Raw genomic sequence first — 72,089 nt, 5'->3', positions numbered from 1 at the left:
GGAGTAGCTTGTCGCGGGGGTAGGAGCTGATTGTCTCGGGGTCGAGCGCCGCCAGTAGGAGGTGTGCGCTGCGGTGCGGTATTAGCATATGCGGGCACTACATCATCTAGATAGGAAGAAAGGAAAATATCCTTCGCGGTTTTGGGATGCGCTTTAGTCGGGAGCATAGGAGGTGATAGATCTTTTGGTACTTCCGCAGTGGCCTTAGGTAAACCTTCGGCCAGGAGAGGATACATACCATTCCTAAGGGTGTTCAGTTGTCTGTCTACTTGTTCTATTTTTACTCGGATACCTTCCTCAACTAATACGTTTTCTTGGGAAGAAGGGAAAATATCCTTCGCGGTTTTGGGATGCGCTTTAGTCGGGAGCATAGGAGGGAATAGATCTTTTGGTACTTCCGCAGTGGCCTTAGGTAAACCTTCGGCCAGGAGAGGATACATACCATTCCTAAGGGTGTTCAGTTGTCTGTCTACTTGTTCTATTTTTACTCGGATACCTTCCTCAACTAATACGTTTTCTTGGGCCTTATCTGGATCCTCTTTCCTTTTCTCTTCTTTTCTAAGTGCTTTTTCTGTACGCCTATGTGATTCTTTACGCCATAATTCAATGGCATCTTTCTGTGACTGTCTGGCTTTCTTTTTTCGTAATGCTTCTTCTACTCTTATGATACACTCTGAATCCCATGTCCCTGCAGCGGGCCATCTCTGATTCTCTGCTAGATCTTTAGTGTAGTCCACCCATAAATCGAGAAATAAAACGGCATCTAGGCCGTGCTTGTGGTACATAAAGTACCCTGGAGTGTCCCTAGGTGGGATGGGAACAGCTTCCTCGAGTACCCCTTTTCTAGTCTTTATCTGCCTTAATTTGGAGAACAACGGCATCTTAAAATCTGGCTACTTAATGCTTACTCAGATATGAACACAATGAACACAAAATCACAATAATGACGATCGAACAATCACTCATACCACGACATTTTGAGACACATTAAAACATTTTGACATAAATGATAACAATTAGAATGTAACTAGCTAACTGCATAATACTAGATACACTGCTCAACAGTGCAGACTGGATATACTGCTAAACAGTACAGATACACTGTCTAAAACAGTGCAGACCAGGTCTGTGTACCCAAACCTGTCTTGACCGGCACAAACTAATGCGCACGTCTAGATGCGTCCCCAGCAACGGTACTCACCGGGAAGCACGGAAACAGAAGGCCTCGGAAACCCTGGACTGGACTCGACTGGATTCGGACTCGACTCGTGACGCAGATACTTCGGAACTTCGGAACCTGGTGGGCCTCCGTATACCTCGGATCTTGCTCTCTCAGCTAGGCTCTGGTCGGGATCCTCCGCACTCCTCACCGCCTCGTCTGGGTGTCGATCGCAGCCTCAGTCACCTCCGTTGGCCTGAGGGAGATACAGGAAATCCTGCGGGTACGCGTAGTTTCCGTCCGGCTGTGGCAGGGGGCTAGGCCTGCAAAGCACCTCCGGCGGGTGAGATGGGGGAGGAGTCCCTATTCGGGCGCCACTTATGTGGTAAAATTAATTACCTGGTACTGAATTTCTATGCGGTAAAGTCAATAAGAATAACTCATAATAAATAAGAGGCAAAATCCGTGATATTTGAGGTTTCTCAAAAAGGGTTTTATTCCTATAAAAGGAATTGGGTAATTAGCATATTGGCTCGAGCCAAGGTGGCATACCGTTCCGTCACCACGCAGGTTCGGGAAGGGACAGACTGACAGAGTCAATGGTAATATGCGAATATGCAAGTATGCGACAATACATTATTGACAGGCATTGATATATATAGTCAATGCATTACAGTAAAAGCATATGCAGGAGGCGTAACAGCTGAGAAGAGAGATAAGAATGCATGTACGTAATACAAAAAGGCGTTACAATAGGCGTGCATGAAGGCGTGAACAAGAACGTCATTAAGCATGATGTCACAAGTAGGCGGATCCATGAGTGAATCCGGCAGTGTCAGCAGAAATACATGGCAGAGATGCGCGCGCAGCAGTATGTCGTGTAATGCACGTGTAACTTGAGGGGTGAAGGGGGACTTGACATTTAGCCCTACATGAGGAGACAGAAGTCTGGATGTCAGATCAACCTAATCCCAAATCGTATCTAATATCTCATGTTTAAGGAACTGTATTATCTGGAAGGAAAAGGTCTCTCGGACAAGAGGCTATTCTATACTGACTGTGAGTGCGTGTATGAGCGCCTACGTGTCTGCATGAGACGCGAGGGGTGCGAGGGAGGGCATGGGCCTACCATGGAAACAGAGGCATGAATTACTTGCATAGAAACAGTGAGGCAAAACCCTTTGCTCTGCAGCTGGAAGGATGTTGACATGAAACTACTAGACAGGAATGCATTTTCGAGGAGTGGAGCAGATAATTCGAAGGTTGAATACAGTCTTGGCAGGCGACAGGCTGAGCCAGGCACCGTTAGCCGCGCAGAGAGTAAGGCAGAGGTCACCGGTACAGATGCAGGCTCAGGTTTGAGATTCAGAGTCAGAAGGCAGGAAAAGGCTCGATGGCAGAAATTCAGGGCCTACTTCGCCAGAGCTGAAAAACGTGTAAAGTACATTACATAAAGACGTTGGCATGGCATATTTAGGAACGGACTATTTGACCCATTCATGGTGGATCTGAAAGAGGACATGTTAACGTTGGACGCAAATGTATTTGCGTCTTTATAGCTTGAAGGGGAGGGAACATACATGTACTTGTAGCGTGTACACGGAGTCGGTGGGGTCTAAGATAGGGGACACAATCGATCATAAAATTTATATTACCTCAACAGGTAGGACGGAAAGCGCAGGCCTAGATTGAGGCGGCGCAGCAGGGCGAAGAGGTACACCCAGCTAAGAGAGTCAAATGCCCGATCCATATCCGCTAGTAGCAGCGCCGCTAGCTCGCACCATCCCCGAACGGCCTCGACGGCCACCTGAGCGTGGCCCGGTGGGGCATAAACCCAGATTGGTCTGGGCGGACAAACCTAGTGATATGAGCCTGCAGGCAGTTGGCTAATGCCTTGGCCAAAATGTTTGCTTCTACATTGAGGAGCAAGAGGGATGATAGGAGGCATGCCTATCCGTGGTCTGTCTTGTTTCGGGAATACCACAACTTCAGCATGCCTCCAGTCCAGTGGAAGGCGACCCTGCATGCGCGACTCCTCCACCACCCTAAGATAGTGGGGTCTTAACTGCAAGAAGAACTTCTTAAAGAACTCGTAGGGGAACCTGTTGGGCCCGGTGCCTTGGCCGAGTTGAGGTCATCCAGGGCTGGGCCCAATTCCTCCTCCGTAAGCGGGAAGATCCAGCTCCACGCTCACATCATCAGGTAGGGCCCGAGGGGGAAGGTGATCTAAAAACTGGCCAATCTCCCCCTCACAGAGATATTCTTTTGGGGCATACAGCTCCGTAAAGTATGTGGAAAAACTTTCGGCTATCTCTAGGGAGTCAGTAAGGGGCCGACCATCGGGGTCCACTATCCCAGGAAGGGTCCGAGTGTGGAAATGCCCCTGACAAAGTCTAAAGAGCATTTTACTGGATTTATCCCTCCACTGATATATTCGGCTGTGGGTCACCAACCAAGCGAGACAAGCCTCATCCATAAGAAGGGCAGCATAATTCTGTTGTGCCTGTAATAACTGCTGCTGTACATGATGCCCCTCCTTGCTCTGATACGATGTTCAAGATCACCTATGTTTGTCTCCGCTTGTAGCAGAGCCTCCCTTCGAGTCTTATGAGCTGTTGCACAATAGGAAATGTCTACACCCACAAGGTTGGCTTCATCGCCTCCCACAGAGGTTCAGCGTCCAAAGACCGACCCCACATTAAGCGTCAGGTATTGATCCAGCGCACCCTTAAGGCACTTCCTATAATCTGTCTTCTGTAAATTCCACGTCGAGAGATGCCAGCGGAAGGGCCTTACCACCCAACCCATACGCAGAATGACAGTAATAGGCGAGTGAACTGATAGGCCTCTTGGAAGAATATTAGCATCCACCACCCGGGCTGCAAACGCACGCGGGACAAACGGAGAATCGATATGAGAGAAGGAGTTGTGTACTGCAGAAAGATAAGTGTAGCCCTGGGCCAGGACATGCATCCGGCACCAGGGATCCACCCAATCAAGCCCCAACACCAGTGCGGAACGTTTCATGCTCTAGTGGACCACCACAACTTCCCCTGGTCCCCAGCGATCCAAGGCCACATCCAGGACATCATTCCAATCCACCCCCATCATGTTTAGGCCATCCGGCATATCCGCCCAAATGGCCATGAGCCGCTCAACCAATACTCAGGACAATGGAGGGGGGGCATAAACACATCCAAACAACACTGGCTCCTCCCTGATTGTGACCCGCAGAAACAGATAGCGCCCCTGGATATTAATCCATGTCTTAATGTGTGTATAAAGGACGCGGTGATGGATCACGTGACCCCCGTGTAAAGCCAGCATCAAACACCTGAGTAAAACCATATCTCTGGAAGCAGAGCGCCTTGGAGCCCATAAGATGTGTTTCTTGTAGCATGAGGATATTGACATGGGCCCTCTTAGCGTATTGAAGAATTGCCCCCCACTTGATCTTATCCAGGGCACATCTAACATTCCAACTTACTACTCTGAGGGGCTTGAGGGAGGCCCGGACCTTCTCAGGTGAACACGCCATGGACAACCCCGAAGAAGAGGGGAGGTGCTGAAAAAGGCATGTGGTGCGTGCTCACTGATCTAGCAGTGTAGCAATGCAGTGCGACTTGAAAACAATGCAACCCAACAAACCCCCCACCCTACACTTCAATAACGATGAAGCATCTGTTGCGGCAGGTGACGCCTGCAGACCCCAACAGGGAATCCCGGCACACCTCAGCTAATGGATCAGCACAAAGTCAGCAGGCAGCCCCTCCACTGAAAGCCCAACAGAGAAGCCGGCCTTCACATGAACTCCTCCGAACCTGTCAACAGTATCCGTGTCTTCAGGGGCCTAGAATTCCCCTCCAGCACAGGAGCCTGAGGAGACCTGCCGAGAGGCCGACACAGCCCGCGCAGAGACACTGCAGGAGCGAGACCGTCGATGGGATCTGGACCGCCTACGATCTTTAGGGTTCAATTGATACTGCTTACGAGCAGCCTCCCCGGATGAAGAGTCAGAGTCTCGCCTAGGCGGTGAGGGAGGACGCAGTCTCATCGTCTCATCTGTCCATTGAAACACCTCCTCCGGCGTGTTAAAGAAGTGGGTCCAGGAACGGTACACCACCCACAACCAGGCTGGAAATAGCAAGGCATATGGAAGCTTTGGATCCCAAAGTCGTGCCTTAGCCGCCAGGAAGGACTGTCTCCTTTGTTGGACCAGCTTTGTGTAGTCCGGGATGATCAAGATAAGTGCTTTTTCAAAAAACAATGGTTCTTTGCCCCTGGTTTGTTTAAGGATAACATCCCGGTCAAGATAGTTCAGCAGCCTTGTGATGACTGGCCTTGAGCAGGTTCCAGGTGGTGGTTTTTGCATAAGGGCGCAATGTGCCCGCTCTATTACATAGCAGCGGGACAGGGACTCCGGGGGGAGCCAACCCTTTAGCCATTGAGTAAGGAACCGCTCCATGTCTGCCCCCTCGCAACCCTGCGGAAAGCCCACAAAGCGAAGGTTATTGCGCTGGGTCGGGCCCGGCCTTCCGCATCATCCTTATGTGCCGCCATGGTCCGCTGGGTTGTCTCAAGGGTGGCTACCTTTTTCTGTAGGGCTGTAACGTTATCCTCCACCCCCAAAATCCACTTTTCGGTTTCCGTAATGCGGGCCACTGCATTCCGCAGGTCCAGGCGGAGGAGCATAATGTCCGAACCAACCTACCTGATCTTGGCATCCAGGGCATCACGAGACTGTGTAATCGTGGCCATGAGCGCAGCAGTGTCCGGCGTCTCCGGGACCGGTCCTTGACCTCCCACCAACATCGCTGCGGCGGTTCCAGGGCCCGTGAACTTGTCCAGTGTACTATACTTAGCTGAAACCCCCCCCCCCCCACGGCTTATCGCGTGTCACTGTGTCCACCGGGACCCCCCGGCGCCCGACCACACTACACCAAGCTGGCCAGCAGCGGCTCCCGTGGACCTCAGGACCACTGGCGTAGAAGCACTAGGGGACTCGGCGGGGAGGGCCCAAGCCCCGCAGATCGGATCCATCGTTACCCGATATGGCCACGAACCCTAAAAATAGGATGGAAATCCTATTTAAATATTAATAAGTCACCCATATTTAGGACTTCAAGGCAGCAATCCAGGGTACATGGTATTTAAAAGTAGGAACTAATAACATTTAAAGTTAACATGTCCTTAAAGTCACTAGCACCCAAAGGCTATTTTCACTGTAGGTTGGCTAGACCATAGAGAAAACCAGAGTGTCAATTAAAATACTAATAGTGTATCTCAATAATTGGTCTAGGTATAAAAATAATGAAACAACTATTTTTTAATAGCTATTAAAAACCCAATTCAATGCAGAACTCGGAATTGTAATAATTATGAAGGAAAAGCACCATTTAAAAAGTTACCTTTTTGCCTGCATAAAGTTCCTTGCGGTTAATTTTCTTTCCAGCTTCTACCAGCTAGTGATTAGCATTTGAATAGGTGTGTGAATGGTGTGAAATGCCTTTCAGGCGCAAACAATAGGCTCACCTGAATGGGCAGACATGACTCCTCTGAGCCTCACAGAATAGGCATAGTAGGGGCTGTGGGCCTCCTTTTCACAGAACAGTGTCAAATCCTGCTTGGAAGGTCTTCCGAGCCACATTTAATACTTGAAAGGGAGACTACAGGGTGCCAAGACAATTTTTGTGTATCCTCTTTCTGGTTGCTGAAGGACACTGCTTTTTCGTTCCAGACTTCTATCTCTGGGTTTTACATGAAACATTTGAGGCGCACTTGAAAGGACAGGATTCCAAGACAATTCTTGTTTATCCACTGTCTGGTTGCTAAAGTACCCTGAGTTTATCCTACTTGTCTTTTTTTAAGGTTCTTTTTATTGCGATTTGCACAACATACAGCATTTAATAGAGAGGAAGTTAACTTATACATCTCATACATTTCCTGAGTCATACTACAGTTGAGCAAGTGTTTCGTAGCAGATTTAAGGTTGCACTTATACGGCACAATCTCTTACAGCCAACCAACCATTGTCACCTTAAACCAGTTCACCCTTTCCATCAGGTTGACCGCTACTAGTCTACTGCATTACCCTACTCCTATACTCCTGCCAAGCCCCACATACTTTCTCTTATTTTCTGGAGTAGCCTCTTGCTTTACAGACTACCTGTACCGCCCTCTGGCACCAATCCAAGTCCGCTTCTCATGCAGCTATCTCCGGGGAGCCACTGCACCCCACGCTATCGCTATATTGCGCTTGATGGCCCAGGCTGCCAACCAGAGTCAAATCTCTGAATGTCTAGGCCACCTTTCCTCCCCAACAATGCCCATGAGGAACCATTTAGTATCCAGAGGGATCTCTCGCAATATCACTTGGGCCAATTTCTCCCTCATCCTGTGCCAATGGCTCATTATGAGCGAGCATTCCCAAAGGATGTGAGAAAAGGAACCCTCACTCCCACAGCCCCTCCTGCACAGCAGAGTCCCTGCCCTACCTATTTTACGTAGTTGTATCTGTGAGTAATAGGTCCTATGCTGTATTTTGAGTTATACCAATCTGAATGAAGCACAAATGGCAACTTCTTGAGAGCACTGGAGAGCCTCAGTCCAATCCTAGTCATCAAGGTCCCCAATGTTACACTCCCGTGCTAACCTCAATGCGCCCAGTGGGTGCGGAGAGTTGTTGACCAACTCGATATAAATCATTGACACTCCCTTTTCCAATAAGGTCCCTGTGAGTATTCGGTCTCCTAATGGGAAAGCTTCAGGAACCCGCTCACCTTCCTGTATGTGACAACAAAGGGTGTGCCCCAACTACAGATATCAAAATCTCTTAATCTCTGTCAAGGTGTACTTTTGACTGAGGTCCTCAAATCCAATGATGGCCTGGTCCCTCCAAATGTTCCCAAGATGTTCTATGCCAATGAGTTCCCACCTTGAGAATCCCGATAGTCCATCCACCACGGACAGTAAGCAATTATGCAAAAGCAGCGTCAGTCCAACCCAGAAATATTGCGGCAACTCTCCATACTCTGACCACTGTTTGTGAGTGCTGTGGCAGGGCACCACCTCTCTTTCCACCGTACAGGAGACCCTCATATCCCATAGCTTCTCTATCTACCATTTATGCCGGGTACTGGTGGTCAGCGATGACTCATTTGTGGATCACAAGAAGTTGAGAAGCCCATTAATATTTCAAGATATCTGGAATTGTTCTACCAGTCTTCTGTCTCTGGGTGTATTGTGCGTACAGTGGCTGCATCACACTAGATTTTATTGTTAGATCTGGTAGGACACCAGGATTATCATAGTTTGTTTTCTCTTTCTCTCTCTCTTTCATTCTTTCGTAGGTCAAACTGGGAATGGTTGGCCCCGGCAATGTTTACTGTGTCCCAAAGTCATTCCCACCCAGGCATAAATGAGGCATCTCCAGACACCCACTTCAGAACATTGCTGGACCTTAGGAATTACAGAAGAGATTCATCTGCTGTCTGTAACCTGAAAGGAACCCTTAAAGACTGGACCTGCTTCCTTTTCTACCTAGGTCAAAGACGCTGACCCCAAGGGTCATAAGGCTGACCTAAAATTCAGGGATACAACAAGCTGCAAACAGCCTTTCCTGCAACTGCTCAGATGACCAGTGGCATTTGTACCTGGACTGCACCCTGCTATTGGCTTCCGCCTTACACCCTGTGAGTCTCTAAGTGGCTCGCCTGAGGTTCTGGTAGGCTTGAGAAGTGTACCCCTTGCGCAGATTGGGACTTAAAGGACAAAGGGTCAGATGTATCAAGCCTATTTGCAAATTGCCTGACTCACAGACTCTGGCCATTCGCGGAAGCAAAAAGGCATTTTGGTTTGTATTTTACCCAAACTCCGAATCCGGTAACATGTTACAGAATCGCTATTTGGGATGGCAAATCCATAGTGTTTCGGTATTAGGAAGGGGCGTGTTTAGGACCTCCTTCTAAATATGGCATTAGAATTGTATGTATTAATGTTTTGCGACAGAATTCGGGTCGCATAACATTAATAATACTTTACCTTCTACAGAAGTGTAGTAGTAATACATTCGCAAATGGAAAGTGCTCCCTAAGGGAACCCATCCTCTTTGTAATTGCAAAAAAGATGTCTGTTTAAGAAGAGGTACAAAAAGGGGGTGGTGATGGACGGAGCATCTGAATCAATCAAACACTCACACCCAGTCAAAAGATCTGGGTTTAATCCATCACCGTTCTTTAGCCCACTCTGCCACCCCAGTTCAGACATGGCTATATGCAAATCAGTCTGACCCTGTGCCTCATGGGAACAGCCCAGCCTGAACTGCCAAACCATCACCACCCCCTTTTGTACCGCTACCTGTTTAAGAAGAGGTCCACTTCTAAAACAAAGAAAATAAACAAACTTTTAACATGGTCCTGTTTTCTTGTAGGGAAATGGGATTCATTTTTTTTAAAAGTCTGCTTTATTAAAAAGCTATCTCAAACATGGTGGTCTGCTGACCCCAGTAGGCCACCATCACTGTGTTTGCAACCTACCCCATTAACCTTCATCAGGTAGGTCAATTTGTTACCCAATGGGAATCATTATTGTTAAAATAAAACTGTCATACAATAGGAATTGAGATTCCAAATTGCGATTCAGTAACTATTTTGGAAATTGCAATGCCCTAATGTTGATACATCTGGCCCAATGTCAGAAGATGAAATCATTGACCAAAACTAAAGTGGTTGGTGTTCTGACCAGCACTCCATTGCTGCCAGCCTCAAACTGCACCTAAGTCTCGGTCTACAGCAACTATTGACACTTTGTACTTCATATCTGCTGTTCTGCGTATTGGATTTTTGTCATTTCGGTGTAGTTTTGCTTATTACATTTTACTCTTTTTTCTAATTCGGTTTGGGATTTTTATTGTTTTGCATTTTACTTCATTACTGTTTTGGTCCTGTTAAAGTACATTACATGTTGCACTAAGTTAAACATGCCTGCTCTGTGTAATTTAGCGACTTTTAGGGTTCACCCTGACAAGAGTTTTATTTATTCCGTGATGTGGGTAGGCACTGACTCCAAGTAATACTCCTATTTCTTACAAGTTGCATCACTGGTCACATATACTTTTGCCACTGCAAAACTCTGGAACACTCTTCCAACTTCTCTCAAGAGAGAGAGACAATCTTACTGAAATATAGGAAGAACTTAAAAACTTGGCTCTTTAGAACATAACTTTATTAATTTCTTCCCAATAAAAATGTGTTTCAGCTAGCGCCTAGACATCCCAAGGTTTTGTCGCTCTTTATAAATTATTTAATTCAGTCATTCAATGGTGTAGTAAATAGTAAGCAAGTCTAAAAAAATACTAACAGCATTTTAAGACACCTATCTCTGTCTTTCAGCAAAATTTCCTTTTAACGAAGCAGATGCCAAAAGAAGGATCACAAACAGGTCTTTATCTAAAACACATAAAAAAATAAACAATGGTTCCATCCAAAGGATATACCAGCCAAACAATGTGAGGTAAGAAGTGGCAGCAACATTTAAAAAAAAAAAAAGAAAGGTGGGAGTTGAAAGGCTAAGGTATGAGAAATAGTTCCTGTCTAAAAGAAATAAAAATGTGTGGAAATGTATAAAAAGTTGTATATCAAAATGAAAATAGTTGCCAATACATTTAAAAAATGATTAAAGGGCCAAAATGCTGAAGTGGTGGGCAAAAAACGAAGGACTGGGTTGTAGCCATAGTAATTACCCAGGGGCATAGCTTCAGGGTGTGTTTTTAGGGTGTAACGTTCAAACTTGGTTTGGTAGTTGGGTCTGGGGGCCTAACGTCGGGTTAGCTAGCTCTCACCGTCCTGATTTCCTGAAGAGGTTTTAACTTGTAAATCGATTGGATATGGAACTTAAATACATATAGTGACCTGTTCACAAAAAAGTTAGTAAAAGAAAGTAGTACATTTGCACCCATAGAAGCCCTTCTTCAAAGGGTGCAAATGTACAACATTTTTGAACTCACTAATATTGATAGTCATATGCTTGGAACGCTGCATCAATGTCAGATTTCCTAGCATACTAGGATAGTCTAACCAATGGTAATTGCTCTGGGTAGCATTCTAACCACCTTTTTTCTCCACGGCGCCACTCTAGACAGAGGCCCACCTAATGCACAACAGTACTGTCCCAGGTCCTAAAGAGAACAGTCCTTTACTCTGAGGCCCACAGCTTCTTTAGTTGGGACATCTGAGATACGCACACCCCGAATCTCACTAAGCTACGCACCTGTAATTGTCAATGGCTGAGAATAAATCAAGCATTTCAACCATCACTTTTTGTATTCCCAAATGCAGCCACACAACGCTACAAGAGTTGGCTGTATCAAAATACCTAAATAAATAAAAGCAGTAATAGAAAATTAAAATCTGAGTGAGCTATAGAAGGTAACACCGTGGCAGGGACTAACCAAAAAGTTGTAATTCCCAATGCTAGTGTATATCAGTTTCTTGATAACTATCACTTGTATTGTTATTTGAAGAGTTGTCTGGAGGTTTGTTAGAAACAATAAAATGATAGCCTCGAAGGGAATGTGCTGACTGCTGGTCGTTTAAAGAAAAGTCAGATTTATCTTCAAATAGATATCAGTTCCACACTAGAAACAACTTTCCTCTCAGCATGTACTCCCTACCAAGAAAGTTTGGAAAAGTCTTTCTGTGTCATCCTAAGATGGAACATCATGCAACCAAGTATTAATATTCCAGCAACTGGTGTATTTCCACTTTAAAATTATTGTTTTCTATAACATGATGACTTTGTATGAGCATGTACCATCACCACCTCAGGGAGGCAAAGAAGGACGCCCTGATCAACCGCATCAAGACACGCGCCAACCGCACAAAGAACTCTTCAGCATCATCAGAGAGTTCTTCTGCCTCTCGGCCACCAGGATCACAATCCCAACCTCGGGCCTGCTGCTACACCCTAGCAGACTACTTCCACGAGAAAATATTGGATAGCTACTGAAAGTTTGACCCTCAACTCACCAACCTCGACCACCTCCGGACGATGGCTGATGCCACCCACATATACCTGGCCACCGACTGGAATCCGCTAACAGCACAGGACACATCATAAATATGATCCACTCTGGAGCACAAACCGACCCCTTCCCCCACCACACCTTCAACTTAGGACTGAAGGAAATCAGCAGCACCCTCACTCCCGTCCTCAAAGCTTCCATCACCACGGCCACTGTTTTGGACGCATGGAAGCATGCAGAGGTCAAACTGCTCCTTAAGAAACCATCTGCCGACCCCAGTGAACTAAAAAATGACTGTCCCATCTCGCTGCTACCATTCCCAGCCATAATTCTAGAAAAACCCATCAACCGACAACTCCCCGAACACCTGGAAGAACACAGCCTGCTCGATGTCACCCAATCTGGTTTTTGCATCAACCACAGCACCAAGTCTGCCCTGATTGCCGCAACAGATGACAACAGTTCCCTCCTCAGCCAAGGAGAGAAGGCAGCCATGATCCTCCTCGACCTTTCAGTGGCGTTTGACACTGCTTCCCACTACACCTTTATCATCAGACTACACCACATCGGCATCCGGGACAACACCCTCAAGTGGCTCAACGCATTTCTCACAGGACGCACCCAGAGAACTACCTTTTACCTCCAAACCCAAGTACATCATCTGCTGCGTTCTCCATGGGTCCTCCCTCAGCCCCACCTACATAACACCATTGGCCGATACCGTTCACACCCACAGACTCAATATCATCTCGTACACGCACGACACTCAACTCATCTCCTCTCTCACCAATGACCACTTTACCACCAAATCCAACTTCAGAAACGCCATGACCAACATTGCCAATTGGATGAGGCCCAACTGCCTGAAGCTGAACACGGACAAGACAAAAGTGCTCATCTTTGAACAAATGCCTTGCCTTGGAAAACACCTAGTGACCCATCCACACTCTGACTTACACCTACCCTGACAGATCACACAGCAACCTCTGCATCATCATCGACAGCCAAGTCAACCTCAAGTGACAGATCAATGCAATGTCCTCCTGTTTCCACATCCTCCGCATGCTATGAAAGATTTTAAAATGGATCCCCATCAACAACAGAAGAACAGTCACCCAAGCCCTCGTCTCTAGACGGCTCGACTACAGAAACACACTCTATGCCAGAAACACCACACAGCTCATCAAGCACCTACAAACAATACAGAACACCCCATCCAGACTTATCCTAGACCTTCCCAAATGGACCAGCATCACCCCTCACCTCAGAAGCCTCCACTGGATCCCCGTGCATAAGAGATGCAAATTCAAAGTAATGACCCTCGCATACAAAACCCTCTGCAACATCGGACCAAACCACAACAACCACCACTTGACTTTTCATCAACCTGCCAGAGAACTCGGCTCAACTTTCATCGTCCTCACACACGTACCACGCATTCATCAAAGCCACTATGGAGGTCGTTCCTTCTCCTTCCTCGCCATCAAGTCCTGGAACAACCTCCCCATTCAACTGCACACCACACCTACCCTATCTGACTTCAGGAAAGACCTGGTTCTTCAACTAGAGGCCGTCAGTTCCCAGCGCCTGGATAACCCCCCAAGGTGATAAGCTGCGCTATACAAATACATGATTGATTGATTTGGAGTTTTCCACTCCACCTCAATTAGAAGGAAGCTTTGATGAAGGTTGATTAAAGACCTATTTAGAGGAACACTGGGGCATATGTACAAGGATTTAACACCACTAGAATGTCCCTTTTTAAGAACTTCTGCTGTTAAGTCCATCTCCTTATTTACAAGGCGGTTTAAAGCCGATTACAAGAGCTTAACGCCGCCTTGTAAATAAGGCCCCCTTTCCCGCTACACTTGGTGGGAAAGGGGCGGGCAATGAATGTTGCGGTGGGCGTTCCGCCGCAACACCCAGTGATTTTGACGCTGCTCCCTATTTACAAGCAGGGCCGGTCCTAAGAGTTCTGGAGCGCCGGGTGAAAGGGAAAATGTGAGGCCCCTCTAATTTACATATGACATCACAGAAAGTGATATCGCAGGACTATTGATCTTATTTGGCATCACTGAAGAGACTTAATGTGGATATTAGGACCATGAACAAGAAGACATATATCCAAATGGTTCAAATGCCTGTGGCTGTGACCCATTGTACTCCCTGGTAGTCAGTCCTCACCTCCTTCATTCAGCCATCAAAGTTCTTAAGATGCTTTCTACTAACACCCAAGAATATTTTCAAGGTACTTTCAGCTGCCAAGTTTCCCTGGTCCATTTGGGATGGGCCGCTCCAATCCAGAATTTTTCTTTGAATTATGGGATTTGTAGTCTTGTTTTATCATGGAATAAACAGGACTACAAGTACCAGAATTCACAGAACAAACCAGGCCTGGAACAGCACATCATACATGGAGCAGGGAAACTTGGCATTGCTGGCCCCTTAGTGACCATTAACCAACCTCCATGCTGCCTTGTTTTAACTCCCTTGAGCCCATTTTTATTTGTTTTAATTTTGTTGTGTGTTTGAAAAACAATCCTATAGCATTCCTTTCCCACCAGCAAGATTGTCCCATGGTTCATTTTACAAATCCTATCACTTTACACTCAAGAAAAATCTAAGTTAACACCAATCTCCTTGTTAAAAAAAACAGCATCAATTTGTCTGCAGACATAGTCTGACATTTAACCTTTGTCTTTCAACAGACAGCAAATGTGACACGATAAAAGCAAAATTTGAAGACATTTTTATTACCATTCACTTTGGAATAGCAGCAGGGTTATTATCACGTTTGTTTTGGGGGTGCTGCAGCGTCTCCCACACCTGTACTATTGGAATTCATCTGCACTGCCTACACCATAAATGTACATAGAAATTAAATCCTCCTGTGAGTTGCCCAGCCACCACCCGATATGGACTGTATAAGCAAGGGTTCCAGGATGTGAGTTGACTGTTATACCACAAACTCAGATCATGGGCTCTGGAGCCCTTTACATGAGCACCAGTTACAATGCTTTTTTAGGCATGGAGATGTATGTGATTTACCAAGACTCACAGGTTGGTGATCCGACGGCAGGTCTTGAACCTGGTTCCCAGTTGCTTAGTATAACGCTGCTTGTTGTTTTAAGAAGCTGCAAAGGCTGGAACTGATACTAAATAGGACTTCAAACATAAGTGTATACATTCATTTATAACATGACTTTTCTGTATTTGATTTCTTTAGTCTTAGGTTGGAGAGTGAAACCTTCTATAAACAGTCATGGCTTTGCTCTTGCAGTGACGTAACATCTAGAGAGGCACATCCTCTCTCATGTTGGTTTTCCTTGTGCACAACTACATGTGAAAGTGAATCTCTGCAGTATTAAATGTCTACCTTACTTTGAGCCAATGGTCTACCCATGTCTAGATAACAAGGCAATCAAAGGAAAGATGACTCGGTCTCGGTTTTGATTCGGGCTACTCTATTTATTTTTGAGAGCCCTACAGCATCTAAGTAAACATCTTCTTAGATGTCTGCGTTGGTCCCCAATAATTCCCTGAAAATAGAAAGACTCATACAATACATAGGACTGTTAGTTTGTTTAATAAGTACTGGTGTACTCACTGTCAATATGAAATTTGAACACTAGGAAGTATGTCGAAATTAATTTGTGTATGTATTATTGTTTAGATTTGAATGTTTTCAGTCACATATTATTATTATATGTATTATGGTGTGTCAAGACTTGGACATAGAATTTGTACAGATAGATTAAGATTAACCCTTTCCCTGCTGCCGTCGGCCAATGGCCGACGGCAGCACTCCCTCCCCAGTGCTGCCATTGGCCGACGGCATTCCACCCACGCAAGAAAACACCCGCACCGCGACGGAATTACCGCTGCGGTTAACGGGTTAATGATGAAATTATTGTGGACCAACGCAGACATCTAAGAAGATGTTTACTTAGATGCTGTAGGGCTCTCAAAAATCGAGACTAAGTCATCTTTTTTTTGATTACACTTATATTTGTCCGACTCGGTCCCGTAAGGACAAAACCCCCATATAGAAGAAAAATAGATAACAAGGCAAGCAGACACAGAATATTTCACACAGATAACGCTTCCAAGTGCCAATGCGAACACAACACGTGCTAGCAAAACGCACACAGAGAACACAGTAAACCAGCAAAATCATTGCCAACTTGCACCAAGGTGAGAGAGAGATAAATGTGGGCTGTAAAGAGGTTTCACACGTGAAGGTTTTCACATATGAATTTGATTTGTCTACAGACTGAAACATGTCTTGTAGGCGAAACAAGAACCCTTCATCACTTTCTTTGCCGACACCCTACATTTCTTTCGAAGCTGCCGAAGTGATCCCTCAGTATTACACACCACCAAAGCAGAAAGTGCACTGGGGGCTTTAAAAGCACATTTCAAACTTAAATGCGTCTGGCTGGCCTTCAAATTAGTCATAGGTACATGCAAGCGTGTTAGCAGGAGAGCAAACCATTTTTTGCATGCAGCGCTTCACAGCTCATAATCTATACTGAAAAGAGGCAGCATGAAATAAACATTTTATTCTAAAACAAGCAAATTGACCCTAAAGACATGCCCCGACCCCAGACTGCAATAGTGGCACTAAGCTCGCAGAGGGGTGAGTAGACCTAGTTCATTAACCCCTCTCCTGCTGGTGACGGAACAACTCCGTCATCAGCCGCGGTCGCGCTGTGGTGATGACGGAGCGGTTCCGTCACAGCCCGCTTGGAACGCCTGCGCGGGGCGGATTCTGCGCCTGCGCTGAACGTTCCATTGAGCGGGTGGGGCCGTGACGGAACCGCTCCGTCATGAGCACAGCGCAACCGCGTCTGGTGACGGAGCGGTTCCGTCACCAGCATGCGCCCGCCGCGCGGTCCCCCCGCCCCCTTAGCACTGCGGCAGGAATAGCCGCCGCAGTGAAGGGGTTAAAGTAGCTCTTTAAAAGTGTTTCTATTTAGATTTGCTAATTAATGTATGGATAAGAGCTAACAAATACCAGCTTTAAGTGGCTTTGTACAGTTTTATTTTTATCCCACGAGAGATCAACATACCTTCAGTGCCAGTAGAAAACATGACAGGTGGCAACCCTAGCTTCAAGGCTCGAGGAAGGGGGGCCTACCTGCCCTGGGCCACGCAGCACTACGTAATGCCTAAAAGGCCCAGGGAAGTGGGCCCCCACATCTGGACCGTGCTGCATGATCCAGTGCTTCGAGGACCAGGGGATGGGAACCCCCTCCTCTGCGCCTCGAAGCAGTAACAAGGCACTTCACAAAACACTGCCCTACCATGGCAGTGCTACCTACATTTTGAATGCACATTCCTACATTCAGACAAAACTTTGCTATGGGTGATGCAAAGGTTAACAAAAGCCAGTTGATCTGGCTGCTTCCTTCCCTCCTCACTCACCTCCCCCTACCTGTGTCCGGCTGGTCCTGGAAATAAAGGGGCCTTCTGTTGCCTAGAAATGACTGACTGGAATGGCTGGCACTTAACAGAGGCGCTGCCCCTCCCCTGATACTGGGAGCCAACAACTGTTGGCCAGGTGCTATGCCGTCCCCCCCACCTCTGCACACCCATGACTGCCACCACGCCCTGACCAGCAAGGTCAAGACACCTCACATTCATAATGTGATCCGGGAGGCCAGGGGCCTAGGAAGAGTAGGTGGGCTAAATGTGAAAGTGTGGTCTTTCACAGTGAAGCCGGCCCCCTGTTTTTCAGCTGAGCGCGAGGCCTTGGGCAGCTGGCCGCACTGCCCATGCCTAGCGCCGGCCCTGTTAACAAGTGTGGTGTATATATGGGGCAGCGCTAAAATTAAGACCAAAAAAAACTTGGTCTTAACATGGCAAAACGAGGAGAAATGATTAATTTCTCCTTGTTTTTGCTGTTTCACAGCAAAAGTGCAATGAACGATTGTTTATGTGCAGCACAAATAAGAATAACAAAACGCCATTCTGGATTGTTCATGTGCAGGAAGGGACACCGTCCTGCAAATAAACAATGATTACCCCCAACAGCAGGCACCCTTGCAATATGGTGCAAGGGTGCCTACTTTGGGGCTAAGCAGCTTAATTTAGCGTCCATGCTAGGGAAAATGCAGGGGTGCACCTTATCATAGTACATACGGCACATCCCAGCGTTTTTAAACTGACTGCGGCGCCAGTGCATTGTACATATGCCCCACAATTTGCAACCACCGCAACCGGGATGAAATGTATGAATAGACTGAGTTACTAAAAAAGGTAGAACAGGAAACATTATGAGATAGGCTGCATTGTTTTATTAGCACACAACATATACAGATTAGTTTCACAGATTCAGTGCTCATTCTCTCCCCCAAAAAACCCTCTTCTGAGTGATGTCACGAGGGAGAAATGCTTCATTGAACAAGATATGATTGAACCCCAGATGAACTCTCAGGCTTCAGATCCTCAAACCCCAATTTTTTTGTTATAACAATGATTTCAGCTGTTCAAATTGTATCCAACTGCACAATGCCAACTCTCCCCTGGCAGTGTGCACACTCTTCGACAGAGCTGTCCCACGGAGAGCCCTTTCATCAGAATTATGTCGATGAGCTGTCAAGCCACATTGCCTTGGTCAGAAGACAACCTAAAGGATTGCTGCTTGGGAATGAAAAGGGAATTGATTTGGCTTTCAGTGAAACAACTTGGATGCAAGGATGCAGTTCTACTGTCAACGTTATGAGCAAGAGTTTACCATGTTCTTTTAGTAGCCCTCACTCATATTTGCAGAAATTCTTGAGAATTGGGGGCAGATCAAGCCAGTCGAGGGCCAGCCGGTGGACAATGTGTTTCTGGATGACCATTCGACAGAGGGTCTGTAGAGACGGGACTGGAAAAAAAGAGGAGAAACATATAAGAATATTAGCAAACCAGCTGCGAAGATGCTCTCAGTAGAACAACATGAACTATAAGGGCAAGAATCGAGAACTATGGTGAAAATTACAAGTTTGAGTATGGTGCATCAGCTGAATCAACCTACTCAAACATTATCAGGTTGTATGGCCCTAATGGACTTTCGTGTCTAGGTTCTAAAAAGATTCAGAAAAGGGGGTAGTGATGGACAGAGTATCTGAATTAAACAGAACACTCGTACCCAGTCAACAGATCAGGGATTGATCCATCACCGTTTTTTAGCTCACTGCACCATCCCAGCTCAGAACCCCACCCCCTTTTCTGAATCGTTTTGTCCACTATAAGCGTGGAAGGGTATGCTCAGACATGAGTCCCTTGCTCACTGCACCATCAGGATTCAAGCAAGCCGAGCCGAAGACGGCTGTGATGCCAGAAACCGGTCCCCGGAAGCTTGTTTCCTTTCCAGTATAAGAATTGGCTTGGTAGTTTGGTCTGCCCTGATCCCATGTTGCACTGGGCCAGGGACAGACTAATTTGCATGTAGCCAGGTTCTGAGCTGGGATGGTGTAGTGAGTTAAAAAACGGTGATGGATCAAGCCCTGATCTGTTGACTGGGTACGAGTGTTCTGTTTAATTCAGATACTCTGTCCATCACCAACCCCCTTTTCTGAATAGGTTCTAAAAAGGAAGGCTGCATCAGCCCAGCAGAAGTGTCACTACCGCTATCTACCCAATCAAGCTGAGGGTTAAATATGATCTCTTCTATTCCGAGGTGCAGAACCTGGAATAGGATAACATCGAGCCTGTTAAATATTGCATCCTACAGCATCTGTGTTTACTGGGTGGGGTATTGCCACTACCCCCATAGTTATCAGGGCTCTGGTAATGAGGCCCAGTGTCTGAGGGCAGCTCCTTATGCTTCCTACCTTTTCCTTATTAATACCTTTACCAAAACAGTACAGTTTTCTTCTTTGTCAAATTCATTGTATTTGCAGTAATGTCAGAAGTGTTTTTTTTCCAGTAGGTTTTCTTTCTGATTCTTTCCATGATATAATTGAATCATTTTAGTTGGCATTTAGGTGTGAGCTGGAGAGAAAGGGTTAAGAAGGGCGAATTGGGAAGAAGGTGAGTATAAGCTTCACCCTTTATTTTTACTGCTCAATGTTTATGGGAGGACAGAAACATCCGCCTTTGGGGTTTCACCATCATCGGTGCTGCAGGTAGAGTGGGACAGGGCCAAGGGGTATGTGAGGCACACCTCACAACTGTAGCAGAGAAAGGGCCAGAATGCCAACTTACCTTGCTTGCTCTGGGGTCCATGCATGTGCATTGGGGCCCATGCATGGTGCCCTCTTAAACTAACCAGGATGGACAAGAATAAGCTTCCAGTGTGAAGACTAACACTCAGATGCCTAGGTTGGCTCCACTGATGCTCATTTGTTTTTGCCCATAGGGAGGCATGTTTTTTTTGTTGGAGCACATGGGGTGTTGGTGCATGTAAGGCACAGTGTGCAGAAGCCTTCTTGTTTTCACACCCTTCTTTCTTGGGCAACCCTCTGCCTTTCTCAGGTTCTCTGATGTCTAGACTGTGGTACTGCAAACTGGTTGCCCTTTCACCTTTGGCCTCACACTCCAACTACCAACAATCTTCCATGGTAAATTCAACTTTCGCACCAAGGAAAAGGGAATGAGGTGTCCACCATGGAGATTTAATACTAGCCATTGACAATTTGAATCCCAATTAGTTGAAGGTTTTGTATGCAGGAATATCGACCACATATTTCATGCTACAAAAATATTGTACCCATAATATCGACCAGGAAAATATTGCGAAGGTTACCGCAATGTTTGTAACTCAATATTCTGGTAACATACCAGTGTAAGAATCCCACTCCTCACATCACAACATTACTCTTACTTATCACATATAAGGAAGTGACATCATGTGAAGCTCACAGGGTAATATGGATATAGGGAAATGTCATTACGTGACATTCACATTGTAGAATATTGCATAGTACATCGGGTCGTAATATCACATTAAAACATCAGAAAAGGTGCCAGAATGACACATTTGCAGCGATTTGCTCCCTGCATTGCCTTAACCATCACAATGGGGCCTACCTGTGGGACTTTCTAATGTTCAACTAAGCTTCCAGACCTTCTACTAGACCCGTACACTGACCTCCAGTCTCTTGAGCACTAATCTGAAATTATTATTCATTACAGATCCATACTGTATTTGTAGAAACCAAACTGATTTTCTTGCTAAAAACTTCAATACCTAGAATCCCATGCTCACTACCACATGCCCCCCATGCATGCCAAGGATGGGTGGAGAAATCCAGCATACCTCTGCCTGAGTTTCCTTCCGCCCAGAATTAGTTATTGTAGCAGTGTTCCTGTTTGAAAGACCCCATGTTCCCAGAGTTACTGAGCTATTGGTAATCATTGTTTCCAGTGGATTTCAGATTCTTTATAAATTACTCCTGGTTTCCTGAACTGGCACTGGCCTACATTGCTTACTTATTGCTTTGGTTTCCACACTAGTTCTATTGTGGTGCATCCTTTTTTCTCAAACGTTCCCTTTCTGTAGTTCCCTTTCCCCCCTCCCAGCCAGTCTTCTCCCTCGCTTATCTAAAGTTCCCAGTGTGCATCCTTCTCATCCCTACTGCCTTAGCTTCAAGTTTCTTAGGGGCAAATCCATCAACGAAAATAACGATCGCAAACGGGCAGATTCGCTGAATCTGCCCCTTTGCGACTGGTATTTTTGCATTTGGGATGCGTCAACAAACAATGCAAATTTGCAATTTAAGTAATCGCAAAATTTGCGATTTCTTAAATTGCAAATGCAATTAGGGAATCGCAAATTGCAATTCCCTAAATGCAATGCATGATGCAATCCAAATTGCAAAATTCGCAATTAGGGATCGCAAATTACCATCAATTTGAACTTGATGGTAATTTGCAAAAACTTTGAAAAATGCACTTCAGTGCATTTTTCAAAGTTTCATGTTACACACACACATGCCCTTGGGCCATGTATGTGCAAAACATGTGGTAACATCTCAATTTCAGGGATGCAACAGGGTGTCCTTTTGGCACCCTTGAAATTGCACTCGCAATTTGCGAGTACCTATTTGGTACTCGCAAATTGCGCTTGCAATTCCAATTCACTCCTATGGGCCTCTAGGCCCCTAAGAATGAATTGGAAGCAATTCCTTAATTGCGATTCGCAATTTGCGAGTTGGTATTAAGGAATTTGTAGGAATTGCTATTTATTTTGCGATTCCTACTTGCATAGGGATTTGCGAATCCTAAATAGCGATTTCTTAAAATTCACTATTTAGGATTCGCAAATCCTGACTTTGATGCATGTGGCCCAAAGTGTGGTTTGTATTTACTTTCTACCAAGAGTCCCCATTTTACGCTTCTTTCCTGTTCAGCAATCCTCTCTAGCTTCTTGACTATTGTAGCTACATATTTTAGTTCTCCGCCCTTGCAGTTACCTTCTTTGCATGTTTCTGTGTGATCGCCAGGATTCATGGGAAAAACTGTTAAACTGGGTGGTGTTTCTTGTTCACTATGAGTATTCTCTTTAAGTTGCTTTTATAGCACCACAAAAGTTATCAGCCCACAGACCCTGCTTTGCATATATATCCAATATGTGGGTATTTGTAGTCAGTAACTGTAACAGCAGTTGTGGATGGGGAACTTAATGAGCTTCAGTCTTTTCATGGCAAACTCCAGAGTGATTTACCCCACTTTCCAAGTATTGTTAATGTTTAGGTCTCGCCTGTCGATGCGCATGCGCATCGAGCAAGGCGAGACTATAGCGAGTTATCCACACTTTATCTGCACTGCAAGGAATCGTGGCGATTCCTTGCAGTGCCCGTGACTTTTAAGGTCAATGCGCATGCGCATTAAGCTTATGCGCATGCGCATTGACCTTAAAAGTCACGGGCGCGTGCATGTCCCCTCTCCGCCCCCTCCCCCGTTCCGCCCCCTCCCCTGTTCCGCCCCTTCCCCTTCCCGCCGCTCGCCATATGTTCGCTCGTTCCCTCCCACTGGCAGCCTGCGGCCACTGCTGAGAAGCTTGTTTTAACTTACAGATCCGCCTCTCAGTCTTGCTCGCCTTCAACATTCATTCTCTCCCCGCTCCGCCCCCTGCCCGCCCCTCCCGCCGTGTCGCATTTCTCCTCCCCCTCCCCTCTCTTCCTTGCGTCTTCCGGGCCGTGTCGCACCTCGCCTGCACGTTTTCGGCAAATCTCTTTTCTTTAAAATAAGGTTGGTGCAAACCCTTCTGGTGCAGGACCGTGTAGACTCGTCACTTTAGGACTACATGAGCATTGTTTTCATACCTTCGCTAGGCTGCCGTAACCATCACTGTTCCAGGCACAACACTGCTCTGCGCCCTGCGGTGCTACAGAACTCAACTGCTACGACAGCCCCTCTTTCGTCTTCCTGCCGTGTCGCACCTCTCCCCTCTCCGCCCCCTCCCCTGCCCGCCCCCTCCCGCCGTGTCGCATTTCTCCTCCCCCTCCCCTCTCTTCCTTGCGTCTTCCGGGCCGTGTCGCACCTCGCCTGCACGTTTTCGGCAAATCTCTTTTCTTTAAAATAAGGTTGGTGCAAACCCTTCTGCTGAATCCCCTCTGCCTTTTGAGCGTTATGCCTAAACTCCTCATGTGGTGCAGGACCGTGTACACTCGTCACTTTAGGACTACATGAGCATTGTTTTCATACCTTCGCTAGGCTGCCGTAACCATCACTGTTCCAGGACCCTCTTACCTTCCGTCATCTGCGATCTGCAGGGCCCTTCTATGATGCCGGTTCCCTTGATTGAACTAGTGGCCCTCCTTTAGTTGCTCCCAATGTACAACTTCTCATTACATGGTACGCATGACCGTCTTGAGGATCGAGCAGAACACAAATCCTAAATGCATCAAATGATGCTCAGAGCATAGTCTGCATTAAACCCAAAATTGGAGGGAAGCACACATCCCAGACTGCCCACAGTGCAATGAAGCCATTCGATTCACACCAGTGCTAGTAGCATAGCATGTCTATCCTTCCAGTGTGCGAAACTTGCTTGGTGGGCGTTGCCAGTGCACTCCTCTGGCGCACAACACTGCTCTGCGCCCTGCGGTGCTACAGAACTCAACTGCTACGACAGCCCCTTTCCGTACAGAATTCCACCGATCAAAATGGTTACCCCTATGCTATGGTGCTCGGTCACCTGGCCAAGCTTGTCCCTGTGTCCCATCGTTGACCATGTCCATCCCCCTGCTGTAGAAAAGAACCCTCAGCATTCCCGCGGCCAACACCTGTTGCGGCCTTGAACTCTCAACATTACCATGTTCCACCAGCTTCCTTGGTACAGAACTCTCTGGATTCTGTACCAGACTCATTTATTAGTCAGAAACTCACACCCACCCACCCACTCACTCTCACCCACCCACCCACTCCACCCACCCACTCTCACACACCCACTCTCACCCACCCACTCTCACCCACCCACTCTCACCCACCCACTCTCACCCACTCACTCTCACCCACTCACTCTCACCCACTCACTCTCACCCACTCACTCTCACCCACTCACTCTCACCCACTCACTCTCACCCCCTCACTCTCACCCTCACCCTCACTCACCCTCACTCACCCTCAACCCCTCACCCTCCCTCACCCTCACTCACCCTCACCCACCCTCACCCTCAACCCCTCACCCTCACTCACCCTCAACCCCTAACCCTCAACCCCTCACTCACCCTCACTTTCACTCACCCTCACTCTCTCACCCTCACTCACCCTCACCCTCAACCCCTCACCCTCACCCTCACTCACCCTCAACCCCTCACCCCCTCACCCTCACCCCCTCACCCTCAACCCCTCACCCTCACTCACCCTCACTCACCCTCAACCCCTCACTCACCCTCACCCACCCTCACCCTCAACCCCTCACCCTCACTCACCCTCACCCCCTCACCCTCACTCACCCTCACTCACCCTCAACCCCTCACCCTCACTCACCCTCAACCCCTCACCCTCACTCACTCACCCTCACTCACTCACCCTCAACACCTCACCCTCAACCCCTCACCCTCACTCACCCTCAACCCCTCACCCTCACTCACCCTCAACCCCTCACCCTCACTCACCCTCAACCCCTCACCCTCACTCACCCTCAACCCCTCACCCTCACTCACCCTCAACCCCTCACCCTCACTCACCCTCAACCCCTCACCCTCACTCACCCTCAACCCCTCACCCTCACTCACCCTCACTCACCCTCACTCACCCTCACTCACCCTCACTCACCCTCACTCACCCTCACTCACCCTCACTCACCCTCACTCACCCTCAACCCCTCACTCACCCTCACTCACCCTCAACCCCTCACTCACCCTCAACCCCTCACCCTCACTCACCCTCAACCCCTCACCCTCACTCACCCTCAACCCCTCAGCCTCACCCTCACCCTCACTCACCCTCACTCACCCTCACTCACCCTCACTCACCCTCACTCACCCTCACTCACCCTCACTCACCCTCACTCACCCTCACTCACCCTCACTCACCCTCACTCACCCTCACTCACCCTCACTCACCCTCACTCACTCACCCTCACTCACCCTCACTCACCCTCACTCACCCTCACTCACCCTCACTCACCCTCACTCACCCTCACTCACCCTCACTCACCCCCTCACTCACCCTCACTCACCCTCAACCCCTCACTCACCCTCAACCCCTCACCCTCACTCACCCTCAACCCCTCACCCTCACTCACCCTCAACCCCTCAGCCTCACCCTCACCCTCACTCACCCTCAACCCCTCACCCTCACTCACCCTCAACCCCTCACCCTCACTCACCCTCAACCTCATGCTAAAGATTTACAAAAAAAACCATTAACAATTCTAAAAGCACTAACTCTAATGCTGCGAGACCTATTGCATTTCTAATGCTTGTTTTATATGTATGTCTTAGGGTTGTATGTTCTTTCAACGAACTCCGTTGTAACGCATGCCTTTACCACGCATGCGTTACTTCGGAATGCTATGTTCACGCTTGTCCTTTTCCACGTTTTTTTTCCGTGGTGACGTCATACGTAGAAAAAAAGAAACGACCGTTTCCTTCCTCTGCGACGCCGATTGCCTTCCATCTCGTCTAAAGGTTAGTGTTTTTTTTGGGGGGGGGAAGCCCCCCCAACCCCCCCCTTTTTTTTTTTGTACCCTTTACCACACATGCCTTTACTACGTACCTCGTAGTAAACGTATGCGTGGTAAAGGCTGTCGTTGTAACCACGCATGCGTTGTAATGCATGCGTGGTTAAGGCTTTCGTTGAAACGGCCTCGTTGTAGTGGCCGTTTCCCATGTCTTACATGTATTGGGTGTTAGTTATTCTGGATGCCGAATTGCCTATTGAGTGTCTGTTCTTTCTGAGCTTTGACGTTCTTGCTTCCTTGTGCAGGGTTTCCCTATTGGTTCTCTTTTTAACTCTGTCTCCCTGTGCTAACTTGGGCAGCTCTGCTACCAATATTTTCTTTCCTTTGTCTATTGTGTCACCAGTCAAGTATCATACATTTTAATTTCAAGATAAGCGTAACATGACAAACAGTAATGTTATATTATGATCGTAGGGTCGCATTTCACATGCCACAGTGGAGAACTGCCTCCATGACAGAATACATTGGTCTAAGAAAAGAACAAGAGTGTCATTAGTAGAGGATCATAAAAGTAGCTTATCACAGGATACATAGAGGGTATACAACCTTTACAACGAATCTTTTACCACGCATTACCATTACAACTCAATCATTACAACGCAAACCATTACAGCGCATTGCGCTGGGGGACGCTCTAGGATAGGGAATAAGTTTAATTTACTATCCAACACCTTCCCTAGTGTCCACGGGGACTGGAGTTGGAATAGTAAATTAAACTATTCACTATCCAGCATCCCAAAGCGCTATGCGTTGTAATGGTATGCGTTGTAAAAACCCGCGTTGTAATGGTATGCGTGGTAAAAGTATGCGTTGTAACGTCATACATCCTACATAGAGAGGAAACAACCCAATTGTAGGGGAATATGTCAACATCCGTATATATATTTTAGGTAATGCGCAGCCCTAGGTAGCTGCAGTAAATCAGGCACAAAGTTTTTATAAAGTGTTCATTCACTAATTAAGCAAGATCAAGGAAGTCACATGGAAACGTGTATCCCTGCCCTAATTTGTAGTTTGGGGCAAAATAAAAACATGTCACAGCACTCAACCAACCCAAACTTTGTATGAACATCCAACTGACCAGACAGAAGCTTGTGACAAAGAGAACAAATGCATGGGTTCATATTAAATTGAGTGAGTGGCTTACTTAGACCTGGTGGATGTGCTTGGGGCGCTTTGTCGGCCTTGTGCGCTGCAAATAACATAGACGTGGCGTCCAGTTCACTGACTCAAACTGTGGAACCACACCCCTGCACCCGGCTCTGACAAAGACTGAACCCGTGTCCGGGGTTAGGTTGCATGTACTCAAGTGTGACATTATGGGATGTATATTCCTCCCGCACTTTTCTTCAAAACAAGAACTCAAACAACCACTGCTAACAGTACAAAGTCTGAAATCTGTTGGCCGCGGCTGTAGCTGTCCCTTGACTGGCCAAGTCCCTTGTATCATTCATAAGTCACATACATTGCCCTGCAGCCTCCGTGAATGGTGGGCGTGTGGTGTGAGGTTATACAGGGAGCACCTCCTCCTATCCTATCTACTTGGAGATTTGCAAGGATCTTGAAACTCGGGTTTAGGATTTTCATCCTGAGTGGTGGATGGATGATCTTACCCGTTGGGGTACTGAGGCTTCCTTGGTCTCAATGGGACTTTCTTTATCCCCTTCTCTCGGTTGAGTGGTCTAGTGTTGACTTCCGCTGGCACCCATTTGGTTGGGAAGCCACTTGGTGAACCCCAAGATATTCCGTGTAACTCGCTCTTGCCCTCTGACCTCAGTGACCATCGTGCCTTATCCCTGGGTTAAGCAGAGGGACTGACTTTCAAAATGTCAACGATGCTTCCCCCTTTGTTGACTGCTCCACACCAACACCCAGTCACCTTCTAAGATGCCGTACTTCTTCGCACTTCTTGGCCTGCTGGCCATCGACAGCACTGGCAAGCTTGTTCATCCAGCGGTTCAGCAGTCCACGAAGTTAGGTGAAGAATGGTGTCTTGTATGACCTTCCTAAAAAGGACATCCGCAGGCGCCCAATGGGTGGTACTGTGCAAGGTGCTCCAGTAGGCCCCCATGGTCCAGTGGATTAGGTCCTCAATGTTCTCTTGCTGCTTAAGTACTATTCTTATTGTTTTATTCAGGGTCATCATCAGCCTTTCAACTTCCCCGTTGGCCTGAGGCTTGTGGGGCATCTTCCTCCTGTGTTTTATTTATTGGGTTTCCAAGTACTCTCGGAAATCGTGGTTTTGGAATGGCGGGGCGTTTTCCCTCCTCACTATAGTTGGAAGGCTGAAAATTGCTATAACATTATCTAGAGCTTTTCTTGTGTGATCGAAGTTTGTACCTTGGAGCACCTCCTCTATGGGAAACTTGGAATATGAGTCTGACAGGACTTGCATGTGGTGCCTATTGGGTAGGGACCAAACATCCATGCTGATGTCTGTCCTGGGACCATCGCTGGGATCTTCCTTGATGACTGGGCGTGGCCTGTCAATACTCAGGCTGGCTTGACCAGTGGCATGTGGGCACCAGTTCATCCACTGGGGTGTCCCTGGCCGGGAACCAAACCTTTTAACGCAACTAGGTTTTGGTTTGGTTGTAAGTTGTTGGCCTGTGAAGGGCCAGTTGAGCATCATCTGTCTCAGTTGATGCAGAATCATAAGTTGGTGCCCTCGCAGGAGGATTCCCTTTTTCGTGACGCTTAACTCGTTCCGCACATTCTACAGTGCCGTCAAGTCTTGCTGGGAGACATATGGGAAGTCTCCCAGCAAGAGGAAGTCTTTCCTCTTGTTTTCTCAAGATGATTTAATTGTTTTCTGGAGACATGTGTCCACGTATGTTACATCTGTAATGTTGGATAGTTATACTGTGTGGGGGCATCCGATGTCCGCGATCCAGTTGGCATACTCATCCACCCTAGCAGTGGTATCGCATCTATTCTTCTGAAATCAACAGGTGTGTCTCGAAAGATAGTCAGCTTGGTTGGTGCATCCCAGTCTGTATCCGATGGTCATCTGGTATTCCTGTAGCTGGAAAGACCACTTCTCTATCCACGGTAGGGGGGGGCGCTGCTGTGCCTGCGACTAGAGGTATGAGCGCCTTGTCATCTGTCATTACTTTGAACGGGTGATAGAAGAGGTACAGGTACAAATGGCTGCACCACAACTTGATATCGAGAACCTCTTTCTCTATGTGACTGTATTGTTTCTCATTCTCCGAGAGAACCCTGCTGGCGAATGCAACTGGCACCAGTTGGTCATCTTCGAGATGCTGGAGGAGTACGGCATGTAGCCCAATCGTGCTGGCATCCACCCCTAGTTCCCACTCCTTAGTGTTGTCGAAGTATGCCATAACAGGGTTTTGCAGCATGGCTTCCTTAATGGCTTTATTCCTCCTCCTGCCCCCAAGTCCACTCAATGGGGGATTTTGTGAGGCACATCTTGGGGACCTGCTGGATTGCTAGGTTAGGGATGCATCTCCTGCAGAATGTGGCGAGACCCAGGAAGCTACAAAACCTCTGATGGGGAGACAGGGGACAGAGCTTCTTTGATGCCCACTCCTTTTTCTGGGTGGACACAAATCTCGTTATGCAGTCTTTTTCTTGACTTAGGAACTTGCACTTCTGTGGTGTAAGGGTCAGGCCAGCGTTGCTGATCCATTGGAGGACAGCAGCGAGTCAGTGTTGATGTCTTCCATGATGGGGATATGTATGAGTATATCATCGCTGACACTGATGACTGCTTCCAGGCCAGACAGTACCTACTGGATGTCATTTTGGAATTCCTCCACAGCCAAGGATATGCCAAAATTGAGCCTGCGGTAACAGCTGAGCCCCACGTGGGTCGAGAAGTTTGTGATGTATTAACAGTCTCCCTGGAATTCAAGCTGGTGATAGTTGGGTTTGAAGTCGAACTTGGCGAATCACCTGAAACCGTTGAGATCCGTGATCAGGTCATCAATAGTCAGTGATATGCTGCTCTCTCTTGATCGCCCTGTTGGGTTGCTGCATGTTGACAGAGATGCGGACCCTCCCTGTTCTGCTTTGGCTTGCTTGCAGCTAACATGAGATGTGGGTGAGACTCACAGGGTCGGGCTGGCCACCTTCTCGATCATTCTAGCATCTTTGAGTTTCCGCAGCTCGCCCTCGACTGTGGGTGCTGGTGAAGTGGGACACGCCTGTGGTGCAGGCAGGACAGGCTTTAGCGCTGGTGGTGTCCAATGCGATAATGTTTGTTGGAACCCCCAGTGACCTCTTTCACCATGGATTCCCTCACTACCACCCATTAACAGTGCCCATCAAGTCTACATAACCACTCATTCTCACATGCATTTGTTTTGTTTTATAGCGCCACTCACGCCAGTGTAGGGTGTCAGAACATTTTACACCACACAGACATTACACAGAGATAATGAATCATAAGTGTGTAAATCAGTCTATAGGAAATGTTACATAAGACACTAGACTACAATGTGTAGGGGTCACATGTCATCCATACTAGTAAGCAGTATAGTTTAAAAGTGTGTGGTCTGGAGAAGCACAAACTCAGAATTTAAAATGTAATACCATGGTTGGGAGTTGTCTTCACTAAGAATTGTTTTCTATCCAAATGAACCCCTTTTTTCAACATCAGGATAATGAATGATTGGGGGAAATACTCTGTTCTAATCTACACCTTGCAGTTTGCATACTACTCTTTGATGACAGTTAATAGATCAGTGTTCTATATAAGGATTTTAACTTATAAACTGCAAGTAACAAAATGATCTCTCTGACAAAAGCAGTAATACACTTAGCTATTTACAGTATGTGCACCTCAGTGATCGGCATGGTGCACGTTCTTTGCAGCAAGCATATTAACCCTCTGCGCTACTTCAGGATGAGTCAAAACTTCCACTAGATAAACTCCGATCTCTCTCCAGCTGGTCCAATAATCACTAGAGTTATCTTGACATTTTTATTGTTGCCTGAAAATAGCTACACAAACAAATGATGAAGGGTAATACCCAGAACCGGTCCCAGGATGCTTGTTTCCAGTCCAGGGAGGACCTGGCTTGGCAGTTCGGTCTGGACTGTTCCCATGAGGCACAGAGTCAAGACTGATTTGCATATGGCTAGGTCTAAACTGGGGTGGTATGGTGAGCAAAAGAACAATGGATTTAACCCAGATCTCTTGACTGGGGGTGAATGTATGATTTATTAGCATTCCGTCCATCATTTGTTTGCGTAGCACTTTTCACCCTAAGTGGGATGGGTATGCCCAGACGTGGGTCACTTGCTCACTGTGCCACTGGATTCAAGCTAGCCTGGCTGATGAAGGGTAATACCCAGAAACCAGTCCCAGGATGCTTGTTTACGGTACAAGGAGGACCTGGCTTGGCAGTTCGGTTTGGACTGTTCCCATGAGGCATAGTGTCAAGACTGATTTGCATATGGCTGGGTCTAAACTGGGGAGGAATGGTGATCAAAAGAACAATAGATTTAACCCAGATCTCTTGACTAGGGTGAATGTATGATTTATTCAGCATTCCATCCATCATTTGTTTGCGTAGCATCGATTGTGACCTGGCACACTGGTCTGGTGCACTGGCGGTTGTCCTTGTAGCCTAGCACGTTTGAGAGAAGGAATATTTACCATCTTACCAAATATGCTATAGTGTGTGCTTGTCGGAGCCCTTTTTGCACTTTTGAGGTTGTCTCGTGTGATGGTGCGCGAGCCTTGTCGTCATGGAGTACTGCTCCCTCGCTGTTCTGGCACCCTGTGTCAACCCCTGCAGACGTTGGAAAAGTGGTTGAGCCATTCACAGTCAGAACAGGTCTTGCCCCTCGTTTCTCGTCTGATGAGACTGTTCTTGGGCCAGATGTCCAGCAAGGCCCGACTGAGATAGCTTCAGTAGGCTCGGTGTTGATCTACTTATGTTTGGCTCCCTTCTTCACTGACAGTTTGTGGTTCCTACTCCATTTGCTCATCTCAATCGTTTGAGAGTTCATGACAGCAGGCTAGGGTGAGCATTTCGTCGAGAGTTATGCCAACTCAGTGGAGGATCTGGCGCCACAGGACAGCCGACCTGTAGCCTTGGATGAGCTGGGCCCGAACCTCCTTTTGGGCATCATCGTCGGTACAGGTACTCGTGAGTAATCACAGCCTGGTATAGAAGACATCAATGGACTCCGCTTCCCATTGGTGGGCTTGGCGCAGCTTAAGGCATTCACAGGCCGAGTTCATTTATGGATCAAAGTACACGTAGAGGGCTGGGATGGCAATATCATAGTCCGCATCACCATTAGTGTTGGGAAGGTTGTGGAAAGGTTTGAAGATCTCCTCTTCGCACGGTGAAGGAGGAGGGACCGCTTTGTTTATCCATCAGTTTCTTTGATGACCTTTAAATATTTGTTTAGGAACTCCATCGATATGCGCCATCTTAGTGCCACTATGACAGGATCACTCAGTTCGATGAAAAGGGCAAGTGGATTGGAGGAGCCACCTACCAAGTGCATAGGCCGGACCCGGTCGTATCCAGGTTTGTTTGCGTCAGCAGAAGAGGATGCCTGTAGTTGGTTAGCACCGTCAATCATGGCACAGTTTCACACAGGTGTGTGACTGGGTGGTGAGGTTGCGCTGGCAGAGATAGTCCAGGCAGTAGCTGGGAGTGGGTGCAATGGAGTGATGTGGTGGGGCTGGATGACTCACTGGGCCAGTGTAATGTAATGTAATGTAATGATGTCTTGTAAAGCGCTAGAATCACCCCACATGGGGTATCTCCGTGCTGTAGACCGCTGGGGAACCCGTCCTGGCTTTCCCTGTGGGATGGTCCCTACTGGGTATCTCTAAGGTGAAACCAGGCATCCCCGGCGTATGTGGGGGGCCGTTGTGGAGATGAGGCAACCTAATGCCCAGAGTTGCTGAGTGTGATTCCTGGTTAGAGTAGGCACAGAGGGAGAATTATCGAGTCCGCTGACCCTGGTCCACGACCCTGCCGCATCGGGAATTGAACCCTGGTCCCAGGCCATCCTCTGCTTCCGGGTCTGCCGCCTCTAACCAGTGAGCCACACCCCTCCACTCCAGTGGGGCATCTTCTGTCCAGGAGAGGTGCTGGAGGGCTGTGAAGGAAGTGCATAGTAGGCTGCCAGGGTAGTTGGGCCCAGAAGTGTAGTATACCGGTGCAGGGTTCAACCCCATGGGCATGGGGGCGGGGGCGGGGGAGACGCCGATGGCTGAGGCACTTGCTGCTGCCAATGCTATGGGTGAGGCAGGGCAGGTCCCTTGGCCTCATCTGTAGGGGGGTGGTTGCACACTCATGAGAGGTCGTTGGAGTGGGAGCGGGGAGATCCTCCTTGTTGCCAGTGTGCTAGGGGTGCTTTGCGGGATTCATGCGCTGCAAATAACATAGATATGGGGCCCAGTTCACTAACTCAAACTTGGGAGCTGCACTCGACTCTGTGAAATGCTTTATTTTAATTCCCCTGAACCTGCGCCCAAGTCAGAATGCATATAAGCGTGTGTAACATCACGGGGCATGCCTGTCGACATATTACAGTGAACTGCCTACTCCACTACTCAGACTTCTTTTGTAAGTCCATTCTGAGCCAATTAGCCATTGATTGTAGTTTAAACAACAAAGCACTCAAACAAACTCCTTTTTTTTAGGTCAAAGCCTACCAGACAGTGCAGCTGTCTGGTTTGCTAAAGACATCTTGGGGACATTCAGAAAGCTGACCTAGAAATGCATTACACCTGTTGCTTACCATTGGCTTTGTGGTTTGTAACTCACATTTTCTGACTTTCTATATGCTGGCTTTATTTGCTTTAGACAGTCCAGCTTGAGTTCATCCCACCCGTTGCCCAAACCTGGTTTACTGAATTCTTCCACAAACTCGCCTTCTGTAAACAGGCCTTTAAATCTTGTTGGTATCTTGTCACATTTGCTGTGCAATCAAAGACAGAGAATGTCTTCTTTCTATGACCTCAAAGTAATAGAATCCATGTAACAATCCTGCTGAGTACCTATGTGAGAGGAGAGGATGTAGGATGCTTTTTCTTTTTCTAGCACACAACAAAGAAAAGAAAACTGTACTGATGTTTCAGAATATGTCAGCATTAGTGCAAATGAAGCACATTTTTTTGTAATTCTAAAGTGTTGTGGAAACATATTTTAATACGATCAAAACACATCAATACACAAGATGCTGACATTTGCACAAATTATCGTTTGTGTGCAGTAAAACCCTATTGTGGTGCAAATGTGAAGGTCATTTTGATTGAAAATGTGTTGTCTGTAATGACAGTGTGCTAACACACCATGCACACTCCACACTATGCCACTCCACTCTACTTCCCTACTCTCCACACCACTTACCCCACTCCACTCTACCCTCTCCAATCTACCCTACTCCAATCTATCCTATTCCACTCCAATGTACCCCAATCTACCCCACCCCACTCCACTCCAATCTTCCCCAATCTACCCCATCCACTCAATCTACTCTACTCTAATCTACCCCACCCTAATTTACCTACCCAACCCAAATCTACCCCTCTCCAATTTACCCCACTCTGTCCTACCCCAATATACCCCCAATCTACTCCAATCTAGCCAACTCCATTCCAAATTAACCATACTCTAATCCACCCAAACTAACCACTCCACTCTTCCCCAATCTATCTTACTCCAGCCCAATCTTGACTCTACTCCAATCTATCTAACTCCATTTCACACCACTCCAATCTACCCACTCCAATCCACCCAATCTACCACACTCCATTCCACTCTACCTAACTCCACTTCACTCCAATCTACCCCACTTCATTCCAATCCACCCCACCCCAAACGACCCTACTCCACTCTACCCCATTCAATCTGCCTACTCCAGTCTACCCCAATCTACTCCACTCAAGTCAAACCTACCCATACCATCCCACCACATCCAAATCTTCCCCACATCACTCGATCCAACTCCACTCCAATCTACCCCACTCCAAACTACCCCACTCCAAACTATCTCACTCCAAACTATCTCACTTCAATCTTCTCCACTCCAATCTACCCCACTACACACCACTAACGAGTAGCCATGCTGAACAGCAGCCACAGTGGTGTATAACATGGCTAAAACATATTGCCAGATCCAAAACTACCCACTCCAATCTACCCCACTCCACTCTATCCTACTTCACTCCAATGTACCCCAATCTACCCCACCCCACTCCAGTCTACCCCACCAACTCAATCTACTCCACTCTAATCTTCCCTACCCTAATTTAACCACCCCACCCAAATCTACCCCACCCCTCTCCAATTTACCCCACTCTGTCCTACCTCCATCTAACCCACCCCAATGTACTCCAATCTAGCCCACTCCATTCCAATTTACCATACTCTAATCCACCCAATCTACCCAGTCTACTCTTCCCCAATCTATTTTACGCCAGACCAATCTTGACTTCACTCCAATCTATCCAACACCACTCCACCCCAAATCTACCTACTCCAATGCACCCAATCTACCACACTCCATTCCACTCTAGCCCACTCCATTTCACTCCAATCTACCCCACTCCAGCCCAATATAACTCAATCTACCCCACATCACTCTATCCAACTCCACTCCAAACTATCTCACTCTAATCTTCCCCACTCCAATCTACCCCACTCCATGCCACTAACTTTTAGCCATGCTGAACAGCAGCCACGCTGGTGTACAACATGGCTAAAACATATTGCAAAAGCCAATAGCTCTTGCAAAGGCAAACCCTATTGGCTTTGCCAATGCTTGTTCAAATACTTGTTAGATCTGAGCGGGATCGGTGCCATATTACATGGGTGCAATGCTCTCATCAAGAATGGATTGTCTGCCCACACAAAGTGCATTAGATCATCAAATCCCTGCAGCCCCAGGGTGGTTTTGGTGAGGTCATTCAACGTAGGTCTTGAAAGACCAGATCTGTGACCGATTTTCAGGCTTTGGTTGAAATATATAACAATTGTTATCTCAGAAATCTATCAAGATTCAGCTCTCCTTTACCAATTGGGGACACCTTTGCCACAGGCCTCTTCAAGCTGCCACAAGCTACAGAATGCTCTTCAGAAGGTATACTTTTGCTGCTGGTCATACTGACAACTTGAATGAGGCTTATCTCTGTGCTGTCACCTCTTCTATGCTTTTTACTCTTCCCCCTACGATCGTTCCTTACCTTCTCTACTCTGTGCCAATGCGTGCGCCGTTCTACCATATTTTGTGGAGGAGCTAAGAGTCGATCACACGTACAGCGTCCATGACCGTGTCTAGATTGACAGCCAATGAAGGTCGAGTTTGACTTATCAGCACCTTCATTCATAGCATCTCGGAGATAATGGCTCAGGGTCATACAAATCTTATAATATGTAAGTGCATTTTGCCAAACTCCCACTTATTGGCCTCAATTCGTTTTCATACTTCCATTTAAATGTTTTTCTCACATGTGTTAATGTAGAGCTGAAACTTGAAGTACTGTTTTTCTCATGAGTTTACTGTTAAAAAGTGCTCGCTATGTTTATCTCACTGACTAACACTTGAGATGGAAAAATTCACTAACACATGCATAGAAAGAGTCTCATAAGTGCCAAAAATATTTTCCTGCAGCTTTTGCCAGATGTTACAAATCTATTTTGGTGAAACTGGAGAGTAAGCACAATTAAAATTGGTGCAAAAGTTCCACTTTCACACAAAAACCCAAATGTAAAGAACGTTCCTATCTTTGTATATTCTTCAAAGGTTTTGTGAAAAGTGTGACTTGCTCACAAAAAAAATAACTCCTCTTAAGTTGCACTTAAACCTTAAATGCAGAGAGCAAGGGTTGTTTGTCACAATATTGATTAACAAAGGAACAGGGTCAAGACTGATTTGCATATGGCTGGGTCCAAACTGGAGGCTTCGTGAACAGAGGAATGATGATGGATTAAACCCAGATCTGTGACTGGCGGTGAGTGTCTGAAAAGTTTCAGCACTCCGTCCATCATCTTATGGTGTTTGCTATGTTCAGCCTGAGTGGCTAGGGTATGCCCAGACGTGGGTCCTTTGCTCACTTTTCCACTGGATTCAAGCTAGCCTGGCTGATGAGGTGTGAAACCCTGAAACCGGTCCCAGGGTGCTTGTTTCTGGTCCAGGGAGGACATGAGCTGGCAGTTCGGGCTGGACTGTTCCCACGAGGAACAGGGTCAAAACTGATTTGCACATGACTGGGTCCAAACTGGGTTGGCTTAGTGAACAGAAGAACGATGATGGATTAAACCCAGATCTGTGACATGGGGTGAGTTTCTGAAAAGTTTCAGCACTCCGCCTATCATCCTATTGTGTCTGCTATGTTCGTCCTAAGTGGCCAGGGTATGCCCAGACGTGGGCCCTTTGCTCACTTTGCCACTGGATTCAAACTAGCCTGGCTGATGAGCAATGAAACCCTGAAACTTGTCCCAGGATGCTTGTTTCCGGTCCAGGGAGGACCTGGCCTGGCAGTTCAGGCTGGACTGTTCCCATGAGGAATAGGGTCAAGGCTGATTTGTATATGGCTATATGGCTGGGTCCAAACTTGGGGTGTCTTAGACAAGAAGAAAGATGATGGATTAAACCCAGATCTGTGACTGAGGGTGAGTGTCTGAAAAGTTTTAGCACTCTGTCCATCATCTCATTGTGTTTGCTAATATTGCGCATAGATCCTAAGACAAACAAATGAAGATAAAGGAAAGTTTGAACCTTGATACATGGGCATCAGGCATTTTATGTTTTCATCTTTGTATATTTTATAGGTGTGTATATTGTTATTTTCAATGTGTGTCACAATAACATAAAGTTATATTTTTTGTATGTTTTGATTGTAATCTGGGCAGCTGAAACACAAAAATCAGAAAGAAACAATTTGCTTGCTAGATGAAATATTTGATATATGACGGTGAATATACCAAATCAGAAATAAATCTTGTGTTGTGTTTGTTTTTCAATTCATATGTTTTTGACTGATTTGCTTTGACAATTAATTTGTATGTACGAACCAAGGGATCGTCTGACCCGAATGCCTCAACATACGACTGTCCTTCTACACACCCACCCGCCAACTAAGATCCTCCAATCAAGCCCTCGTCGCAGTTCCGCGCATCCACAGATCCACCATGGGAGGAAGATCCTTCTCCTACTTGGCGGCCAAGACCTGGAATTCTCTCCCCTCTCACCTCCGCCTTACACAGAACCACATTTCCTTCAGAAAGGAACTTAAAACCTGGCTATTCGATAAATAATGCACCCCCTCCCCCAAGCGCCTTGAGACCCTCTGGGTGAGTAGTGCGCTATACAAATTACTGAACTTGAACTTGAACTTGAACTTGAATGTTGAAAGTCCAACATCCTTCACAATTTCCCTTTAAATAATTGTGATACCCGAGAGAACTCTTTGTAGTGTATAATTGTAAGCCCAGGCTCTGATGGACATAGGGCAACCCCATTATATTTATTGGTCTGTTGCAAAAGAGGCAATAGAGGAATTACATTCTCCTGATTCTTTTTTTCAAACTCTCCCACTTCCTAGTTTGTAAATGTTGCCATGTAGGCATTTTGGGGAACAACCGTTACAATGCAGTCATTACATCACACTAGCTTTACATAGCAGTCATTACATTGCAACATCCTTTACATAGCATGTCATTACAACGCAGCCATTATGTTGCATGTCACTACAACGCATGTCATTACAACGCATTTCACTACAACTCAGGCATTACATCGCAAGTCATTACAATGCATAGTACCCTTACACTATCCGACACTTACCCTACTGTTGTACTCACTGTAGTTAGAATAGTAATTTTTACCCCTACACTATCCAACACTTACCCCATTGATGCACTCACTGGAGTTAGAATAGAAATTATTACCCCTATACTATCCAATACCTACCTTAAATGCGATATAAAGATATGCATTGTAATGGTATGCGTTGTAAAGGTATAATGCGATGTAATGGAATGCGTTGTAAAGGTAGTTTCTGAAAATGCGATGTAATGGCATGCAATGTAAAAGAATGCGTTGTAAAGGATGCTGCGATATAAAAACTGCGTTGTAAAGGCATGCATTGTATATGTATGCGTTGTAACGTGATACATTCAGGCATTCTAAGGTGTTAAGTGCAAAGAAATGGAGTGAGTGGTTAACAGGGGCACATCTACTGTTGGTTCGGTGGAATCTGGGACCCTGTATACAAGGGACCAACTGTGCCCCAGAACGTGGTGTCTTTAATGAACCTAGAAGTGGGGAACATAATAGCATTTTTCTCTGCTTGCTTCATTTTCAAGATTGCTACGTCAGTAATGACTCATGGTTTTCAGATGAGTGGAAGAGGGGTTCGGAAGAGATACTCACAGCCATACTCCACCTGCACCACGCGCACGCTCTTGGTTGACGCAAAGACGTCGACGACGGCGTAGAGCGGTTGCTGCACGGGCAGGGCCTTGGCGCTCGCGCCCATGTCCTCGCCGTTGATGATGATGTGCATGTCGCCGGTCCCGTCCGCCTGCGGCGTGTACAGCACCCCGATCCTGCTACGGCGGGCCGTAGGGGGCAGCATGTTGGTCTTGTACAAGTCGTCCAGGATGTGGCTGTACCTATTCGGCCGGCTTCTGCCCACCAGCTTGTCTTTGGGGATCTTGTACTTCTCGACGTATAGGTAGGGGTCGGAGAGGATCCCCCTGCCCGGTTCTGGGCTCGGGGGCTCCTCGCCCTCCGGGGTGACCCGGTTGTGATTCCTCGTGATGGCAAACACCCAGCTGTCCCCATTGTTCACCATGTCCGGGAGCGAGTACTCGGGCACCACCCCCATGCTGCGGGGGTCTTGCGCAGTGAGGCCTACCCTGAGGTGGCCGCACCAGCCCAGCTCCTTCTCCTCTATCTCCACCAGGAATATCTGGCCGGGCTGGAGGGGATCCTGGCTGAAGCACAGGCCGTTGGCGAAGCTCTCTACCCTGGTGGCCTGCGTCCCCGTGGGGTCGATCTTCACATTGGTTCCGTGGACCTGGTGGAAGCGGGACTCCGGCTGCCAGAAGGCCGCCATGGAGGCCGGTTTGAAGAAACCCCTGCCTGCTCGTGTCCCAAGCTCGGTGGGGCTATTTTTAAAGTTGCTCGGTTATCATGGAAGCGCAGGCCGGGACAGCTGGCGAGGAGGGAGAGCTGACATTGGTGAAGCTAGGCTTTGCTCCACGCTCTGCAGGGTCTTAGTGCCAGACCCCTCAGTACTGCGCACACTTGATCAAGTAACGAGTTGCTGTTCGTACAAATACACATCCTATTCAGACTATGAAACTGACACCCACGTTTTTGCAACTTTGTTTTCTTAAACGGATGATTTTATGGGAACAATTAGCCACTGCAAGCTACTCCTATCCCCCAATTTTGAACAAAGTTGCAGTGAAGTCGTCAGGCAATTATTACTCCCATCTATAATTAAGGCATCATAATAAAACAATACTTTATCACACGACGGACATCGGGTTAGCAATTGCAAAATTCTAAAGTTGTATCAAGAATATGATTCCCATTTCCTTTAAATCTTCAGAATACATATTTTGGAAATTCTTTACACACAGAGAAAATATCTTTGCTGTGGACAGTGTTGTAGGACAACAGAAGTATGGTGGAGCCAGGGCCGAACATGACTGAAAATAAGCTTTAACAAAGCCAATAGCTCTCACGGTGGCGAGATTTATTGTCTTGGTCAATGTGTTTTAGCCTTGTGTACATTAGCACATCTGCAGGGCAGCATGGCTAAAAGTTAGGAACAACAAGCATTGGAAATGCAATAGGTCTCGCATTAGGAAAGTTTGAGCTATTGGTATTGTAAATGACACTTTTTTTTATTTATGTGTTGGTTTTGAAAGTAGCAAAATTAATAGCGTTGTCAGTTACAATGTCAATAGTTTTAACTTTTGCAAATGTGACACCTATAGCATTTGTAATGCAATGTGTGTTGTATTTACGTGACTTAGATGTATTGATATTACAAATAACAATGGCTTTTAATTTTGTAAATAATTAATACTTAAATAAAAGTTATTGTAATTTATAATGGCAATAGCTTAAACGTTTGTAAATAACTTTTATGAAGATTATGTTCAGTGTATTTTATTGTGACGACAATCCAAGAACATTGCATTTGCACCTACACACACAGAGCAACACACATGTAGATGTGGTGGTGGTGGATCTGGGGGATATGGTGGTGGTGGATGTGGTGGTGGTGGTGGATGTGGTGGTGGGTGTGGTGGTGGTGGTGGATGTGGTGGTTGTGGATGCGGTGGTGGATGCGGTGGTGGTGGATGCGGTGGTGGATGCGGTGGTGGATGCGGTGGTGGATGTGGTGGTGGTGGATGCGGTGGTGGATGTGGTGGTGGTGGATGCGGTGGTGGATGAGGTGGTGGTGGATGCGGTGATGGATGTGGTGGTGGTGGTGGATGTGGTGGTGGTGGATGTGGTTGTGGTGGATGTGGTGGTGGTGGTGGATGCGGTGGTGGTGGATGCGGTGGAAGTGGTGTATGTGGTGGTGGTGGATGTCATGGTGGATGTGAAGGTGATGGATGTGATGGTGGTGGTGGATGTGGTGGTTGTGGATGTGGTGGATGAGGTGGTGGATGAGGTGGTGGATGTGGTGGTGGTGGATGCGGTGGTGGTGGATGCGGTGGTGGTGGATGCGGTGGTGGATGTGGTGGTGGTGGATGCAGTGGAAGTGGTGGATGTGGTGGTGGATGCGGTGGATGTGGTGGTGGTGGTGGATGTGGTGGTCGTGGATGCGGTGGTGAAGTGGTGGTGGATGTGGTGATGGTGGATGTGGTGGTGGTGGATGTGGTGGTGGATGTGGTGGTGGATGTGGTGGTGGATTTGATGGTGGATGTGATGGTGGATGTGGTGGTGATGGTGGATGTGGTGGTGGTGGATGCGGCGGTGGTGGATTAAAGAGCCTTCCAATGGTTCAGCCGCCCGAGACCAGCCAGCTACCAATCATCGTAAAGCGCGCAGATGAGCCGGTAGTCCACAAGCATATTTATTGGCTGTGTTGTCGACCAATCAGCGCCTTGCTTGCTAAGGCAATTCCGCGGGCTGAGCTGATTAAAACAGGTGAGCGCGTCTCCACAGTTCACTGCGAGTCAGAGGCGGGGAGCAGGGGGTGTTTGAAGAGCTCGCGCTGGCAGAGGAAGCAGATTTAACTGCACAGGAGCGCCGCGATGAGGAGGTCCAACAACACTAAGGACAGAGAGCCCAGTTTGGCAAGAGCGCACGACTCACTTGGAATCCAATAGAATAGTGCACTGCTGCCTCAAGGCTCACTGGTACAGGAGAGTGCTGCTGTCCAACTGGACAGAGGAGCGCAACCTTAAACACCAGGTCAACCAAACGCTTTTTTTTGCGCGACCTGAGTAAATACTGCCCCAGAATAACAGAAACCGTGCTTAGACAGCGTAGGGCAGTGCGACGACCTAAGAAGGCACGAACAGCTGAGCTGGCGCACAGAAGCTTAACGCGGAAGAAAATGACCGGAGGAAAGCACATGAAAACACACCACATTTCAGTAAGGAGGAACACAGCCTCAACAAAGCACAGACAGCAATTCTCGAGGGTGTAAAAGAGTCTGGGCTAACATTGCACAAAAGAGAACAGCATAGGCCAGGAGAGCACAATTAGGGACCAAATTGCACTTATTATTATTGTAAGAGCACAAGCAAATTGCACTTATTGTATGAGCACTACGATGCCACACAACGCATGAGGTTGTTTCTTAGCCAGTCATGGAACTCGCCACCCAAGGAAAGAGACTCCGCACCTCCGACTAGAGTGTCGCTCCATGAAAGCGAGCAGTGTATAACCAACTGACAAGCGACCAAGGCCACATCTGCCCGAATACGAAATGGACATACATCTATTGGCTCCTCGCAGAAAGACAACGCCTCAACTCTCCTAATTGAACAACATTTCCAGCCAAGACGAGGAGGCAGCGAGTCAAAATGGAGGGCATTGCTGTGGGGAGGGGGGAGGAGAAATGCGACGCGACATGGCAGGCAGGGGAGGGGGCGGAGCGGGGGTGTGGGAGGAGTGCGGGAACAGACGGCGAGGGGAGGAGAGTAGGAGGAGGAGAGTAGGGGAGCTGTGGGGAGGGGGAGGAGAAATGCGACGCGACATGGCAGGCAGGGGAGGGGGCGGAGCGGGGGTGTGGGAGGAGTGCGGGAACAGACGGCGAGGGGAGGAGAGGAGGAGAGTAGGGGAGCTGTGGGGAGGGGGGAGGAGAAATGCGACGCGACATGGCAGGCAGGGGAGGGGGCGGAGCGGGGGTGTGGGAGGAGTGCGGGAACAGACGGCGAGGAGAGTAGGAGGAGGAGAGTAGGGGAGGCACGGCCTAGCGGCCGTGCAATCAAGAAGTGAGGGGGCGGGAGAGTAGGCAAGGCAGGCGGCTGGGGGCATGTGCACGCGCTTTTAAGCTCAATGCGCATGCGCATTGAGCTTAAAAGTCACGGGCACTGCAAGGAATCGCCACGATTCCTTGCAAGTTGGATAAAGAGTGGATAAGCCCCCATAGTCTCGCTTGCTCGATGCGCATCGACAGGCGAGACCTAAAAAGAGCTACGACATTGACAGTGCTGGTGGGGTCAGCTCTTTTTTATTCAGGTGAGAGTTGGCAGGGAGGAAGCGCTAAGTGACAACGGGGTTTCAGGGCATGGGTAAACAATGACGGGAGGGTGTCAGGGGTCAGGTCAAGCAACAATGGGGGATAGTGCAAGCAGGACAAACAGCAACTCTAGCAGGGGCAGATGGCCTGCAAAGACACACTGTTATGGCGTGCTACAAGTTAAAAAAAAAGTTTCTCTGAAAAAGTGCGAGCAGTGGAGGTACATTGTACTGGACAAGGAGGCCGTATACTGTATTCTGGCCATTGTCCAAGTTGGGGACAAACACATCAAGAGGAAAGGAAGCTGGCACTCGCTGACCAAAGAGATGCAAGGAAAAGAGAGTGATAACGAGGCAAACCAATGGAAAGCAATGTGCGGGCTCTAAGTCCCCTGTTGATAAACAAATTGTCTCGCAAGGGACAGCGCATTCACTATCTCTGGCGAGACCTAAAAATTCGCCAGGGCAAGAGCAGAAGTTAATGTACAAGCCTATTTAGTTCAGTTTTAATTATATACATGCATGCACCATGTCAACGTTGCCATGAGTCAGCTAATAAAAATGTAACTGTCATATAAACTATATAAACTCCTTATAAGCCAACAATTGACTGACATCCTTCGTATATATGCACACAAAAAAAATCCTTTGCTGAGAGCAAAATGTCACGGATACCTTCAGTGCTGTTAGCTTTGTAATAAATATATGGAAGAAAATGTTGCTGTAAGTTGAATATTTTGTTCCCTTTAAATAAAGATTAGGGGCAGGACCGTTGGTACAGTAATGCCTTTCTAGGCAGCTGTCTTACGGTGTCACCAAAATAGGCCGCCATGTTTCATCAAATGGTTAAATATTGGTCTTGTTGGGGAGAAGGAGAGCCTTAACAGCAAAATGTAGTTTTGTCTGAGGCTCTCAAAATCCTTGTACCTGAACTGCATAGGGCTGCGGTTCTTAACCTTTTGACTTCCATGGATCCCCACTTAATCATTACTGAAATCTGGGGACCCCACTGAATCACTATTGGAATCTGGGGACCCTCAGGGAGTTTTATTGGATTCTGGGGGTCCTATGCAATTTTGATTAATTGAACCACAAAAACAATACACAAAAAAAAGAAGCATTCAGACAAATTCACAAATGTTACCAGCAGTTACCACCATGGGCGGCAAAAGTTCTAGCTATGCCACTGCTGAGGATACTAACTTAATTTTTAGTCTCCAATTTGAAATTCCTTAACATTTACAAGACATTTAAAACTTTTCATTTTTACATGTTGCTTCTATTTTTTTATACACGAATAATCTTAACGTTATTCAATTTTCTAAGCAGTTACGGACCCCTTGGGTATTTGTCACGGTCCTCTGACCACAGGTTAAGAACCACTGGCATAGGGGATATTTGCACATCCCTTCCATGAGTGTCAGTGGTGGAAAACTTAAAAAGGGAGTTTGCGGACTTAGCGAACTGCACTGGAAGATACCTTGCAGTCAGTAGCGCAGGGGTGCAGGTGACGGAAGCAGGAAGCTGGACCCTGCTGGACCCCGCTACGGTAACAGCAGTCAGATAGCGTGCAGTTGGCGGTGTGTAGCTGTGGAACAGAGGTAAGTGTATTCACAGTGTGGGGTAATTGAACGAGTCACCACTAATTGAACTTGTGGGGGGTACAAAAGGAGCACTAAAGAAGTACGATAGGAGTTGACGCCTATGTGAGATTAAGGACGTGTATAAGCTGGGTAGGGCACTGAAGGTGTGTCCCCAGGAAAACAAGAGCTGGGAAGGGCATACAAAAAAAAGAAACAAAACCCAGATCACAGCATAACGGAAGAAGAGACTATGGAGGATGTTATGGAAGGAAGGGGCAATGTGTTGGCCAGAGGTGGGTCAAAAGGTACATATGGCAAGATACATGCACATAAAAAAACCCTACCGAAGGAACAAATACCCCAGCATACTATTCAGCAGCAGTCCTGCTCAAGGATAACAAAGGGCAGCTCTTCAGCTATAAAATCAATTAAAGACTTTGTGGGGAAATATTATAAAGGAAAGAGCTTGAAGGATGGGGAATTAAGTGCGGATATGGATCTCCCAGCCTCAGCCTCAGCAAAAACGGCATGTACAATTTCTTACAACTTAGGAAGTCTAGGACACGATTCACAGTTGCTGTTTGATCTTAACCTTTCTGGAGCATCGCTAGACCCAAGACCGTCCTCATTCCCAAGACTTTCGCAGAGACTATATTCCTCGCCAAATGCCTCGCCAAGTGTTCACGAGATAGGAAGGGAGGCAGAGGAAAGGGGGTTAGAGGAGGAGCTTCCTAGAATCTTTCGCCCTACAAAAGAACATCTGGATGAGAGGGTGAAGGATGGAGCGGAAACCCATCAGGAAAAGACTTCAGATTCCACCAGCCCATCAGTGTCCAATCTAGAGGTTACGGGGACTTCTAGTGTTTCAATGTTGGATGCGATGATGATACTACAAAATACTTTGCAAGGTTTACTCGAGTTAGCAGTAATAAATAATGAAGCCATAAAGGCTCAAAGGGTTCAGTTTAATACTATGATAGGGGAGCTAAAACAAATTAAAGATCTCATGCCCTCTATGATTAGGCCGGTTGGAGAGGATCCTCCAGAGGGGGGAAGTCAGCCGCCTAATATACTAGTAGAGATTCCTGAACCTAACGTGTATGTCTTGAGTACCCAATGATAATAAAAAAAGGAGTGAGAGGAGGGGCTGCAAGTTACGCATCCCTCGACCACAAGTGTGGGAGGGTAAGAGAAAATTTAGAAAGACCCAACTTTCTACTCAGCAGAGGCCAATAAATGGAGCTAGTGAGAAGGAACGAGAGGGTGAAAAAGAGTTAGTAAGGTCGGCCCAGTTAATGGAAAATAAGCGAGGTAAAGGCACTGCCTCCGATGTGCCCGATGTGGTAGGCACAAGTAAAAAATTCAACAGAAACCCTAAGACCAAGAAACGGCCTGGTAAGGATAGTGTTGCACCAGACCAGGGAATAATGACTAAAAAGAAGGTAATGAGATCGCAAGCTGTCAAAAGCATTAGCTCTAACAAAGGGCAGGTTGAGATTGGTACGACCCACGAAAGAAACATAAGCAATAGGGACCAATCAAGGATTCCCAGAGAGCAAGAGGTAAAAGGTGACTCAGACTTGTGGTTACTTTTTGAGCCGAGTGACCGGGAAATTGGGGGAAAAACGGTGAGGAAACTAAACCCGCTAAATAGATCCCAACTGCTTTTCTCTCTTGCTAATTGTAAAAGTTTATGTAGCATCAGCTCAGCAGACCTTAAAGAAGTGGGGTTTTCTGTAAATAAAAAGGGGACCGAAGTCACTAAGGTTCTGCTTTATTCCGAATTGGTAAAGTCAGCATTAATCATAGCGGAACCTGAGTTACATAAAGAAGGTATCAGACTAGTTAAAAAGTTAGAAATGCAAGGATCAACCACACAGGAGAGACCATTCTATGCTGGCCTGGTACAAAGGCAAGTCAGAATGATGGGTGCCTGCTGGGAAGAAAAGGATAATATAGAAATCACGATAAGAAAGAGGGACCATGAGTCGGATGAAGAAGCAATATTAGCTGGAAATAAATATAGAGCCTTGGCACTACCCGATTACGATATAAATAGGAGCCTAAATGAAATTGACTAGGTATCTGGGTCGTTGCACATCCTAACAGCGTTATCATGGAATGTATATGGGTTTAAAAGAATAGAAAATCAGGCAAACTTTGAAAAGATCATTGATAGCTGTGGAATTGTCTGCCTGCAAGAGACCTGGCTGTGTGACAATACCCAAGTAAGTGTAGGGTTTGTTCAGCAGACAAAGGTAGTGGTAAGAAGACGCTTTGGTAGGCCATCAGGGGGCTAGCGACATTGGTATCGACCAAAATTGCCAAGAAAGTGGTTCTGTTGAATGTAAAATGTAAATGGGTTATAGGATGTAGGGTGTTATTGCTGAACCCCGACCCTCGGTTTGATGGCATTATTGGAAATGTGTACATCCAAAAGGGGGAAGAGAGGACGTACAGGGAAGAGATGGAAAAACTAAATGAAGATCTGTCAGCTATGATCGAGAACTATCCAAGAGATGTAATGATAGTACTGGGTCATTTTAATCACAGGTTAAACCCTGCAAGGATTGATCAATGGTGTTGGGATCAACTGAAACACTATAAAATTGGGAATGCAATATTTCCAAGGGTGACAATGTCAGAACTTTATTCAGCTTTAGGTCAAATGTTGGGGGCTTTGGGGTTGGTTTGTGCAAATGGTAGATTTGATGTAGATAGACCAGCAAAGCGAACCTTCAAGTCAGGCCAGCAACTCTGCTGAATTGACTATGTCTTTACACAAGCCTGGAATTTTGAGCTGATCAAAAAATTTGAGGTATTATCTGAAGAAGGAAGTGATCACTACCCTTTGAGGCTGGAAATATGTGAGCAAAAGAAAAAACTAAGGGAGACAGTGTTGCCGGTTCAAGTTGATTATCTCAGACGACTCACAACTAGGATTACGGAGGAATATCTGGAAAAATTGGTAGCTGTTCAACAGACGCTGCTGGTAGAAGACATCCCAAATGTATATGACAGCTCCTAGTTCGAGAACTGAATTAGAGTACTAGTGGAATGTCTGAGGGTAAAAATTAAAGAAAGAAACCCCAAAGGTGAGAGGGGAAGTACAGTGCATTAGAAAGGGAGGGGATGGTTTGACATGGAATGTAGGAAGGCTAAAAGCCTAATCAGGCAACAGGAACGAAGATTAAGGGTAAAATACAGTGTAGTACTGTGGTATAATCTCCAGAAGCAAAAGAGGTTCTATAAAATGTTGGTGATGAACAAAAAACAATGTTTTAGAGAGAGCTGCTGGGATAAATTGCTGACCGCAATAGAATCCAAAGATTTTAAAGGGTTTTGGAGATTGGTGCAAGAAAGTTCAAATAAAGAAATGGGTGCCCTGAAATGTGTGACTCCTGAAAATGAGTGGGAAAAATACTTGGGGGAAATTTATGGCGCCTGGAATGAAATTGAAGGTGTAAATTCAATAGTATGGTGCGGAGTGAGTAAAGAAATGGAGGATCATTTTTTCGTTGAGAATGTCAGAAAAACTGTGCCTAACTTAAATTTGACACGGGCAGCTGGCCCTGACAATCTCCCTGCGGTGGTGATAAAAAAGAGGTCGGAGTGGTGGGCCCTTTTCTTTTTAAGAATGTTCCAGGGGATACTTACAATAGGCCAAATCCCTGAAAATTGGAGAGGCACAATTATAAGGCCTATCCACAAAAAAAGGTGATCTGAATTTTCCAAAAATTATAGATTAATCAATTTGTTGATATATGGAAAAAAAATATTCGCCAAATTGATCCTAGAAAAACTAAAGAGTGGTCAGAGATGAATCAAGTTGTACCTCCAGAACAAGGGGGGTTTAAGGAGGGCTATTCGACGGTCGACCACTGTTTCGCACTTTGGTCCATTGCTGGGAAATCCATGGAGCAGAATGGTAAGTTGTGCTGTTGCTTCGTGTATTTCCGTGCAGCATTTGATTTAGTGGACTGTGAGATGCTGTGGGAGACACTGATTGGCTATGACATTCTCAGAGAATTGTGGAGCCTACAACTCTTGCATACAGCAAACTGGGCACAGATTATTTTAGACACAGATGGGAGTATATCTAGAAAAATTGAGATTGGAAATGGGCTAAGACAAGGGTGTGTTTTGGCCCCTCAACCGTTTTCACTCTTTATAGCAGACCTACCCTCAATTTTAGGTAGAGCAAGGGGGGCAAGCCCTAAGATAAATGGGGAACATATAGCATGTCTCTTATACGCAGACGATCTGGAAATTTTCGACCAAACAGAGATCAGGTTACAAAGAAAGTTGAACAGTTTCTATGAGTATTGTAAATTGAAAAAGTTAGTAGTCAATATGGACAAAATAAAAATTCTATGTTTTGGGAGAAGGGAAATAAGATATAGCTGGTACCTAGGTCCTGAGAAGCTGGAAACTGTAGAAGAATACAGGTATCTGGGTATGTGGTTCTAGAAAAACCTTAAATGGACAACCCACCTAGATGCATATAGAACAAGGACTGCAGCATCAATAAATGGCCTTAAGAAATGTAATGGAAGTTACGGAGAAAAATCGGATAGGCCAGTTCTAAAGGCATATCTAGCTATGGTGCCCCCGCAATCTCTATATGGGGCAGAGATGCTGTTTTTGGGCAGTAAACATGGTTGGGACGTAGAGGAGGGAAAAGCTTTGAAAAATCTACTCTCGCTCCCTAAATGTTCAATGGTGCAAGCTGTAAGGTTAGAAACGTGTGTAATCTCATGGAAGATCACAGTTCATATGGCCTTAGTTAGATTCTGGCAGCGCTTGGGCACCGATGAAGATCTAAAAATCTCACAATGGTGTAGGAGGGAAGCCTTGACGAGTGAACAATCATGGGCTAAAGGGGTCAGAAATTCTCTCAGGATGGTTGGCAAACTGCTGAGCCTGGATGTAAGTCCCATGATCCTCCAAATGGACGTTACGAGGAAGGCTCTTAGGGAGGTAGGATACGAAGTATCACGAGCCGAGGACCAAGTTTACTTGTCGAGGAAAAAGTTGATACCGTTTATGGCCCAGGCCTGGCTAAAAAACACACATTTCCCTTACATTGATAGACTACCAAATAGATGGCTGAGGAGAGAAGTTCTAAGACTAAGAACTGGATTGAATCCTTACTATTGTAATACTAGAGTAAAATCGGAGATGATAGATAGCATTGGAAATTGTAAGTGTATATTGGGAACTACATACGATATGATGCATATTTTATTGGATTGTACAAAGCTTTTAGAACCACGAAAAGAGATCTTATGCCCCATTTAAAAAAAATACGGTGTACATAATAGACTTGCTGCAAGCGTCCTCCTAACAGAAATGATGAATCTAGATATTACTTGCGCATTGAGGAGTTTTCTGCAAAAAGTTGAACAAATTATGAATTGTGATTAGCTCAAGTCGTGTTTGATCCATTTTTTAATGAGTTATAAGTCATATACTGTTTTAAAGTTTTTATGTAACAATGAACTGTTTTTATATTGTTTTTTCTGTTTAAGGACAATGGTCCAAATAAACCATGATTTTGAACTGACCTGACTCTTGAGGAACATTACCCTTCGTATAAGTGTTAGAAATGGGGGTCTCTAGTTGGCAAGGGAATGCACCTTTGTCCAAGTAGGTACCCTTCTTCCTAGTCAGGATAAGGGAGTTACACTCCTAAAGTAACTCCTGCTCACCCCTTGGTAGCTCTGCATGAGCAGTCAGGCTTATCTTAGAGGCTGTGTGTAAAGCATTTGCACATAACCGACAGTAATACAATGTAAGCACTACAAAAGGACACCACACCAGTTTAGAAAAATAGCCAATATTTTTATATACAGGACCAAAAACGATAAGAATCCACAATACAGAACTTAAAAATCTACAGTTATTAAAATACGCTTTAAAAACAGTTCCTTGATGTCTATAGCTCCGTCCGGGGCTATCACGGCGTCGTGAGCAAACAAATCCAAACTGTTCAGGCTGATTGCGGCGTCGCGGACCAGCTACGGTGTCGGGAAGACCCGCAAACAGTACCTGTTAGAGATGCAGGGTGCCGAAGGCCTTGAAGTTACTCGCGTTGCAGGTCGAGCTCCTCTCTGTTGGGATCAGATGCACTGGCGTCGGCAGGCGTCTGGTGCTGCAGTGCGAAGTGCGGCGTGCGTTGCCCTCAGGTCGTGGTGCGAGCAGAGGTCGGTGGTGGCGTCAGATGACGGCGTCGGTGAGACCAGGGTCGCGGTGCCAGTTGAAGGCGGTGCTCGTCACGTTGCTGACAGGTCACGGTGCAAGCAGCAGCGTCATCATTGCTGAAGCACTGTCGTCGGCTTACGAACGGGAGTCGATGGTGCAAGACTGCGGTCCTGGATGAGGGCAGTGAGTCGTATAACTTTATGAGCTGTGCCCTTGAACCACGGTTCAAGCAGCGGCGTCGATTTCGACGTGGAGCAGCGGGGTAGGGGAGGCCAAGGCGTCGTCGTGAAGCGAGGCGGTGGCTAGTGCAGTTACACAGGTCGCGGTGTGAGCAACGGCTCGTGGCCACAGAGTCGGCAGCGTCATTGTCGAGTTGCTTTTCCTCTGTCGCAGCACAAAACACACAGTTCCCAGTGCTGAGGGCAGAAGAGCTTGAAGCCTTTGCTGTTCCTGAGACTTCTTGAACAGGGGGCAAGCTGTACCTTAAATCCTTGGAGAAACTCACAAATTGCTGAAAGTTCAGTCCAGTCCATTCCTTCCACTGCCCAAGACAGAAGCAGCCACTGTAGGCCAACATAGCAAAGCACACAGCAAAGTGGTAGTCCCTCCTCACAGCTTCTCCAGCTCTTCTTCTTGACAGTTTTCTTGATCCAAAAGAGTTTTAAAGTTCAGAGGTCTGGCCCCCAGTATTTGTATCCAAAAATCCTTTGATCCTTTAGGCAGAGGGTGTCTGTGCCCAGCCAGAACCAGTTCTGCCTTCTCTGGAGTGATTTCCCAGCAGGGGGTGGAGACGGCATTGTCAGAGGCAGACCAGGCCCTTTGAGGTGCAAGGAAATCTCCTCCCTCGTCCCCCATCATAGCCCATGTTTGTTCAGCCCTTTCCTGACCTACCTAGACTATCGGGAGCCACCCTTGCTTCCTAGCCATCTGTTGTCCAAAACCGAGACAGGCAATCCACATTCCAGCAGAGGTACATGGGATGACTGAGCAAGAAAATACCTACTTCCTAAAAGTGGTATTTTCAAACACAGAATGTAAAAATCACCTTTACTAAAAAAATTCATCGTTAGATTCTGAGTTCAGGTATACTAAGTTTTATTTTCCCACCTGGGTCCCAGGGCCATTTATGTTGATAAGATGTTATAAACAAACTTCCCATTCTGTCCAATGGAGAACAGGTAGCCTTGCAAAAGTGAAAAACGAAATGGGCTGTAATTCACTATCAGGACATGCCACACACACCAGGGCATGTTCTACCTTTCACATACACTGCACCCTGCCCACAGGGGTACTTTGGGCCTACCTTAGGGGTACCTGACATGTAAGAAAAGGGAAGGTTAGGGATTGGCCAGTGTGTGCATGGGCCAAGTCGACATGACAGTTACAAACTGCACGCAGACTCTGCAATGGTAGGTCTGAGGTACCTTTTCCGGGCTCCTCATGTGGGTGGCTGTGTTGACATGTTTTTTGGCCCTAGTGGGCGGTAGTATAGACTTTAATCTTGCTCACATCTAGGATAGGTATTCCTAGCTTATGTTGGCCCTTTTAAGCCCTTTTTCCAGACCTAGAAGAGGATAGCTGCTTAATATGATGATAGATCCCTTATTTTTGACTCTAATCTGTCTATTGCCTATTGGCTTTGACATACTTGCTTATAGTCCTGACTTTATATTACACATTGGTATGGTTTATGTAGGTACTCTGACAGAGCTAAGGGGTATTTCATCCTTCTCAGGCCTACAGGCCTAGAACTAGAGGGACTCCATGTTGATGAAGCTGAGAGGCTTTTTAGAGTAAAGGTAAAGTTTATAGTTAAAGCTGTTGTTCGCTTGGAGAGAACCGGCTCAGGCTGGCCCTTATCGAAGGAATGTATTTTTCTCCACTCCGAAGACACAACTTCAGGCTGGCCAGCTGGGAACGTGTCCTTGGTGGTATAGAGACAAAATATCGACTCCAAAATATCGACTGGACATAATATCGAGTTTTTAATATAGACTGGACAAAATATCGACTGGACATAATATCGACTACAAAAATATCGTTTTTCAGGTAAGTGAAGTAATATCGACTGTATAAAATATAGATAGCAAAAATATCGATTTTTTAATAATATATAATATTTTATAGTGTATTTTTATGTAATAATATGTGTGAATAGTGTGTATTAATGTTATAAAATATTTTATTACATGAATTTTGTTTTTATAATAATTGCGTAATGTAATTCTGTAGCGGGTTGTGGGTTTATAGGGGAATAGGGTGGGAAGTAATTTAATAATAATTAATTAATTAATATATGTTTGTTAATATTTTTAATTAATAATTAATTGATAATTAATTAATATTAATTAGTTAATTAATTAATATAATTTTGAACATATTTTGTATTAGTAAATAATTGTTAATTAATTAATTGTAATTAGTTAATTACATTAATTAGAGTAAATTTTTAATATATATAATTTTGTGTAATTTTTAAGTAATTAATTTTGAAAAAATAATATTAATTATTAAAATAATTACAGCTAATGTTCTAATATATTTACTTTATTGTTATTGTTAATTAATAATTAATTGCTAATTAAATAATATTGATACATTTTGGGTAAAGGGGTATTTTTAGGGTTCAGGGTCAGTTTTCAGTTCATGGGTAAAGGGGTATTTTTAGGGTTCAGGGTCAGTTTTCAGTTCATGGGTAAAGGGGTATTTTTAGGGTTCAGGGTCAGTTTTCAGTTCATGGGTAAAGGGGCATTTTTAGGGTTCAGGGTCAGTTTTCAGTTCTTGGGTAAAGGGGCATTTTTAGGGTTCAGGGTCAGTTTTCAGTTTTTGGGTAAAGGGGCATTTTTAGGGTTCAGGGTCAGTTTTCAGTTTTTGGGTAAAGGGGTATTTTTAGGGTTCAGGGTCAGTTTTGGGTTTTTGGGTAAAGGGGTATTTTTAGGGTTCAGAGTCAGTTTTGGGTTTTTGGGTAAAGGGGTATTTTTAGGGTTCAGGGTCAACAAATAAGATTTTAAAAAATTATTTTTATTATTTTCATTTATTATTTAATTATTATAATTTAATTTAAGTCGTTTTAAGTATATTTTAGTAATTAAAATTTAATATTAATTTAATTTAACACTGTTTTTAATAAAGTCGATATTTTTTACATCTATATTTTTGTTAACGATATTTTGTACTCGATATTTTTGTACTTACCTGTTTGTAGATACAAACTCGATATTTTGACTGTCGATATTTTGTCCACGATATTTTGGCAACTCGATATTTTGTCCGTCGATATTATTTCAGTGATCCGTCCTTGGTACGGGGAGGTACAAGAATTTGGTGGGCGGCAGGTTACTGGCCGTAACTTTCCATGAAGGGACAAGCTTCCATATTAGCGAGCTACAGGAGAGGAGGAGTGTTCATTCCAGCTTGTGTGCAGTTCAGCCTGGAGCTCAGTTCAGCTTGGAGCTCAGTTCAGCTTGGAGAGAGAGAACAGGATGTCTGCTGGAGCTGCAGAATAGAGTGCAGTTCTGGAATGGAGAAAGAAGGCAGACGATTGCTGAAGATGAGGAGAGAGAGAGCAGTGCAGAGAGCATCAAAGAAGGCTGTCAGCTGGAGCAATTGAACCAGAGGCGTGATGATGTGGTGAAGGAGGGAGAGACAGAGAGAGCCCTAATCCCACCAGAGGCAGAGAGAAATCTTCCTTCTAATAGGTGAGGTAGTCTGAACTAATCACACTTACATCTTAATCTTATCTTTATTCCCTAGGCTTTTGTATTGCTAATTCTTTTCCTTGCAGCGGTGTGTTAAAAGTTCCTGTTACCCCACAGATAAATTGTATGTCTAATCCTTTTCTTTCAGCGGTGTGTTAAAGTTACTGCTAGTTATAGAGACCCCATAGTTTTGTATATGTGTACTTTATTATTGTTACAATAAACATCCCCATTAATTAGTGAACTACAGTGCATGAGTTTTTTTATGATAAAGCTAGCCTATCTTCTAGCCAGTTGCCGTTGAGCCACTGATGGATCAGAAGGGAGTAGGAGCGCTTAAATCAAGGAATAACTAAATCACATAGTGTGTATATCTTTGTCCCCATACAGTGAGGGTAATCCCCTTTCCTAGTTAGGTATTACTGTTTGAACAGATGCTACCCCTGATCAGGTAAGTAATAGTGAATAATTAGGGAGATAGGAGACCTGCAACTAAGGGACAAAGTTAGTACACTATCCCATAATCCTGTAAACAGTGTCTTCTGTTCCAAAGCATAGGTAACCTTTTTCCTCCTAGTCAGATGTTACAGCCAGAACAGATGCTGCCCCTGATCCGGTAAGTCTGAATAAATAGGGAGAACAGGGAGCCCTTGAGCTAGGGAATTGTTGACACTAAGTAATTCGGCTATCCCATAATATTATTGTAGTAGCAGACCCTTAGTGAAGAGACAGAAAACTGAAGGTGTTCATAGGAATGTGGTCGTCGTTGATATACGGCGTTAATGAGAGCGCTGGGGAGGATTACCAGCGTGTAAGGCTGCCGGATTGCGGCCCGTGTGTAAATGAGAGCGTTGGGGGGGATTACCAACGTGGAGGTTTGCCGGATTGTAAACCGTTTGGAAAAGAGAGCATTGGGTTCTGCAGGCCCATGTGTAGACACACCGGATTGTGTGTCATATCTGCCCTGGGGTAGATTAGTCTGGGTCTGAGTGGCCGCGAGACTATAAGGTATGAGTGTGGTGTAGGGCATGGATATCCTTAGTAATCAGTGAGTATTCTTAGTATCCCTATAGATTTAGTGGTGTTTCTAATAATATGAGCTTGTATATTGCGAGTTCCCCATCCTCAGGTAGGTACCCAGGTGCCTGGATAGATGGTCCTGAGGAGGGATGTGGTTACGTTTTGGCTGGGTTAGAGGGGCCCCTAGGGGCGGATCCCATCTAAGCAGAAAATCCGGTCATTACAGTGGCACAATCCGTGCTGCAGACCCACGCGTAGCATTTGATTCCCAGGCCCTGGTACACTGGGTTCACTTTACTAGGGGCTGACAAGAAAACCAAACAGCCAATCATGGAAACACCAATCCATAACATACTTTACCACAGGAGCACTTGCACTTTACCACTGATCAGCAGTGCAAAAAGTGCGCAGAAACATTACGCCAGCAAAAACCGAGTCAGAACCGGGAGGGAAGAAAGCAAAAACTCAGAGGAAACATGCCAAAAGATGTCAAGTCTAACAATAAGGCTGTCACCTTCCTCCATATGCTAATTTGCTCTCCCTTCCTTGCATTGTTGAAGTGTATATGTGGGTTTGGCGAGACATATGTCTAGAGGCCACATCTAGCTGAAAGATGGTTGTGCTCCTTTAAGGCTAACATCATGACGTTTTGGTATGGCGATCACAAACTCTCTTAATTTTTTGGAAGCCCGGGTATGTCTCCCAAAGTCTTACCAGGAGATGCTTGCTTCATGAGAAACTGTTGTTGCTCGAGATAATAAGCCGACAACTCCACAGTAATGTGAAGTTGAGAAGCTTGGTAATATTTGAGGAGGGTCCGGATCACCCAGTACCCGCTCAGTCCTAGATGCCATAAGTATTTTTTTTTCCTACTCCTGACCCCCACCCACTCCAGGCCAGGCTAACGTAAATATCTTGTAATCCCAAAAGTTCAGCATTTGAGGTGTCGGTGGTATTACCTGAAACAAATATAAGTAATGTGGCACCACTTGTATTTTAATCAAGTTAATGCAGCCCATTCTCAAATTGAAATAAGGATAACACTTCCCCGTGTCCACTATAATCTGATTTTCAGTGACGGCTAGTTAGCGGCACTCCAGCCTCCACATCATTTATTAGCATGACCTTGTGATGTTTTAGAGAGAGCATTGCGTCCACTGCATGGGTGTGAACTCTTTAAAGGATGCTTCCCAATCATATGGAATTGAAATATTAAGCATTTTCTACCTCTCTTAACCTTGAAGCCTGAAAGCCTTTGAAACTGCTTCAGTGTTGCTATCTCAGCTGGGATGCAAATGTCAGGTGCACAAATAGTAAGTAGACATTGTCTGCTAGCAAGCTAATTATATGATCTACCATCCAAAATTGTATTACCCGTAATCCTGTGGCATGCCAGGATCTGTATGTGAGGCCCCTTAGCTAAGACAAAGAGAACGGGTAACAGCACAACCCTACTGCAGGATCACTTTCCCAGGCATTACACTGTTCATTTGTATGCACATTTCAACAACTTGATAGATAGCTATGATCCAATCTACATCTTCTATCCCTAATTCACCTGTCAAGAATAGTTATAGAAAAACCAAAGTTTAGCCAATCAATTGCAATTTCAGCACACAGTCACATTAGGAGGGAGGGAATCCCCCTTCTACTGGCTTTCTCAATCAGATGAGCCATTTTCTTAATGTTATCCTGAGCCTCACTGTTCTGTTGGAACCCCTCTTGGTCAAGTTGAATTAGATAGGGTATTGCCTTGTTGAACCTGATCGTGAGTACAATGGTTAACATCTTAGCAACACCTTCAAGTTGAGTTATAGGACTTTATCACCTTCAATCTTTAAGGTCTTTCCCCAGTTTGAGAATTAAAGTTATTTCCACTCCACAGGTTTGAGAGTGCCACTCATGACTTCTGTGCAAATGAATTCTACGGGGTGAGCTTTGCATTCACTGCTAGAACAATGGTTTAACATATTTGGGTGATGAAGCCATCTGGGCTCAAAGCCATGTTCGGTCACAGACCCAAATTCACCTGCAATGTGCCCTTGGATTCAATTGGCTTGTCCCTTCAACCGAATCAGCTGACAACCTGGTTATTTGTATAAATGCTAGATATTCTCCTACTTTGGTGGTAAGCAGAAAAGAAATCTCTCTTTGTCCTTTCATCCTCAACTACCCTACCCTCCATATTTCCAAGTTGATTAATATATACTCGCTCTTTGTGCTCGCAGGCTTAAAACTAGTATCCAATCTGCCTCATTGGCCTGTTCATAAAAAGTTTGGTTTAACCATAGAAGACTGCGCTCTGCTCTCTTGGATCTTTTTAGATGGCTATTGTTCTGTGGCCTCCATTAGTGTGTTTGTGATCTTTTTTTCCTCTCTCTCCCTATGGCCTGTTACAAGGTGTCCTTCAGCAATCATTTCTGCCTGTTAACCCTCAATGTTAATGATATAACTTCCACCTTACTCTTACTTTGAAAGCATCAAAGTATATTGCTAATGAGGTGTCTTCTGCATCATTCTCTATAAAGTAGATTTGGATGCTCTCCAAGAGTTCTGCCCTACGGATAGTCATGTGAAATAGTTCCTTGGACACAAACACATAATACATCCTAGTATAGGTTCTATATATCTTATATAATGTATATCTGATCCGCTGAATGCATTAGTCTCCAACGATCTATTAAGCCATGTTCTCTATTAAGACAACTAAGCCATTTGGGCATTGCTCCTGATCTGTGTGTGTAGTGGCATGATCTATCTACCTCAGAGTCCGAAAGGACATTAAAATCCCCAGCACCAGGAACACCCTCAACGTTTGTTATAAACCTCCAAAATCACTGCATACTGATGTGCTCTATTGTTGCATACACATTAATCAGGGTATATGTTCACCTAGTAAAAAAACACATACCTCCCCCACATAATCCCTCTTACCACTGTGACAAGTCAATATGAGGCCCGCTCATAGACAACAGCCACTCCTGCTGTCTTTACATCATAGGAGGCCCACACCCAGATAGGGTACGATGTGTTTCATCAGCAATTTATCTGTGCAAAGTGGGTGAGTCTTGAAAGAAGATCACAACTTGATCCTGCTCACCCAGTCCCTATACTCAAAGGTCCCATAATCTTGCGCATAGTTCTGTGTGTGTGTGTGTGTGTAGAATCCCTGCAACATGGTGCCACCAACGTTTGGTCTGGTAGTTATTCATGAGACCCCTGAGTAGCTCTTGTGCTTGTCTGCAGTACCCTCTCACCGGTTTCCGGACACGTCGGTGGTGTGAGGGCTTAGCCTCCTATATTTGTGTTTTATAGGTTTTTCAAGCTTGAATTTTCCAAGATTTTGTTAATTTAATGTACCCTGTTTTGTGCTACTGTTCTTTTGGTTTATCCTATACCGTTTTTAGGTCTCGCCTAGTGCAGTGCGCAAGTGCTGCTCTAGGAGAGGGCCTCTTAGAATCACTTCAGACTTCCAAGAGACTTCTCCCTGTGGGTCTGCCTTCTCCCACACATCCCATTGGCCTTTGCGTGTGGCTTTCAATAATGAAAGCACGCAAGTGGCTAAAGACGGGTACATATCCCGCCTTTCCTCAAAACTTTCACTCCCATGGCCTAGGGGTCTCGGGAGCGAGCAGTGGCCTGCAGTGTCCCCGCTGCATTCTTTAAATTCCTTGCACTGCACGTGCGCACGTACCCGGGCTTGTCAATAACCCTTTCAGGACCCTTTCCAGCGGTCAGCTTTGTATTGGTTTTTTGGGAATGCACGCTTACAAAGTGTGTCGATAATGGTGGAATGGCAAGGTGATCTGTTGGCTCTTCACTCGAGCTGGGCGCCTACTTATATATAGCATTACTGCTAGTTACGTTACACAAGGACACATTCATTTAAAAAAATGTTTTTTGGTCGGCATGGGTATATTAAGAGATTTGTCCAGAATCACAGGATGTGGAGTCGACCCGAAGCTCGAACCTTGGTTTTCCAGCTTGAGATTTTTTGGGGGGTAAATCCCTTAATTTCCATGTGCCTCTTTACAAATGAGACTTACCTTGTGTAACTTGTTTACTTGTGTAACTGGTGCTCATGTAAAGCACTCCAATACCTTGGGGTCGAGTTTGTGCTGCATAAAACTGCAAGAAAAAAAATGTAAAACAACATTGACAAATCTAATATATTTCGGTTAAGCGAAATCTATTTGCTTTGCCTATGCTTTTTTCTTCCGAGGTGAAACTGAGTAAAAAAATAATCTGCAGTTAGTGCCTCATCAGTGTTAGTGGGCGCTACACAAATACAGACTCCCATGTGGACGATCGTATCCCTAGGGGCAGAACACCAGCACGGCTCGGCGTGGACATTTTTTAACTGTCCTTACGGATGACAGTGGACGTAAAATCTGATAATAAAAATCAGCAAACCAAAGATTATGGTGTTTGATAAGAAAAAAGAAAACTTCTGTTGAAACCTTTTCCTTTACATAACAAGCATTACAATGCAGTAGGTCTCACATTTGCAAGAGTTTGAGCTATTGGCATTGTAAACAACAATCAGTAAAAGGCATTGTCATTTACAATGCCAATAGATCAAACTTATTATAAACTTGTTATTGCGGCACCTAACCGTGTGGCAGTTACAGCACATTTGACACAGTGTGGAGTCCCTAATGCGGGGGCTGATGTTATATTTCTTGTCAAGGCAGACGCAGGTTACTGCTTCAAGGTTTTTTATTCGTAGATTACATTTCCTGCTGTGGATGGAAATTATAATTTATTTCATGAATATAGGCCAGCCGCGGTTCCGCTGTATTGTCGCCATTTTCGATTACTTGAAGTTCCGTTGTCATCCTGGGACCATACCATCTGGTTTAATGGCACCCTTCATCAACCTGTTTCTGTGGCCCGTTTAGGCCCCTTATCGGTCGACAGGGCGACATAGCCTCTTTTGGCGGGGTTTACACCTCATCCAAATTATCTTGGTGTTACACACGCAGTGTTACGTCAGTTACATACATCTTTGATTCCTATACACAGAAGTGTCATACAATTTATGTCCCATAATGTTAAATTGTCTCCTGTTGGAGCCGCTCCTTAGACACCAGGACATGGTGGTGGTCTCGTCATTAGTCCCATCATGATTAATTCCGTGATGGGCAAGCATCCTCGGAATAGAGATTATTTGCTATAATGGTTGGCAGAAACATTTGAGCAACTCAAAGCACTGTTGAGAAGCACAGGATACTTCCAATGAGTTTACTGAGTAGTATTGTTCCCGCTGTAGCTGATTGCACCACCTGGGGGACGGTGTTTGATGCGGTGTACACACTGTGCTTCGGCACCCCCTCGATGAGCGTTCTGAAGAACGTTCAAGATGAATACGGAGCTGGTCCAGCCCTGGGATTAGGGATGAGATTAGTGGGCATGTTCCCTTTCGTCTCTGATATGATTCTTGCCAACGTCAAAGGTGAGGCAGTTAGCTTGCAAGTGCTTCAACGCCTGTCGGCTACGGCGGGCGTAGTCAAGCAACGAAAGTTGCCATTTATTATTGCGGATGTATATACATCATTGGATCGTAGTAGTTTTGGAGTGAGACCTTTCACTCTGGTACAAAATAAACCTGATCCTGATAAGGAGGGTTGTCCAGTCATTTCTTAAAAAGGCTTGGAATAAATATAAGCGACAGCAACAGCAGAAGGATGGCTCTTGTGCTGGTTCGCCACCACCGGACACTTCTGATCATAGATGTGATTTGCCTGACAGCTCTAAAATTAAGACGCCCAGGAGGTTTCAGGTTCCTGATCCTCGTTCTCCTTGTTCTTTTCATGAATCATCGGATCAACAGTTCGGTGGGGGAGAATGGCAGGATCACAGACAAGGCGAGGCCTCGCAGCAACAACGTGATCTGCAGCGCCCGTTTGACGTAATAGCCAAACCAGAGGGACCACTTCCATATTGTGCCCAATTTCAGAAGAAAGAAGTTGCTGCTTTGACTGCAAAGTATGCCTCAGATGGTGAGAACCCTGCTCTTCGACAGGAGTTGGGCGGTAACACTCCTCGAAAGTGCAGCCGAAGTTACCATAGTGCGGGAGTCACTTCACCAGTGTCTGGAGGCAAAGCAACTGACACCTTTGTTACAGTGGAAACAGCCGACACACGAGTTGGACTTATGAGATAGGCCTCCAAATTGAAGGTGATATAAAACGTACAATTAAGGCAGTCTTTTGGGATGCCCATGCGGGAAACGACATGGCCCCCCCTATTGCGGCGAGCCTGGAAGAGTACGCGCAATGTCCGATTCCAATTGGTACAATTTTTCACCCTTCATAGGGCGTACCTGACTCCGGCTAAGATCTTGAGGTACTTTGGGGTACCCCATTCTACGGGTCCGAAGTGCGCTGTGGATGGTGCCGATTTCCGGCATATGTTTTGGACCTGTGCAGGGTTGGGATCCTATTGGGAAGAGGCCGTGACGTGTCTGAATCAGGTGACGGGGCGGACGCTGGAGGCTGAGATGGCCACTTGTTTGCTGCTTTGGTTTCCCCATACCTCCCGTACCAAAGTTACTAGTAAATTCTGCGACTTGGGGCTGATCATGGCAAAAAGGGAGCTCACCATGCATTGGAAATCTAGTACGGGCCCCCACTACCAGAGATGGCGGACAAGCTTCTTGACCTGGGCGAGCAGCGAGGGCACCCTCCGCCTGCAGTTAGCTAGGCGCGCGAACAATGAAAAGGCATTGGAGACGGCAAGAGCGTGGGAGGCACTGGTGACCGAACTGCGGACCCCATCTGCAGATTCCGCGGAGGAGGAGGGAGGGTAGAGTACTGACACTGAGACTAGTCGGGAGGACTCGGCCGGCGCCAGACAGGTGGAGAGAGTGTTGAGTGAGACTGAGGGGTGCGGGTAGACTGGTGGAGCGCCCTACGATGAACCAGGATTGACTGCGTTTGCAACTTTGGGAGGGGCTATAGGGCTCTGACTCTCTTATGGAAGCACTTTATCATGTTGGTACATTTGATCCTAGGGGTTTATACGGCTGTATAGAAGGGTGGTTCACTAATAAACTCCCATTCGACCTACACAAGGCGCACTGGCAGGGGGGGGAGGGGAGCAGGGAGGGGGAGACGGGTATTTACGGGTGTTTAGAGGGAATATGTGTATTCCATGTTTGCTTTTATTCTGTGGCAGCATGAGGCATCTGCGACATGGCGACCTTTTCTGTGTGGCTTAAATGGTTTCTTACAAAACTAATAAAATCTGTTACAGAAAAAAAAGGCAGTCTTTTGGGACAACCTTACTTCTTCTTATGATATTTTGTTGCCTGGGGTGGATTGCCCCCTCCATTTGTTTTGGCTTAATCTAGAGGGGATGATGTTATTCGCCTGAGTTTTTGCGTTTTGTCTTAGAAAAGGCTAAACAAGCTTACTCGTCGGAGTGGACATTAGCCCTTGCTCCGGCAGTGTATCGTAATCAGGTGGGATGGGATAAGGATTCGCCTGCACATGAAATCTCTTTGCGATCTATTCCACAGCCCCAACCACAATATCCAATCAAACGAGACGCCAAGGCGCCCGTAAGTGGAATCATGACCCAATTGGAATATCAGGGTGTGATTGAACTCTGTGTTTCATCAACGAATAATCATCTTTTTCCTATATTGAAACCGGACGGTTCATATCGCATAGTTTTAGAATACAGATATTTGAACAGTCATGTTCGTACCTTTGCAGTTTAGAACACATATAGTTCTGTGTTAATGAATAACATTGTGTATATAATGACTCTTGATATATCGAAAAGGTATACGTGCTTGCGTATGGGATATAAGAATAGTCCCGGTGCTTTTGCGGCACATATTGTGTTGCTTTTACATGACATTGACACTGATGCCTTCTAATACGTCAATATGAAGAACAAACGAGTTGCTGGCCCTCACATTGATTTTTTCTCTCAGAGTATTGAGAATACAAACAAAGGTGAATCTTCTGTTTGATTGGGTTACTTTATTTAAACCCTTTGGAAATTTTGAGTTATTTTTAGATATATTTTTTCATGGGTGAGAAAAACACTTTACTCAAACATTTATAGATATTTACGACTATTATACAACTAACATATATACAAGTAAATGAACATTTTTACACAAACTTCTTTTACACAAAAAAATAGCAAATGTATATCCACAAATAATTATTCTTTGCGAAATTTCAAACCAATATTGTGCCCAAAAGGTCAAAACGACAAACGGCAAACAGGCATCAAAAATTACTAGTTCTTCAGTTGATTATTCATCATTCTAAATTATTCAAAAAAGAAAAATTTAATTCTTGTTGCCTCTCTTTTTTGACCTGATCTACACTTTAAAAAATTGCAATCTTTGCTGGGTTTTTTAAATTTTGGGAGGACTTACATTCCTGATTATGCCCAGTGTATCAAACCTCTTTATTCCTGGATACAACCTTCTTTCTCGGTTTCCTGTTGGCTTCCGAAACATTCCGCGATTCTTGGTCTTTGCAGTCTCATCTGCTTGTGACCAACTTCTTGTTAACACAAGGCAATTCTACAGATATGGTCATAAGGATTGTACCAGGCGCGTTGGGTTTCACTTACTTGACATTCAATGAATGGGACACAGGCCCCATAGCTTACAAATCGCATTTATATACTCCTGCGGAGATGCGTTTCTCCCGTATAGAATATTTTTTGACTGCTGTACGGATGGCGATTCTGAAGGAACACACTCTGGTGCAAGGTAAACACATTTTCATGATCTTGCCTGTGCCTGCTTAAGAAGCAGAAACGAAGGCTAGTTCTTTGATGTTGGCTGATGTCATCTTTATCTTTGACACGTCTTTGCGGACACATGAGTTTTTACAATATGAACAAGTTCATCCGCCTCCTTTGTCAATGCTTCCTCTTGATCAATACAAATGTATTATGTACACTGACGGTTCTGCGCAGCCAGCAGTTGGTTCTAAACATACTTATTCAGCTGCCTGTGCAATAGTGGCAGGAAAGATTGTTGATGGGGATTTTAATTGGTACACATGCAGTCACTTGGTGATTGCACAGCTCAATTTGCCGAGTTACATGCTTTGGTTTTAGCTTTTGAGTTTGCAGACCCATATGTTCCTACACTTCTAGTGTGCGATTCGTTTTACTGTGTGCAATCCTTCAATGACAATTTGTTCTTCTGGACACAAAATTATTTTGTTGATTCTAAAGGTAGCGCAATTAAGCATAAAACGCTTGGGTTCGAGTGGCCACTCTTAAGGAACGTTTGCCACTCACATATGTTATACATACTTTGGGCCATCAGCATGTGGGAGCACACGCTGTTGGTAATTCGCTGGCTGATGAGGCAGCCAAATCTGCAGTCGCCACTTGTTCAGTAGCAGCGGTCACAGGTCTATGACTAAAATTAATGATGCTATTCTAGTGGCTATTGCTGCGACAAAGGAGGGAACAGAACTTGCCCCAAGGTTTTTATTCACGTTATTCATATTACATCTTTTCTGCTCAAGTTCCATTTGTAACTATTCTGTCCGTTGGGGATCAGCAGATTACCAATGAGGATCGCAGAATTTCTTTGATCATTGCCACTCATGAAGGTGTGGCGTCTGCGCATGCCGGAATGTGGGCGACGGTATTTCTTTTACAGCAACGTTTCTGGTGGCGTGGTATATACCAACAGACACGTAAATATGTTCTTTCTTGTGACATTTGTCAACAAATTAAGCCTTCTACGGTTGCACGTTCACCACACACTCAACTTTATATCTCTAATTAGCCATTTGGCTGCATTTATCTTGATTACTGTGGTTTTTTGACTTCTGACACTGATTTAAGCATATCTTGGTTGCAGTGGATTCGTGCACTAGATTCCTTTGGGTTTGTCCGCAACGTAGTGCTGACTCTTGAACTGTCCTTAAAGATTTGCATGTATTTGTCAGGACATTTGCCGGTGGCATCTTCCATTCTGACCAAAGTCCTGCGTTTGCCTCTAAGGCTTACCGGGATGCGATGAAGTCTCTGGGCTGCTGGTGCAATTTTCGTCTCCATACAGGCCTGAGGGCAGTTCAGTTGTGGAGCGGATGAACCGTGACTTAAAGCAATCTTTGACAGTGAGAGTCTTAGGTACTGACAGGGGTTGGCTGACTCATCTGTATGGAGTCCAACGTGCATTAAATATTTTCCCCAGAAGACCTCTGAATTGGCAGACCCCGTACAAAATGTGCCAGACCTTGATGGTCTAGACGTTGTGGCGGCTGCCGCAACCTTGGACGTAGATAACCATTGTGCTATGTTACAGGATCTACAAAAAACTTGTGATTCACAAGCGAAAACCCAGTTGCCCTCTTCCGTGGATCAAGCAGTGCTGATTCCTGTTTCTGGCTGGCTTCCTAAAATTGGTGAACTAGTGTGTGACAAAGTGGAGAACAAAAAAGAATTTGGTCCTTCGTAGCGTGCACCGGTCTGAGTCATTGGCTTAAAAGGCACCCATACTGTGATCCTGCCTCCTTTAGCTGGCTGTAAGGAGAATCATTATATTTCTATTGAACATGTCAAGCTACACCATGTGTCCAATACTGAATAGTCTGCCTCCAAGTATTCCACGTCGAGATCTTTCACTAAATCCGATGGCTTCAGCTTCTTCAACTACTCCCCAAGTAATGGAGGGAGAAATGGAAACTTCAATAGATTTTTTGCCTGTTTTACAATCTACTTATAACACTGAAGACATCGAGTATGCTTCTTCTCCAGTTGAGGTAGTAATTGACATTCCTGAGAGTACCATACATGATCCATCAGATGCTGCACAACCCCTGTTGTTTCAGTTGGGGTCCAAAGGTTATTATATGGACTGTAACAGCTTTTCTTTGGAGACATCTTCTTCATCCTTGTCTGTGGAGAAACCCCCTACTCGTACCAGTCTTTTCATCTCCTGTTTCAAATGAACTTACCTAGTCCCACCCTGGACTTACATCTGGATGTTGCTTATGATGATATTCCTCTTCATGTGGATTGGTTTTGTTATTGTTTTTCTTGCTGATATTATTTACCTGAACGCTCTGTTGTGAACTTTGTTGACAGAGTTCTTGCTCCTCATGTATCTATCTATCTATATCTATCTATACTACTATTATAAAGAGAGAACACAAACCTTTTGGCAAGGTAAACTCGGGAAACACAGCGCCAATCCTCACACCCAATACATTGTTGTAACCCTCAGGGTGTGCAGATGGACATAGGCTATAGAAAATTAAAAAAGACGTAAATTTAAAAATATAACTTAAAAAAAAGTAGTGCCCTGAAAGTAGCGCCGGCCACGATGCTGACGGCCATGACGTAGCGCTGGCCGCAACGTACGTGATGACGAGGAGGAGCGGCGGTGAAGTGAGGAGCTCGGGGAGGAGTGGCGGCTCAGGTAAGGCTCTGGGACACGGGACGGGAGTGAGCCGGTGCGGGAGGTTGGCCCGGAACAACTGCGGTAAGGCTCAGGGTCTGGGGGCAGCATTTCAGGCTTGCGTGCACTCCCGCCCCGGCCCCCGCCCGCCACGACATTGTCCGGGACACATACAATGTCGTGGAGGGCCGGGGCGGGAGTGCACGCAAGCCTGAAATGCTGCCCCTAGCCCACTTCTGCCCCAGGCAACGCTGGGGCGGGCTGCTAGTACTAATATAATAAAGAGAGAGCCCAAACCTTTGAGACGGGTAATTTCAGGAACCACAGCACCAATCACAACACCCAATACAGCGTTGGAAAGGGCAGTTGCAGCAGAAGGACATAGGCTATGCAGACGCCCACCATATACATTTAAAAGGTAAAAGAACCGTGCCAGCAAAGTAGTCCCTTGTGGGCGTGTCTGCGTTTTGCTGTGGGCGTGTGCTGGGGGCGTGACAAACGCTGGGGGCTTGTGGTACATTCCGCCCTTCATGCCATGTCTCATAGCGTGTGCTGTGGGCGTGTGCTGGAGGCGTGGGGGTGTGCGGGGCGCGGGATTACAAAAAAAAAGTGAGCGTTGTGCCCAATATTTAATTGTTTTTTCTTCCCAGGTTCTGTACATTCCAGCTCTGGGTGTCCACCCTGCTCCCTTTAAATACCCCTGCACCCCATAATCATAACCCACCCTTACTCCTTAAAATACCCCAACACCCTTAAACACTAACCCATCTTAACCCTATAAATACCCCTGTACCCCAAAACCCAAATCTAGCCCTCAACCCTATAAATACCCCTGTACCTCAAAACTCAAACCTACCCCTGAACCTTAAAAATACCTCTGTACCCCAAAACCCAAACCTAGCCCTGAACCCTAAAAATACCCCTGTACCCCAAAACTCAAACCTTTTCCTGAACCCTAAAATACCCCTGTACCCCAAATCCCAAACCTAGCTCTGAACCCTTAAAATACCCCTGTACCCCAAAACCCACACCTACCCCTCAACCCTAAAAATACCCCTGTACCCCAAAACCCAAAACTAGCCCTGAACCATAAAAATAACCCTGTACCCCAAAACCCAAACCTACCCCTGAACCCTAAAATACCCCTGTACCCCAAAACCAGCCCTGAACCCTAAAAATACCCCTGTACCCCAAAACCCAAACCTACCCCTGAACCCTAAAATACCCCTGTACCCCAAAACCCAAACCTAGCCCTGAACCATAAAAATAACCCTGTACCCCTAAACCCTAAAACTACCCCTGTACCCCATAACCCAAAACTATATCTGAACCCTTAAAATACCCAAACACCCCAAAACATATACCTCAGTATCCCAAAACATATACCCCTATACCCATACTTACCTTATCCAAACATTTAAAAAAAACATGCTTTTACCATTCATGCATTTACAACTAATTTCGTTGTAAATGTATGCGTGGTAAAAGCATATAAAATGTATTGCCATGCGTTATAATGGCATTGCGGAGTCATGGTACTTTTGTAATGAAAGTATGCGGAGTGATGGTATGTGGTAAGAAAGTTGCGGAATAATGGGTGTTTACCCTCCCCCGGTAAGTACATTGGTGGCACGGCGGCCGACATCTCCAGCAACATACTCATATTTTTTCACCACCGATTTGGAAAATGCACAGGTCTCTCTCATTGATGGTCAGCACCGACATACACTTTTAGACACACCTCCCGCCACAAGTTCTAGAATTGCGAACTTTAGAGCTGGGGAGCTACGTTCGAATCTCGGCATCAGCTCAACATCCTGTGATTCCAGGAAAATCGCTTGGTCTCCCTGTGCCTACCACAAATGAATGTGTTTTTCTGTAATGTAAATTATGCTCATGCCATGTTGTCGAGTTCGCGCTATATAATATTGCAAGGAAAAATAAAGTAGGGAAACTCGAGTTCACACACTACTGAAAGCGCACTCTTAAGTGCATCAGCAGTGCACTGTGAATCTGAGCGTTTCACAGGCCTGTCACAGATAAGAAATGCTATCAAAACGAAATCCTACAAAACAATATACTACGGGGCGGCAGCAATTCATGCCCGGACAACGTCGGGACGTGCTGCTAGTCATCACATATAATGAAAAGAGATCAAGCCCTTGTCAACATTTCAGCGTTCCTTGTTGCAGATGGCATTGTTTGGGATAAAGTATCATACAATATCCATGGCTTGACCGAAATTTTGAACATTCCATACGTTTTCCGGGTCTCTTTAGGACATGTGGTTTTGCCTGACATACATTCAGATGACTGGGATGTTCATGCCGTTCATTCATTTTTCTCTGATTTAAAATATTATGCTGCTTTTGACACTGAAGATTTGTATTTAAATTCGGCAAATTACGCAGATTTATTCTGTTATCAACATTATAGCCACCATTTTTTTAATAGGACCAACACCCTTAGACCGTTTTTTAATTACACACAGTGGGAGTATTGCCCAACTCCTTTACAGGGGAGTTCAAAGACTCAACAGAGTAAATTCTTATATTTTTCCGGTTACAATCTTTCAGACCCACAGTCCTATTTCTATAAATTAAAGATTTTGTCCCAAGCAAAGTTTATGTTGACACACACTAAATTAGTTTACTCCATGTCCTTCAGGAATGATTTGTCTGTGAAAGGTTATGCACACTGGAAGGACACAATTGATTTAAAATCCATTTGGGGTACTAACGATTGACAAGTGCAGGGCACTGAAGCTTTGCATTGTGCATGTATGATCCTGTCGCGAATTTTGTTTTTGAATTACACAGTACAGCAGACTACTTGTTTTGGTTTAGCCACGGCCAAAAATCTTAATTTTTCATTGATTCCTTTGTTGGCTGAGTATGAAAAATGGCATGCACACACAAACTACACTATCCCCAATTTGGCAGTCATGTTTCAAAATGGCACACTTAACTCTTCTAATATTGACCAGTTGGGATGGTTACCGTGGCCAACGAGCTTCAATGCATGCCAACTGTGTTTTCTGAATACTTCGAGTGGGTTTACACAAAGTAGACCTGATCCACGTTTCCCACATTACCATTCGATTGCCACATATTCAGTGGGTAAATTGTGTCAACAATGGTTAGAACATTCAACACTGTCATCTCTGAAACAACACCTACCTTTCTTTTTTGTCAGGTGACATCAATCTGGCTGATTTTCTTTTAGGTCCAATTGGACTAAACTTTTTATTTATACAGCATGTAATGAATTTTGGAAATTGTTGCAGATGGAAGCTGCAGTGCGTCTCCGCCAAATTGACCAAGCTAATTTAGAAAAAGTTCTTGCAGTGGTTGATAACAGCATTAATACACTGTCTTCCCATATATATATATATATATATATATATATATATATATATACTTTGGATTACATTGTATCATCTGTCATTGCCATTGTTCAACATAAAGTGTCTGTTTTGTATCATGGTCAAAATCAGTTACGTTCTCTAACGCAGTTTGCTTGGACCTTGCAAACACTGAAAAATGTAAAAATGCCATGGGATTATTTAATGCTTCTGCACTGTTTTTGCCATTTAATTTGACTGATAAACATAAATTAATGTAAATGAAAGATGCAACATACATATTGTTACATATTGAACAATTGGAACAATGACCATTTTCTGTAGCAGAAACTGATTGAGCTGTGTGGCTAATACATGGGGTTATTTCAATGCCCATCTCACTTTTTCAGTTTACAGCCTGCATGAAACACTATCCAGTTGGTAGGTTTGAGCCCCATGACAGTAATTATATTCATGAATTGTGGTTGTTACCTTTCACATACAGATGTCAGTGCGCGGATACTGCAGTTTTCCTTACAGGGTAGGATTGTGATTCCACAGTGGGACATTCCCTAGTCTGTAAATAAGTTTAGTTGCAAGGAGCGTGTAACGTTTTGACCCCTAACCTGGCTTGTTTTTTAAAAGGTGCCCCTGTCCCAGTTATTATTTCCTCACTAACTATGCTTTCGAACTGCAGTTATCTTATTTTAAATTACCATGACTGCTGCGGCTTACGGGCAGGCACCGCATATATAGTAACGGTTACACAACGTGTTACATGTTGCAGCAATGTCCTGTTTCCACCCCTGCATGGTATTGTAGATAGTTAACTTTGGCCTTCCATTCCAACTTTGAAAACAGATTTCAATAAACTA

At 45.6% G+C, this 72,089-nt stretch overlaps 1 protein-coding gene across 1 annotated transcript; it reads right to left on the bottom strand.

Annotated features, from left to right (window-relative positions):
* Positions 1 to 18,458: 18,458 nt before the first annotated feature.
* On the bottom strand, positions 18,459 to 40,449 carry NEURL2 (neuralized E3 ubiquitin protein ligase 2). The gene is made up of 2 exons (XM_086929040.1): positions 39,682 to 40,449; positions 18,459 to 19,053 (listed from the first exon to the last, which is right to left on the bottom strand). Exons 1-2 carry the CDS (start codon positions 40,367 to 40,369, stop codon positions 18,938 to 18,940), a joined length of 804 nt encoding a protein of 267 aa, XP_086785166.1. The 5' UTR covers positions 40,370 to 40,449; the 3' UTR covers positions 18,459 to 18,937.
* Positions 40,450 to 72,089: the final 31,640 nt, after the last annotated feature.

This window comes from Lissotriton vulgaris, chromosome 7 (assembly GCF_964263255.1).
Source record: "Lissotriton vulgaris chromosome 7, aLisVul1.2, whole genome shotgun sequence".
In the NCBI taxonomy this organism is placed as follows: domain Eukaryota; kingdom Metazoa; phylum Chordata; class Amphibia; order Caudata; family Salamandridae; genus Lissotriton; species Lissotriton vulgaris.
This window is presented reverse-complemented; position numbering and strand designations above follow the sequence as displayed.

What these genes read in the sequence shown, in the direction of transcription:
- NEURL2 (XM_086929040.1), bottom strand. Translation starts at nt 40,369, where the DNA reads ATGGCGGCCTTCTGGCAGCCGGAGTCCCGCTTCCACCAGGTCCACGGA. An exon ending in GGTGCAGGTGGAGTATGGCT is followed by an intron (nt 19,054 to 39,681) that starts GTGAGTATCTCT and finishes CTTTTTTTCCAG; the next exon opens with TCCCGTCTCTACAGACCCTC.